Genomic DNA, 60948 nt, shown 5'->3' on the forward strand with positions numbered 1-60948 from the left:
ACCATCTTGTTATCTGGTTTAAAAAGTAAATAAACTCATTTCAAACAAATCTACAAAGTAAAATTGAAGTTTTGCCCATACTTTTTGTAGAATTATATCTACACATGAGTAGGCAGAAACTGTTGTTAGATTGATTTTGATCTGTATGTTTACTCGCACATCAACTATTGAAAAAATGTTGGTAACAACCACATCTCATGTCGTCTGACAGTATACTTCCTGTTCTAGTCGATCCACTCCTTATAAGCTTATAGGGTTGCTATTACTTACAAAAGTCCTCTCTCAACTACAGTTACAAATGCTAATGTTTCATTTTGGATTTTCATTAAATCATCCAAAATATTCTGAATATTTTCTACTGATTTATAAATTGAATACAAAAGTGCATCGTGCACATTTTGATTATTTAAATTTTAGAAAATAAACTGCATTATAAATTCTACCATGATCTTGATCTGAAATAGGCACTTTGGATTGTGTCCACGATATTCAATCTTGATTCTGAGATAATGCTAAAAAGAAGTCAATTCTGCTATTCTTTGTTTGAAATAAAAATACGAAGGATTTCTTTTTCTTTCTTCTATATGAACCAGAATTCCAAGTAGCCAGTATATTAATCTCACCTCTTAGAATATTCTAATAGGACAGAAGACACTGTTAATCAGGATTTGCTCTTAAAATCAAACATCAAAATACCATGATTTCTCCCATGCATACTTTTTCATTTCACCAGACTACCATACAGTTGAAAACGAGAAGTCTTATGCTTCTTAAAACAGAAGTAGGATTCTAAAATGCCAAGCTTCTACATGTCAAACCATACAATACCTCATTTTTATCTTGGTGGGAATGTGTAATGACCTATTCCAGTTTCATTTCACTTAATATGTTTGTGGAAATATCATGCCAAAGTTATTGCCATCAAAGTTGACATTTGAACTGTATATAACAAAGGAGTTAGAAAAATGTATTTTAAAATATTTCTCTTCTGTTTCAAACCGTTAAGTGGTGGTACTATTGTTTACACATCTGCAGTAAATAATCCAATAATAATAATAATAATAATAATAATAATAATAATAATAATCGTATGGCCTTAGCTACCGTGTGCAGACATTTCAATTTGATGCCATCTGGCTGTCTGCTCGTCAATTTCGACGTTCCGTTTTACTCTAGGCCCCCACTAGATGGCAGACCGAGTAAACCGAAACTCTCTTGGGCGTCTATGGCTGAGATTTAATGAATTTTGTCGGGTAAACACCAAATGTGTCACCAGAGATCTTTTACATGCCGACATCGTACGACATGGAGTGTCGAATGGACTTTTTTCCGCCCTTCAAATATCCGACTACCTCTGCCGGGTTTGAACCCGCTATCTTGGGATCCGGAGGCAGACACTCTACCGCTGATCCACAGAGGCAGCTAATAATCCAATGAACGCGTATTTTTTAGTTCATGAGATAATCAATGTTGCTGGTGATGGGGGAATGATCTATATTGCTTACAACTTCATCTGTCAACACTCCATGCCATACAAATCAGAGTATCAAGGACATGTTGCTTTGAGCCAATAAAATAATCTCCTTGTACAATAGCCTCTTTTTGCTGCAATTCTCTCTTGGAGCTTCAAACAAGAAGACTCTGCATATGTGATCACCATTTTTATTGCTGTTGCTGACCAAGGCTGCATCTTTCATTAGCGTAAATGTGTTATTTTAATAAGGTTACAAAGAACCTGCTGAAGTGTTAACAAAACAATTGATGAATCGCTTTACAATAACTTCATTAAGTTATAATTTTTTCAGTAGAAGCATTAGCAATACGACAAGAACAAAGCTCACGGTCTTCACTTGTCAACCATACCAAAAGGTACGGTCAATCTAGCAAAAGAAAGAACCCCTTTAAGTACTGGGGATTATAATTTCAGAAAACTTAATCCAGAATGTGAAATTCACTGGCGGATTGGAACTGCTAGAGCATTGTTTACCATGATGAGAATACGGTACTGTTTTCCCACGATGACCTCAGACACGAGATATGTCAAAGTATGGTTGGCCAGTACCATTATATCATATGGAGGCATGGGCTCTTTAAATGCTTCCTCTATGAAAGAGCTTGAGCTTTCGACATGTAGATCCAGAGACGAATGTCAGTATCTCGTGGACTCATAAGAAGGAAACAAGGAAACAAATACCTACTATCTCTTATGCTTATACTCCAAGAGAAAATCAAGTGTCACTGTAGAGCTTGATGCAGAAGTCAGTCCTGGCTTAGTGTCATAAAGGAATGGACAGACGTCCACAATGTCCAAAAGCTCTCTTACCTAGCCCAAGACTGAAGAGCATTTACCATTATAACTGTCAACATACGAGCATGATACATGAGAATTAGAAGAACAGGCACAAAGAACTGCACAATCCTGATATTTAACTTGAGATTGTTGTACAAAAAAATTTGTACTCATAGTTTTGTTCAGCATTCATTTTTCACCAAACTAAATCAGAATCAGTATTACTAGTTGGCTACTTGGATTCCTGAGCCATATACACACTACATCACTCAATCCCCCGACTGCAGATAATACCATCTATTACAGCAAGCTTAAAAATCATCTGCTGCTACATACTGCTACATCATATCTACTTATAAAAGTTGCTGGCACACCCGTTGAAGTTTTTTTATTTTAAGATTCCCATATAAAAATACTTTATAAAAGTTGCCTACGTATTACAGAATCTTACCAAAACACCGAGTACATGGAGTCAAGCATTTGATGGAACAACTTTGTATTTCATACGGATGTTCCTCCAGACATTGGCAGTGTTCTTGAATTTAAAGTGGAAACCTTAAATGATTTAAAACATATTTTCCAAAAATATGTAATCAAAGACTATTTCAAAAGGAGGAGGTAAAAGTTACATAAAAACACATGGATAAAGCACTCACTTCACTGTACACTGAAAGACATATAGAATATTTATAATGCAACATGGAACATTGCTAATGTGTCCCAACAAACACAGTCGCACAAACAGACCTTGCTGCCACATTGGTGGGAGGCTTACAGCACAGTGTTCTCATCCCAGGAAGAGGACTGCATTCATGGCAAAAATTGCTCTGAGTACCGTATTTACACGTCTAATTTTTGCAAGTCATTGCTTGTTTTAAAAAGAAGCAGTCTAATTTTATTAAAACTCCTCATATTTATCAAATTTATGTGTGTAATCTCACAGCAGTGCAAGTTCTGTTATTTCATGGAAGGGAACTGCAGTAGTAACATGAGTGGGGAATAGATTTGTATATAAATACGTATGTTTTTGCTCATAAATAAAAGACAGACAGAAATTCTGAACTCAAACACTGTAATAATATGTACCAGTATATGAAATTTTATTTCATATAAAAGTATTTTTGACAATTTGTTGTGTAAATAAATATTTTAAATAGAAACATATAAACGATTTATTTGTTCTAATTTTTAAATTAATAAAAACTAATTTTTCATATATTAGTGCTGAAAACAATTTCTTAGCAAAGTAGGGGTCCCCATACTACGAAAAAGGTTAAATTAAGCAATTTCCTCAATTGTGCCGAAAGTTGAAGGGCTAAAGAGCCCAGAAAGGTTTCAAATTGTGAGTTATGGATAGGTCTACCAAACTAAAAAAAAAACAAATTTTGAAAATCACTCCAAAAAAACAGCCTAAAATTGCTTGTTTCTTTACTCGTTTTCTTTTTCATTCAAATCCAAGCCAAATTAACTTATTTACATAATTATTTCTGTAATGTGTTCCTTGCTTCAATACCCTCAGGATTATTTTGAGTTTTTGAAAAATGTCCCCACCGAATACAGTTATAAGGCCTTAAATGAAACTCTCCATTGACTCACATGAGCGCCCCTAGTGGTGCTTAAGTGAAACAATGCATTGACTTACATCAGCCCTCGTAGTGGTAGAAAAGGGCAAACTGCTAATCTAATTGATAGGATAATGATGATTAAGGAAAGGATTGTAATTTTTAGGAATAAATAAAGAATATATTATCATTATTTACCTAAAATTCATAGCTCATATCTGTAGGATGTTTTCAACATTGAGTTGCTTGCCTGAACGGCAAGGATTGTTTCATATTAATGATAACGCAATGCAAATTAATTTCATAAACTTGTTATGTAGTGAGTGACTCACCTTGACCGCACGTGCTGGCTTCCTTTGTGAAAGGGGAATCCCACATTAGGTCCAATGTAATGTGATGCGCATGACGCGACGCAGTAATCTTCAGTTCAGTCAGTCACTGCCCTCGGCAAGTTTGAGACACACCGTTTATGTAGTACCGGTATATTAAGTGAATGTGATTCGTAACATAATGCCGAAAGGAATGTCAAGTATATGTTCTCGTTTGCAGCAATATGTTGCTAAATTTAGTGGAATTTTTACAAGTAACAGCAAAATTATATTCTGCCAATGGTGTGGAAAACCTGCAAGTATGGAACAGCAATCACAAGTCTTGCAGCATTTAGCAGGAAATAAACATAAAATAGCCATGACATTCCTTTGATCAAATATGCAAGACTGTCTTCTTGTGATGTTGAATGGTCCTTTTCCTGGTATCATGCATTGTTCCAAGACAACCGACATGGGTTTGTGATGGAAAACTTGGAAAAAGTTTTCATACTTCATTACAATAGTGAGCTCTTTTAATCCACTACTGGCTCAATATGATTGTTGAATGATTTTTTTAATCTTAAGTGTTTAAAAATTTTCAATATTGAAAGAAAACATTTTTGAAATTTTATACATATTTCTCCATTACTGTATTTTTTTAAATTTTTTCATTTCATAAAAATAAAGGATATTCAATTTTTAGTACATAAACAAATCCGTTCCCTAAACATGAGCAATAAAATTCATTAAAATTGATTTATTACACTGCACTGAATTTCTTATAGTCTAATCGAATCACTAAATGACAATTTTGTTGGTTAGTAAGTGATCCAAAACAACAGCAAAAAATGTAAAGGAACATAAGCAAGGCATCAAATGGCCAAGCACCATTATCTCAGATTACGATAATATATTTAAAATATCATTAATTTTGAAGAAGAGACCAAATAAGGAATGAGAAAATTTGGGAAGAAATAGAAGTGGAAAAAAATGAATGATAAAATAGAGAAGAGCCGACTAAGATGGTTTGGGTACTTAAAGCGAATGAGTGATGAAAGAATGCCAAACCAGGTGATGGAAATGCAAATGCAAGGAAGAAGAGGCGCGGACGACCACGATTGAGATGGAAGGACACAATCCAACACAGCATTAGAGAAAGAAACCTGGAGTGGGACACAGTGTTGGAGGAGGAATGGTGGAAGGACCAAAGAAAGTGGAGAGGAACCTTATTTGCCCCTACCTGGCTACAGCTGGATAATGGGAAATGATGATGATGATTAATTTTGACAGATTAGCAGGATAACCTTTGTTTTTATCTTCTTTTTTAGTATATACTACTTTAAATTTCACAGGAAAGATGAATTAATACAAAGGATTTTGTATTTGTGTAAATATCTCAGAATCTGTTTTTTGGCACTTGCTCAAATGATGCATTATATCATCCAATTTTGGTAGGCATTTTTCTATTAAAACACATCTTGTACATATGTAAATATGGTACGGTATACTTTCCTCATCACCACAAACCGTTACCAGTAATAGATTCACAAAGACCAAAATAGCCGTGTAAAGGAGACTAATATCTCGGTTATTAACTCAGGTGACGAATAGAGATTGTAGGTTGCCAGTTGTTCTGCTGTAAGCCATGCATACCACTGAGGCACTGAAAGCTGCATTTCATTCACTCAATCACGACTTACTTAGAGAAATATGTACAAATGCAATGAACATCAGTTTTAAAGAGAAAGCAACATTCACCTTTCAGTTCAAATATTCATCAAAGGCATCAACACCTCGGCTGCTGACAATTTAATGCTTGATTCATCAGCAAACAACACAGGGGTATAAATTCTTCAACTTGTAAAATGTTTTGAGATCATACGATATCTTTGTCTTAAGAAGAACAAATTAAAGTAAAACTTCACTAAATGAACTAGTGTGGGAAATAAGCTCCTTTTCCAAGATCTGCCTGAAGTATGCCATAAGAACCTGTGCAGGTATGAATATTCAGCTGGTCTTGTGACCTGTTAGACACATATCATTTTCACTTTTCTTTCTTCCTTGTCCCTTTGTCTCTACTGTATTTCTATATTGAAAATCCTCAGAATCAGAGAAAAAAGTAACATGTAAATTCAACAATGAATATGAAAATTCTTCTAAACTATAGAGTTACAAGTCCTAATTATTGTGTCTCCCAAATTCATCTAAATTCTAACTTCAACCTAGTGATTCATGTGCACTGATATGCAGTTACGTTCTAAGGACACGTAATACGACTTTATAATCTGGCACTCTTCTTGCACCAAAGACAAAATACGGTATGATGTTCCAATGTTCTTATGATTAGTTGGGAAAAGCAACTGTTGCAGTAGGATGGCTTAGATCGTAGCTGATAAACTGAAAATTTATTTAGGATAATTTTCTCTTCTACCAGGCTTTATAGTCAATATTCATATTGGACTGCAATTCTGAAGGAGTAGGGTGACTACTAAGGCTTAGAAATGTTCTTTCTTTATTTATAGATTTGAAGTTTATTAGTTATTTAACTTAAAGCCTTTAAGGCCAGATTTTAGGCACTGAGTCTCTCATTTGCCAGTTTCTTCAGAGAATCTGTTAGAAAAGAATCCTGGATAATTTTTTGTGATGAAAAGAGAAAAAAATAACCATAGCACAACAGCTCATCAGGGCCTTGGTCTATCCAGATGACTGTTTCCTATCCATATGGCCTGCGGATACTGTTGATGGTCAGTAAGACAACATTCTTTATCATGTTGCTTGGCCTTCTTGACCAAAGAGTTTTCAGGCAAATAAAAATATTTATTTTGCTGAAACATTTTGTCAGATGTGTCTGTATTGCAAAGTTATATAACATGGTCTCATTAACAATTGATGAGGAAAGATGGAAACTTTTTAATTACCTAAATGAATTTCTATATGTGCCCCATTAGTGGCACGGCTGACATTAAACTGAAACATTGGTTTCAGTCTTGTGCACTATTTTATGTGGTGATTGGGTGAGTGTGAAATGTAAACTTTACTTGGGAGCAGTAAGTTTCAAATTTTCAAGGTATCATGGTACACACTTAATGTCTCTATGCTAAAAAAAAATTAAAAATTAAGTGATATCCTTTTCTTGGCAAACTCTAGTATAATTCCATCCCCATGTGAAAAAAAGTCTGTAAATTCCTTTAGACTGGCATTCTGTTAAGTAAAATTAATTTGTAATTGTAAGTGAATAAAATATTTATCAGATATCTGTTATTCAGTCCAATTACTTTTATTTTATACTTTTCCTATAACTGGAATCAATATATATGTGTGAAGACTATGACATAGCTCTGTGAATCGTCCCTTATTTCAAAGCATATCATACGGCACTTTGAAAGTGATTTATGCACAATTATAACAGAAAATCTTTCTTGTATTTCACTTATTTTCTTTCATTATAATATGACCCATTTTTCATTTGTACTTTTTCACATTAATTCCTTTACCATAGAAAGCATTTCACAGAATTGATGTAAATATTATGGCACTAGAGTCCTGACAAGCCTTGGCTACCAGAAGACTGCTGCTCAGCCTAAAGGTCTACAGATAACGAGGGGACGCTTTATCAGAATGACAAATCCTCTTGGATGATATTCTTAGCTTTCTATTGGGGTTGCTATCTTACCACCGGTTATCTACTCAGCTATTCTCACGTAGACCTGCTCTTAGATGAAATGAAATGGTGTATGGCTTTTAGTGCCGGCAGTGTCCGAGGACATGTTCGGCTCGCCAGGTGCAGATCTTTTGATTTGACGTTCGTAGGCGACCTGCGTATCGTGATGAGGACAAAATTATTATGAAGACAGCAAATAAACCTAGCCTCCGTGCCAGAGAAATTACCCAATGATGGTTAAAATTCCTGACACTGCCGGGAATCAAACCTGGGACCCCTGTGACCAAAGCCCAGCACGCTAACCATTTAGCCATGGAGCCAGACTGCTCTTAGATCCAGGTTAGTCACTGAAATGGCCGAGAATCAAACACGGTGCCTCCAAGTACGAGGCAGGCTTGCTACGCCTAGACTGCGGGCATCACACAATTTATATTTCTACGAATATATTCAGGCTTTTAAAGAATGTCTAATTAACAATTTTTGTGAATAAATTAGAAAATTTTAATTCTATAACCTATGTTTATAACAGATGTTTTATTTCACCACTTAAAACTTGTAGATTTTTGTACCAGCCTTTATTTTAATTAAAGATTCAATTAAGAGGTTAATGCTATTCAAGATCCATTTGCACATGGCCATTACTAATCCAGGCAGTGATCTGAAAAGGAGTGAGCAAAGAAAAACCTTTAAATTCTACAATAAATACAATATCTTAATAAATAATATTGGGCTGAACAGTATCGGCAGTGAAGGTGTTGATACATCACACACCTGCATCCTGGAATGACAGCTGTGCCAGGCTCCTCCACCCAATGTTGTGGGTGGAGAGAAACCTTCAAACATTGTATACAGTTTCACTCCCTGGCTTCCTCCTAGCGGATAAACAATAATATCAATAACAAAATGCATGTTTCTCAGGTAGGACACCACGGGGAGAGAGCTCCAGTAGGAGTGAAAAGTACTTTTATGATTCCAACAGATGTTGCAAGAAGGAGCTCCGAATATGGCCACGTCACTACACGCAAGACGATAAATGTCAGCGGGGCATCAGGAACAATCTTCTAAAACAATTCCAAAATATCTTTTGTTATTAAAAACAGAGTGGCCTCCCCAAGAAAGTTTCAACACTTGCTGTAAATCACTCAAGTATGGTCCCAGATAAAATAACATCACTTCTCGAAATATATTCAAACCATCCTGCTACTTTTTGATTGCGACTGAACCATCCCAGAAATGTTTAACCTAATTTGTTTGTTGCAAAGCTTACACTGAAATTTATTTTATATCGAATGTTTATCAACTAGGGGGTGGGGCTGGGTAAGGGGTCAGACCCACTTACAAACACGCAGCTCGCTTACACACACACACACACACACACACAAGCGCAGGAGATTAGGACCGGCTGGATTCTCGACCTATTAGTCAACTAGTAGACTTCGGTTGATCAAATCTTGATTAATTTTACTGTATTGGACACTTTATCTTAAAATTCAGTGGTGATTAACTGATACAGACTATTCAGAAATCTGTACCGGCTACCGGCCTTAATCAGAATAGAAGTAATATTTCCGGCCCTGTTGGTAAAATAACACTTAGTTGGTAACCCTACATGAGATCTGTTTAAAAAAAAAAATGCCCGAATGCTAGATTTACGGCAGCGCTATACAGTATTACAGCGTTAGAGAGACCTCTTCTGGGAATCTGCTAGGACCTGTAGTAATTGTAGAAATGTTAACCTATAACATGATCATACACATTGCATTCAATAAACACGTTTGTGAGTCCGAAGTCGCCTGCTAACATCATTGACTGAAATATTGAGCCCATATATCCACAGAATGCTTGAAAACTGAAGTGAAATAATCTATGTATATCAATTTGGTATAGAAAAATTACTCTTATGAACTGGAGCCTTGAACTCGGATGGCATTTATCTTTTAAATTTAAGTGGATCCTTCGTGTCTTAGGATCAGAGAGATTTTACCTGATTATGCGTAACAACTGAGATTCAGGCATCACGTACATGCGTGCTTCTCTCATTCATCATCTCCCATTAGAACTCGAAGGATCAAATTTGTTAGGGTATACAACGCCTTAAGTACTAGTTGTGGGTGTGCTGCATGTGGGAGTATTTTGGTATAATTAGGCATGTAAAAGTTAAATTACTAACATTATGGCATCTTTTTCAATTTCAAAATATTTTAAACAATATATTTCTTCAATAGGAATTGGTTTAAAAACCTGCACTTTACATTTTTATGCTGTTTAATAATAATCAGTCCTTGTCACTGCCAGAGCTATCTGTCAACATACTGGCTAACTACATCAAGCAATAAACTGAGAAGCACGTGTACTGTAGGTTCAAGGTCAATTTTTTTATAGTTCCGGTTTCTTCTTGTTTTAAACATTTTGCAGCAGCTACCACATGAATGCACCTGACCTCTTGTCAATACTCCAACATTCTCCACATATACGCGTGAGGTCTGATTGGTCGCTAGCTTTATGGGGTGGCTCAGCAATTATTTTCTCAGTATTATTTCCTTCTTTGAAATATGGGACCAGTTGACCAATTGTACGTTCTTCTATGATTATTTCATCCTTTACGTATGCGGCAGGCTCATAATTGTTCACCTGTGTTTGTCCTGGCTCCGCCAACTCTAATTTGCTTTCTTCTTCAAATGTGTCATCTCTGATACAACTTCATAACTGTTGAACTATGTATTTGCTGTTTCTATAAATATGAATTTTAAAACTTATTTTTACCAGACAGAGGCAATTTCAGTAAATTATATATTGTTTGGTATCATTTTTCTTGTAATGGTGTGTAGAATTGAATATACTGTATATTAAATATTTTAATATAAAATATCAAATTAATCTATTTGCATCATATGACGAGCTGTGGTTGTGCGCAGTGTTTTGGCACATGAATCAAATTATGAGCTCGGCTTGCAATGATGCAGTGCCTCACTTATCTTCATATATTAGATCCCCTCTACAATATAATTTCTAACAATACACACTGTAGGGAACTAGAGGCATGTACTGTTGGTAAACAATGCTGTCTGTATTTCTGTGTGACACTGGAATTGTTGGTATTCAGTGTTCATCATGCAGTAGAACCAGTTTTGCGGTAATGTCGATGAGAGATTGAAAGCGAATGTAGACATTGTTTTAGATGGTGATTATGGCAATCAGGACATTTTGAAAAATGAATCCGAATTTGAGGACAGTGATAGCAACAGTGAAAGTTACTGAAGTGACCAGAATATTGAAGAAAGTAAGGGTGAAAGTGCCATGCCAGGTTCTTTCAAATGCGCACAGCCGGTGACACAAAAGAACCATAGTGATTAGAAACTGGAGTTAAAAAGATGATAATCCTGATATGTATCAACTTTGTGGATACAGCAGTGTTTCAGAAATACTACCAAAAAATGTATAGTCCACCCACCGTCCAAAATTGCGATGTTTTTAGGTGTTCTAATTTATATGGATTTCTTTTTTTTTTAATGAAATTAACGATTACTTCCTAGGAGACTTTTGTGTGTGCCCATTAGTGACACTGATATGGTTTGAGAAAATTGGGCAATATTTACATTTAGATTCAAAATTAGGATGAGTAAAAATATACAGTGAAACCTCATTAGTGCGTTCCTCATTAACACGTTTTCCTGCTTAGCACGCCATAAATTCAATGTCCCAATTCTCACCGTATTAAATCTATATAAAAATACCTCACTTATCACGTCATGAATTTTCGCTATTACCACTTAGTACGATCACATTTCTAGCCCTGAAAATGTGATTTGTCATCGCTTGTGGAAGGAACGTGATTTCCAACTCGGGTAGAACCATTGCCGCATTTGCATGATAACTGGAAAAGGCCTTGAATTCTTGAACACCACAGGATAAATTACACCTTCAGGGAGCAAGCCATTAGCCTCATAAATGCTCAGTTTTGCTTGCTTGTTAGCAGTGAAACTGCAGGATAACACAATGAGCCAGTTTATGCTTGTATTTCGCATTACATTCAGAAGTTAGAAATGTATTTCGTGCTTAGTTGAACAATGATGGGTAGCAAATATTTGATATAGATGTTGATTCCCATAGGGAAACTGAAATATTTGTCTCAAATGAGTAAATTTATAATACCAGTATAATAGCAAATATTTGTCGCGCAATAGCCTACATCTGGAACATAATCGTGTAAAGTTGACCAGCATGGTTCATATTTATCTTGTGACAGCCTACATCTGGAACATAATCGTGTGAAGTTGACCAGCGTGGTGCATATTTGTCTTGGATACAGAAAAAGTCGTGAAATTCCTTACTACTGAAGACAAAATTATTGTTGGCAAGTCGACTGGCATCTACATCTTTAAGCACACAGAGTTGACGGAATGTTGAAACTCGCACTTTCCAGTTTCGACTCGACCATTCGAATACCAATATAAATGGTCCATTATTGGACATTATAAATTTTCCAGCTAACTCATTCCTAGTGCCAGCATTTTGCCTCAGTATGCTAAGTTGGGCTCATCAGTTGGTAAATAGCACACCAACCAAGATGCATGGCTAGTGCATACCATGGAGGCCACTGTGTAGGCTACTTGGAGCCACCGGCAGTGCCAATGCACTATGAGAGACTTTGTCTCATTACCAAAAATTCCAGTGCACTATGAGAGACTTTGTCTCATTACCAAAAATTGATGCCTGCCTGGTCATCATCAAGCATTCAAAACCATCTTGGTTGGTCGAAGTTTAGTTCTATTTGAAATGGCAGCCAAAGTCATTCTGTTGCAGTTGCACATGGCTGTGTATAGCCTCCAATTCGTTGCCTACGTGTGTGACCAGAAAAATAATGTGTAATAACCCACTGGTCCGAAATAAAAGGCTTCCTCTAACACTTTTTTTTTTTTTTTTTTTTTAGAAAGAGTGTGATCTGCAATAATCTGATATTTTTTATGGGCCCCGTTCAAATGTTTTCATATTTGTTGTTTGATGTTTTTAATAATTTTCAGTGTGCTATTGTTATGTTATAAACACCATCGGAGGAATAAGTTCTCATATTTGTTCTCTTGTGCTTTTTCACCTCTTTTAATACTCTCTTCTTATAGAGTTTCACTGTACTCGTGGATATACAACGTAAAATCTAGTATCTAGTGTTTCTACATCCCAGTTGGATAACTTTTATTTGTGAATTCAGTAGTACGTTTTCTCGCTTAACACGTTCATTTTCCTTGTCCCCTGCAGAAATGTCTTAACGAGATTTCACTGTATATGCATTGATAATTTAGAAATGACGTACGAAACAAATTACTGTACATTCATATCTTCACATGTTTATGCTCCAGCGTTTATTGGGATTTAAACGCCCATCAGAAAACATGGTAATTCCAGCTGAGCAGCTATTACCTTTTGTTTAATACTTAGTCTTTCATTTGTGACATTTACCTATTCATTAGATGACGATGATGTCATTTGTAGTAGCTTCCTTTCTACTGTAGTTTAGAATTTTTTCCTGCTCACAACAGTAACTTTTCTCTGGAGAGGCTGAATTCCCATTTTCTACGACAAGTTCCCTCTGTTTACCACCACCGACTTTTGATTTATCACAGGTGCTAGAGCAAAGAGACCTAACACAAGGGGAATTCAGTGTGGAAATATCACGAGTAGAAGGAACTTTGATCCTTTACATCTGCGGTAAGCAAAAATGATTTCACCCATGTTTGTCCAGGCTCCACCAACTGTGATATGCTTTCTTCTTTCAAACCTGTCATCTCTGATACAAGTTCATAATTGTCAAGTGATATACTTGCTGTTTGTTGAACTACGAATTACACATTTTGAGTTGAGTTATACATTGAGAGGCAACTTCAGTAAATTATATATTGTTTGGTATCGTTTCCCTTGTAATGGTGCGTAGAACTGAACACATATTAAATATTTTAATATAAAACTCATGGTTTGTTATGTGAACTCGTGTCCTCGTCCCGAGGTGGTGCAGCTCTTTTTAGGCACACCCCCATTGGAGGTGAGCTGCACGTACCATTTTCACCAAATACCAGCCCTCCTGCCATTCTTAAATTTCTAGCAGTACCGGGAATCGAACCCGGACCCCCGAGGACGGCAGCTAATAGTGCTAACCATTACGCTACCAAGGCGGACAACGGTTTGTTATAAATAGGTCAGATAACTCATCTTAATATGCCCGTCGTAGTCATATTGTTTGACCTGCTTTTTTTAATACATGTTTATTCATTCATAGTAGAGTTTTAGAACACTTTTTTTTTTCCAAACAATATTCACTGTGCTTTGACCATTTAGGTGTATCTGGATCTCAACATTTTCGAACGATCTTCCCCAAGATACAAGATAAAATTGGCCATGACTGAATACTGGTTCGAGTAAGTAGACACCCAGTTTTTCAAGATTTTGTCCCTTGGTCATACAGAAGACTAGTCAACTCGATACCTTCCTGTCTAAGCGTATGTCAACTATTTTCTCTTAGCAGCTTGTAAGTTACTAGGAACATTCTGCCATCTGCTGAATATATTTAGAAGCTGGGCAATGTTAGAGAATCAAAGAGTATCTAACAGTATTCTTCCACGATCAGAGGAAGTGCATACTCTATTCTTCCACAATCAGAGGATAAAACACAAAGTACTTAGAGGTTTGCATTTGCCTTCCTTTGGGCCCATATTTCTTTCATTCTTTTACTGTGGGCTTCTTATCTGTCTTCAAAGCAGGTTGTTCCGGTCTTCTTCTGTAGTCTTTCCTCTTGGTCAACTTGCCGTTTGTAAATTTTGAATCTGATGATTACCCAGTTTTGGACATCTGCTGGTATAATTCCTGCATGTTTCAGATAGGTTTTGATTTTGCCAATCAATGTCATTGTGTCTATTTCGGCTCTACTCCTGTTTTCGTAGAATCCGACTATTTGTTTTGTAAGTCTGTCTGCATGCATTCTTTTAATGTGTCCATAGAATCACATTTTCTGTCACTGTGAATATTTGTGTATTGTTTGATTTCCTGTCAGCCTCTGAGTCGGTATTGTCCATCAGCAAGTTTTTAGCCTAGAAGTTGTATTATGATTTTGCATTCCTTTTTCTCAAGGTTTTCAATGTCTGCTTTCCTGTTCAAAATTAGCATTTCTGATCCATAAAGATGTTCTTGTTTAATGACTGTATTGTAATGACTTAGTTTTGTGTGCTTGGAGATACATTTTTTGTTGTAGATACAGTATTTTGGATTAGTTGGTGTGCAGTTTATGTCTTTTGGCATTTAATGAGTTTATTTTCCTGAATTGTTTCATCAAAACACTTAAATTGTGATACTTGTTCAATTTGGCATTTTTTGTCTCCATGAATTTTGGTGCTTGTTTGTTGCACGTCATGTATACATACAGAGGTGCCAACTTCTAAAGTGGATTATCAGCAATCACTCTCCAAACTCTGCCCCCAAAAAATTTCTCAGTCAAGTCCAAAGCATGCTCCTCCCTTCTCAACAATGACACCTTCTTTTCCCCTCCAGACAGCAATCTATTCTTATGTATATCATATTACACAATAACATTTGCATACTACCTGTTAGTTCGGTGATTAAACATTCCTTGTGGCTTGTTTCGTACCCAGCACCTGCTTTTCAGTGTACATTTTCTTGAAGCATACTTCCCACTATGATGACATTTTCGTCTTCAGAACCATAACCGACTTCAGTATAGATATGCTTAATGCAGGCCTCAAATCTTTCTCATTCTTTCTATCATCATGATGATTTTCACAACACTTATGGGTAGTAAAAGTAAGTGACAATCGTATGATTATTGTTACCAACCAAAAGCATTGAAATGAGGAGGGTTTAGCAGAAATGCTCGAAAGGATTGAATATCTTTCCTTATTTTCTTTTTCTCTGTAGAAAAAGTTTTCCATGATAACGTCAGCTTTTCCATAATAATTTCCCCTTTGAACGTAAAGCCATAATCGGAAAGTGAAATACGTAATAATTAAGGACAATTTGTAGTAGTTGGCACCTCTGTAAAAATATATAGTCCTTTAGTTAGGAAACTGACCCTCAATGGGTTTGCCATAAGACACAGTAATGTAAAAATTTTATGCTTTGGAATATAAATGGCTCATTAAAAGAAGCACAGACTCATGCACAGCCGTCTTGGTAATCGTGGCTAGGTAGTTTTCCTTGAGGGCAAAACTCTTCCATAAATCAACCATCATGCTGGGTATGGCACTTCTTGCACCCACCAATAATAATAATAATAATAATAATAATAATAATAATAATCATAATAATAATAATAATATTCTTATCTCTCTTTCCCATTGCTCCTGCCTGCATTCACTTATGATCATGTAATTTCCTATCCTCTTTCCCAGCTTCCTACCTTCAGATGTATATTCCTCTTCTCGGTAAGACACATGCATAAACCACCCTGAGCATTTTTTAAAACAAATAAACTATGACCTCTAAAGAACTGGATGGGAAAGTTGTGTGCATCGACTGTCCTAATGGAAATGGTTAATGTACCCAGTCGCAGAGCAGGGGTTACAATATAAACTCTCCCATCTTAGAACTCTGAAATTCGCGGTCCCATCTATTGACAAACTCTAAAAACAGTAAGTTAAATTCAGGAAACTCAATCGTCAAAAATTACCAGTGTTTCACCCCAGTGCGGTATGTGCTCATCAGTTGGATACCGCACCTTCCCAAGACACTGGCCGGCTAGCATGCCGGTAGCGACACCACTGCAAGCTATACATGTGATAAGCAAAATGCAGTGCCGACGTACTAGGGGAGAATTGTATCTCCACTTGCTATATATGCCCTCCCGGGCTAGCATGACCTGAATTTTATTTAGTCATCTCAATCGGAAGCCATACTTTTGGTCATGCTAGCCTGGGAAGGCATATACAGCAAGTGGAGATGCAATTCTCCCCTAGTACGTCAGCACTGCTTTCTGCTTATCACATGTATAGCTTGCAGTGGTGTCACTACTGGTGTGCTAGCCAGCCAGTGTCTTGGGAAAGTGTGGTATCCAACTGATGAGCCCATGCCGCACTGGGGCTAAACACTGCTAAATTTTTTACGATTGAGTTTCCTGAATTTTATTTAGCTATCTCAATCGGAAGCTATATTTTTTGTTTAAAAACTAGTTCGTATGAATGGCATATTCTATAGTTTCACAGAACGGGTAGCCACTCTGTAAATTTGGGGTGCCCAGTGCTGCTTAATGAAGTCCTAGGTAAATTTCCTACCACAGAACTAACTCCTTCATTCAGGTAAGAAACCCTGGTCAGGAGCTAACAGTTGCCAAGTGTAGAGGGACAGCCATATAACCGGACTGTGCTGCTCCGCCTTGCGATCACCTTATCAGTTCAGTCTACTCGTGCGTACCTGGGTACAATATCATACATGAACCACAGGTCACAATTAGGATATTTGATGCTTGGGTTTGTGTCCTGACCGATGAGAAGGACCGTATTGGGCTCAACATCCTTACGAATTTCTTCGAAATAAACAAAGCGATAACATAATTTTTCCATGGCTGAATTGAAGCGTCGTTCTTCAGTAGACATATGTTTGTAGCGCCTCATGAAGACTTCGGCATCGACGTGGACATCTGCAATGCGCTGCGTTCCTTGTGGTTCCGTAGCCACGTAGAAAGTGCTTTCGGTGTTCTGCAACTGACGGGACATGCTGAGAAGTGGGCCCACTGTTCGTATGTCTGATATCATAGATGCTAGCCCAGGCCAGGTGGTGCCATAACGCCGTATAGCTTCTTCTGCAATGGTGAGATTTTTGCCCAACACACTGCTCCTGATGTGATTGGCAACAGCCTCCTCTCCCACTGCCATCAGGTCCTCGTAACGTCTGTACAACCCCGGTGATGCTTCGGCATGTGCCGCTGTGCCTGTAAGGAGAACAATTTGGTTAGATCGACTACTGACTATTTAATGCTAACCTAACATATACATGAGAATTGCAGCAAAGCAGAAGTAGAAGAAGAACCTAAAACATCGTCTAACGAAACTTCCCTGAAAGGTATTTCCTGCATGGATTACATGAGGTATTGTAATTCACACATGGGGAACACTAAAGGAACCACTGATAATTATCAGATAAAACAAGCATATACATCCACAGACAAATCTATGCATCATAGCCAAGGATGCATTGTACAATTGAAGCGTGCAGCTGAATAAGGGTCTATGTTACATTTTTACCCATGTTAAGTATTTAGTGAAGTAAAGGTCTGTTTTGTTACACCTGGCTTATTCTCAGTTGTGAGCTTGAAAAGGCTGGAGAGCTTCAGTATGCCTGGTGGCAGCCATGTGCGCATGTAGACACTTTACTACGCACAAGCTAATTCTCTAACATAACTTGTGAAAATTGTGTCGGAGAGCCCATAGACCTTTACTCCGCCAAATACTCAACCTGGGTAAAAATGTAGTATAGACCCTCATTCGGCTGCACGCTTCAATTGTACCATGCAGCGTTGGCTATGATGCATAGATATGTCTGTGGATGTATATGCTTGTTTTGAAAAAGCTTGCAACCACGTGAAACATAAAACTTGCTGCATATCCTACATGATACTGGCATGGGTGGTAGAGATATCTGAATTATTACCAACATTGATTGATTGATTGATTGATTGAACTTGTATGGGAATCAGACCACATCGGTTAAGGTTGACAGCACAAACACCTGTGCTATTGAAATAAAGCAAGGAGTGAGGCAAGGTTGTGTTCTATCTGCACCCCTCTTCAATATTTCTCTGAAAGGATATTTTCTAAAGCACTTGAAGGAAAACAGAAGGGCATCATTGTGAATGGGATCACAATGATGATACTGTTCTGCCTGCAACAAGTGCTGAAGATCTGCAAACATTACTAAACTTTTATGGGAATCAGACCACATCGGTTAAGGCTGACAGCACAAACACCTGTGCTATTGAAATTAAGCAAGGTGTGAGGCAAGGTTGTGTTCTATCTCCACCCCTCTTCAATATTACTAAATTGTGTGCTGCACCGAGCTCGATAGCTGCAGTCGCTTAAGTGCGGCCAGTATCCAGTATTTGGGAGATAGTAGGTTCGAACCCCACTGTCGGCAGCCCTGAAGATGGTTTTCGGTGGTTTCCCATTTTCACACCAGGCAAATGCTGAAGATGTACCTTAATTAAGGCCACGGCTGCTTCCTTCCCAGCCCTAGCCCTTTCCTGTCCCATCGTCGCCATAAGACCTACCTGTGTCGGTGCGACGTAAAGCCAATAGTATAATGCTGCAGCAGGCCTGTGTTTAAATACAAAAAAGACCAAAATAATGGTCATAAGCAAATGTCATTCAACTTCTTAACTTGACAATAGCTGGCACATCACTGGAGCAAACCCAATGCTTTAAGTATCTCGGCAGCGTACTTGATCACAGCTGGAACAATGCTGTTGAAATTAGGTCCCGGATTAACAGCCAAGTACTGCATTCGACAGAATGAGCAAACTTCTCTGTAATAGGGACATTAAGATAATATCTGTCTCTGTTTACTTCGATGTTAAGTATTTTCTGTCTTACATTATGGTGCCGAGACTTGGATCCTAACAGAGAACACGCCCAAAAAAGCTTTGATCCTTGTGACGAGGCACTGCGTAGCACTGAAGTACTCCAACTCGCGAAGAAAGAGTTAGAGGTCATGCAAAACATCAAAAAGAAGAAAGTACTTTTGTCATATCATTCAAAGTGATAAATATAGACTCCTACAGCCTAACTTACAAGGTAAAACTGAAGGAAGGAGAAGTAGGGGAAGGAGGAGAATATCTTAGCTATGGGATCTACGAGAATGGTATTGTCTCAGTACCCCCACTCTTTTCTGAATCACTGAGAACAAGAACCAGATCGCCCTAATGACAGCCACCATCCAACGGGGATATAGTAGAAGCTCTGACTATCAAAGTGGATGGGAAAATTCTGATTATTTTTTAATTCAAATAATCCCTCTTCCACTGGCATGCTGTCAACACATTTGCTATCCCAACTACAAAAATATTAAACAATCACAGTCCTAACACATTACCACTTTCAGATTGGTATCCACAACACCATCTTAATAGAAGCAATATACATTTCTCTCCTGCTCACTTTCTAAACTGACCATGGATATTGGAGAAAGCAGAGAAGAGTAGGACACGATTCTGAGAGAGGCCAAAACCCACTCATGGCTGTACCGGGCGAGTTGGCCGTGCGCGTAGAGGCGCGCGGCTGTGAGCTTGCTTCCAGGAGATAGTAGGTTCGAATCCCACTATCGGCAGCCCTGAAGATGGTTTTCCGTGGTTTCCCATTTTCACACCAGGCAAATGCTGGGGCTGTACCTTAATTAAGGCCATGGCCGCTTCCTTCCAACTCCTAGGCCTTTCCTATCCCATCGTCGCCATAAGACCTATCTGTGTCGGTGCGACGTAAAGCCCCTAGCAAAAAAAACTTGTGGCTGTAACACCGAGGAGGTGGAGAAGTGGAAGAAGAAGAATAATGACTTGACACTATCAAACTGAATTACATTTCTAGATGTATATTTAATTTAAAATCTATCCACTCTGTACCAAACATTTATGCATGTATAATAATTCCACTTTGTTTGTTAATCATCATGAAAGCAACACTAGATCTAAATTCCCAAATTCAGGAGTCTACAAATTGGCATGCACCCACTGGCCAGCTAGTTATGTTGGACAGACAGGACGCAGTTTCCCTATTCGTTACTTAGAGCATGTTAACACAAAAAAATATGGTAGATTCTCGGCCGTGCGTTGTCACATATCTGACTACAGTATAATCATTCATTCTCCGACTCTGAACAGGATCTTTCCATCCTAAATATAATTAATAAAGGTGCTCTTCTTAACATATATGAAAATATTGTAATTAACATCGACCAAAGAAGTAACCCCAAAAACAACCTAAAAGAAATCTCTGAAACTTATAACATTTTCTTTGGGGAAATCACAAAAGCTTTTTTTTTTTTTCTCTCCAGAATACAAAAATTTCTAACGCTTCAAATTCTTCCGCTCACCTCTACTCAACTCCTCTTATTACCACTCCCCTCACCTCCACTCTTGAACACAACTGCTCCTAGCTTACAATCAACAGCAAGCAGCAGCTCCACACAGGACTGCACACAGGCCGGCCAACAAGAGAGAGAGAGAAAGAGAGAGAGAGAGAGAAACAGGGTGGAGAAGTAAGTACTCAGACGCCATAAAAACCTAATTTACCTTAGAATTTGTACAAAAGACTCTAACCATTTTTATTTTTAGTATATTTTACATAACCTCAATATATGGACCATATGGTTTGTCTGGCTACACAACCAGTATATCAGGAAATTCCACCTAGGAAAAACAAGCCCTGTTCAACCAGATATGCAGAGGTCGAGTCATAAGTCATGGCAACTTTTTTTTTTCTTGCAATCAGGAGACATCACAGAAAATCTAAGATATGCATTTGGAAACATACTTGCGTATGATGCCCCTAGATGGTGTATGTAAACAACAGTGTGGGTCTAAGCATGCCCCCAAGTTCAGTGTTATGAGTGAGAGCGTCACAAAATGGAAGTCAACAAGCAGGAGCAATGATCGTATATTAAAACAGCAGTTCTCCGCGGCAGAAATGCACACCAATGCCATGCAGAGTTGCGGGAAGCATTAGGTGTGTGACTATGATCTAATCCCCAAAGTCAAGAAGCCATTACGTGGACAACGGTTTGCTAACAAAGAGGACATCATAACAGCATTTCGGAGAGAGGTGTCACACGTTGGCGATACGCATGCAGCGAATGGTATTCAGCACCTGCCCCACCACTGGCAACGCACAGTGGAAACCTTGGGCAATTATTTTGAAGGTCTGTAACCAGTGGAGACCTGTCATTTGAACGTAATCTTGTGTATTTGCTGTCAATTCCATAATAAAACAGTGTTTACCAATGGCCTGTGTTCTGTCACTTTCCTTCAAGAATCTCCTAAAGTCGGAATTTGTCTTCAGGCACTATGCATAAGTACATGCCATATATTTCCAAATGCATATCTTAGCTTTTCCGTGTTGTCTCCTGTGCGCGAGAAAGAAAAAAAGTTGTTATGACTTGACCCTCGTATGTGCACTCAAGCATCCATAAACTTGAGATGACATCAACCTAATCAAGATATTATTCTTACTTTCAGAACACTGTGATCTTCACATCGATTTTCTTTTTAAATTTTGAAATCAAAATTCAATGGAACTTTTTAAGATTTATGATAAAATATTTTAACAACATGAACATTTTTTCAACTGTGTCCACATATGATAGAGTTAGTCATTTTGACTCTTAAAACTTTATGGATAAGTAATTCCTTTTATAGTATTTTTCTACTCTGATGGCGGGCGGCCTACATGCTGTCAGGGGACGTGGGGTGCGGGCAGTATGTCACTGCCCAATCAGACAAAAGATCGCCTAGCGGTGGCGCTGAGAACTATTCAGTCGCCCGGAGACTTTGCCGCGCTCACTTCGCTCCACGAACTGCTGTGTAGCCGAGTAGTCTTACAGTGTGCGTTGGGTATTACAAAGAGCTTGTTTGACGAGTTTGTTTTATGAGTAATTCTTGCTGCGTCTTTTACTGCATTCTTCGATTAACGTTTTCGTGGCATGTGATGTGACGTTAGTTTTTTCTATTGTTTCTATTTGTGTTGCTCTGTGTTGTTTTTTTATATAATAATTGTACTATACGTATATCGTACAATGGCGAAGAGGAAGGAGATAAGGAGCCAGGGTAGAAAACTGATCAGCAATGTTCATGAATATTTTCAAAAGGAAGCAGAAAATAATGGCCCTTTAGCGAGTGTGTATAAAGTGCAGCAGAGAGTGTCGGAAGCTTGTCAAGTTAGTACACGAACCGTTCAGCGTATAGTAAAGGAAGGTAAAGACAGTACCCAGTCATCTGGTTCCATCTCATTTCAATCACCGCGCAAACGAATCAAAAGGAACTGTATAACAAAGGCAATCGACGGGTTCCATAAAGATGTAATTAGAAGAACTCTCCTCAGTTATTACGTAAAGGGTGAATACCCGACACTGAACAAATTACGTCGTGATTTAGAAAGAGATATAAAATTTAAATGGGGAGTTACTTCATTGTGGAGGATACTAAAGTCTATGGGGTTCAAGTATAGAAAAAGCAATGACGGGAGAAGATTTTTAATGGAGAGAGCTGATATAGTAACAGCCAGAGTAACGTTTTTGAGAAAAATGCATCTCCTGAGGAATAAGGACCCATCGCCCCATATATTTTATTTAGATGAGACTTACATTCATCAGAATTACGCTCCAACGAAAATCTGGCAAGATAAAGAGGGTACAGGAGGTTTAAAAGTTCCTGTAGGGAAAGGTGGACGAATTATAGTTTGTCACGTAGGTTCCAGTCGCACTGGTTTTCTACAGGAATGTAAATTGGTTTTCAGGCCAAAGGTGAAATCGACCAGTGATGACTACCACACTGATATGAACACTATGGTTTTTAAAGAGTGGTTTTTGAAGTTTTTAGACGCTCTTGACGAAAGGAACATCAAAGACGCAGTGATTGTAATGGACAATGCCAGCTACCATTCAGTACAGCTAGAACGAATTCCTACAACGAACACACGAAAAGCTGATATTATATCGTGGTCATGTGCTAGGAATATTCCTCATGACAGCAATCACACCAGACTCGAACTGTTGTTTCTTGTGAAACAATTCAAGCCAAAGGCAAAAATGTACGAAATTGATACACTTGCTGACAGAAACCGTTGTTCACCTGCCACCCTATTACTGTCAATATAACCCCATAGAGCTGGTTTGGGGAAACGTTAAAACTGCTGTAGGGAAAAGGAACAAAACGTTCAAACTAACTGACGTCCAATCTTTAATGGAAGAGGAGCTGGATAAAGTAACCGAACAGGAGTGGAAGGCTTGTGTGTCACATGCTGAAAAATTTCAAGAGGACGATTACAAAAGTGACGTGGTATTGGACACAGTCATGGATGATATCATCATAAATCTGCGAGACGACAGCCACAGTGAGGAGTCGAGTGACGAGGATATTTCCGGTGACAGCTCTGGTGACGATGGCGAGTGTCGGGGTGCTGTAACACGGATCCTTCAGCTGGAATAAGGTAAGATAAAGTAAGAAAATGTGTTGTGTAACTCTACTTTTGAACAAATTGGTTTTCGGTCTGTTGTCAATGCACTTGTTATATGCATTACTAACTCTGTACTTTTGAACGAATTGTTTTTCGGTCTGTTGTCCATGCACTTGTTATATGCATTACTAACTAACTCGTATCATACTACATCGAAGATATAAGAAAATAATAAAAATAAATACATAAATAAATAAAAATAATAAAACTCATACACGGGCCATAATCGAACTGTAATATACGAAGCTCTGTATTTTATTGTTATGTGGATTTCAACACAACTTTAAAGCGCGCGGGCGCTCCTGGCAACGTTGTAGTAGTGGCCTCTGTCTCTCTCCCATAACGGCCTCTCACGTCGTGCTGGATTGGTCGGCCCCATTATCCCCGCTTCCCCTGACAGCAAGTAGGCCGCCCGCCATCAGAGTAGAAAAATACTTTAGTGTTACCAAGAATATCATGTGTCTTATTACAATTATATTTAGGCTGAAGATGTCTCACGTGGAAGAGACAAAACATGTCCCATTTTAAAATAAAATAAAAAGGAATACAGTAATATTGTACAGTATTGTAAAGGTGGAGTTACCCAATTATTAAGACCTTCTATCTAGTTAATAATTTTTCTGCTATGACTGTTCTATCAAGTGTTCTGTAACATATGAGAGCAGGGACACTTACCAATGATTATCTTAAAGGGCAGGGATCCATTACTGAAAACTTCAAAGGGATGTCTCTGGATCGCCGTTCATCGACAGGTGGTGCCGCATAAGGAATTCCTCGGAACACAAAAGCTCCATCTTCAACCAACCTGCAGAGAAAGGTATATACATTGAAAAACAGTGGTTTAGTCATGCCAGGACACAACAGTGTACTATCCCAGTACCTTACGAGTGCACTCTGAGTCACATAATGGCAATACCTAAATATTTAGTTTTCCACCTAAACGAAACATAACATGAGAATGAAGTCATACATACAGAGATAGCAGTAGTGGCACAATTGGGAATTAGAAGGAGAGGGGGGGGGGGGATTTACAGAAAAGAGAAATCTCTTAGGTTTGTTAATAATTAAATAAAATAAAGGAACAAATTAGCTGATAAGACGACTGGATTTGTACAAATTACTTTTAACGTGAAAATATTTCTTAGAAGACAAAGTAAGGTTCCCATACTACGAAAAACATAAAATTAAGAAATGTCCTCAATTGTGCCAAAAGTTGAAGGGCTGAAGGGTCCAGAAAGGTTTCAAATTGTGAGTCTTGGATAGCTCTATCAAACGAAAAAAAATCTAGTTCGAAAATCACTTCCGGCCTAAATGCAGTTCCGAAAAAACGGCCTAAAATCACTTCTTTCTTTACTCGTTTTCTTTTTGATTCAAATCCTAGCCAAATTTACTTGTTTACATAATTCTTTCTGTAATGTGTTCTTTGGTTCAATACCCTCAGGTGCTTTGTGATTTTTTGAAAAATGTCCACACTGAACATATTCATAACAGTTTAAGTGAAACTATGCATTGACTCACATTAGCACTCATAGTGGTGCTTAAGTGAAACAATGCATTGACTGACATAAGCGCTCGTAGTGGTAGAGAAAGGTAAACTGCTAATCTAATCTGCCAGATAACGATGATTAAGAAAACTATTGTAATTTTTAGGAATAAATAAGGAATATATTATCATATTTTATTATATTTTACTTACCTGAAATTCATAGCTCATATCCTTAGGATGTTTTCAACATTGAGTTGCTTGCCTGAAGGGCTAGGTTTTTTTTGTTTTTTTTTTACTAATTCATATAATTCTTGGTTTCAAGTGGCTTAAATAGAATAAAAATGTAATGCACCTACATCCCCACCACCAGCCGGATAATTTCACGTCAAATCCAAAGTATCTCCTACCTTCTTGATAATGACATCTTCTTTGCCCCTTTCCGACAGCAATCTAGTCTGAAGCATTTCATATTACACAACAAATTTGCACATTACCAGTTAGTTTTGTCATAAAACCTTCTTTGTAGCTTGTTTTGCACCCAGCAGCTGCTTTTCAGTGTGGATTTTCTTGAAGCATCCTTCCCTCAAATTGTCGCCTTCTGAACCATAAGATTTTCCATTGTAGATGTGCTCAATGAACACCTGAATTCCGTCCCATTTTTAATATCAACACTGAAAACCCTTTCTGTGGGAGAGTTACTGTCAAATTCACTTAATACTGCAAATACAATATTACCTAAGGTTCTATAATGGAGAAGAGCTTTTTCAATCACAATGAATTTTCAACGTTTACGGGTAGCAAAAGGAAGTGACGATCAAAGTATCGTTGCCAGCTCACAAGCATTGAAATGAGGAGGGTTGAGCAGTAATGCTCGGAAGGATTCATTTTTCCTCCTTTCCTTTTTTCCCCCGTAGAAAATTGTTTTTTGTGATATTGTTACTTTTTCGTAATAATATCCCCTTTGACCTTACTTGTGAGGTGAAATCCATAATAGTTGGCATCTCTGGTAAAATGTTTTCTCACAAAGTGGGGGAGCGATGTCCCCCCCACCACCATCAGTCGCTGCCACTGAGAGATAGGAACAAGGAAAGGAACACATAATAAGATGAACATAATTGCAAGTCAGTATGGGAGGAACGAGCAACATAAAAAGGACAAACAAGGCAACAAAACAAAAAAGACAAAGACAATGTCCACATCTTCACAAACTGCTCTCTTTGAATATACTGGATCTCTCTTCATCATTCCCAGTTCTTCTACATCCATTTCTTCTCAGCCCCCGACGAGCTCGCTTCTGTTTCCAAGCTTCATCAGGAGGGTGGGCATCAACACTCACTGAGGTGCCATGTGACTTGATGTGAAAGTGTAGGATAAGAAGAAATATGGGTAAATACAGGAAAAGGGAAGAAACACTAAATACAGGCAGTAAAAGATTAGAAACACAGGACAAACACAAAAGGAGAAATGGATTCCATCGTGATAATAAAAGTATTGGAAAGGAAAAAACAAGTGTTAAATCAAGTTATAGACAGGGAGATGGGCACAAGACAATAAGGATGACTCACTCTTTGTACCATATATCAATAAGATAGTTTATTTGTCAGGAGACTTGAGTTGAAATTATAGTACTCGGCACGTAAGGCTGTACACTATAAAGCAAACATCGCTGCCCTATTCCCTTTTTCTTTATGACTCATCACTGCTGCCAACTTGACTAGTTACATATTGAAATCACAAGACGTAACCATCAACAAACTAACCTCAATGTAAGTATCAAGAATGGAGGTTCACCTACCCACGTAAATAATCAATCAAGATATTCATAATTAAGTCAGTTTTCAAGCTTAAAGGTGAACTGAGGAAATAAACACTCTCACTCAATTTAAAGGTATACATTTCGGGCTTCAAACTGACATATGCATTACTATAACCGTATTGTTCAGTGTTTGCCTTCTTGAAATTTCTTATTATTTCTCTGACTCAAGTGAGACCCTGCTGTAATAATATACACAAGCAAATATGCCATAAGTCAAGAAGAATACATGAAGGATAAGTCAATAAACCGTACCAAAGCTGTGACAAAACATTGTTAGGTTAGGTTAAGTTAGGTTGATAATGAAATATCCCTCCATTTCAACTGAATTGATCTTTCTAGAAGAGGTAACATTGGTTTCCTTTCTGGAGGAGTTCTCGCAGAATTTTCCTGCTTCTTATACATTCTAATTGAATTCTATACATACGAATTGGACCAAATAAAACTGTATTAGACCTAATAAAAATACTGTGCTCATTATTTAACACCAACTACATGATAAAATGCATTATTCATGCCACAATTCTACAAGGTCTTTCACTCAAAGTGGGGCAGGCCAGCAGGCCAGCCGGCCAGCGCAGCGCAACGAGTAGATGGGTGAGCTGAAGGTTAGACGAGCACATGGCAACTAGCTGAGCTTGGGGCAGGGAGAGCGCCCGTATGAATTGCATGTAAATAACAAGAACATATAATAATGCATAATCGAAGTAAAATTATTTCTCACCTTTTCACAGATGATGTTGAAATTTCTGGCTTCATGTAAAGAAATTTTCATTCCTACGCATTAGTTCATCTTTTGAGACAGCCTCAATTTCTCTCGTGATATTTTGTTTGAGTTCATCTGGAGTGTGAAACTGGGAGTGTTGGCAGCACTAAGTTCAGGCAGGATAATTGGGCCTATAGTTTTTGAAACCACAATCGCTGGTCAGAGATATAGGAACTGAGCTCGATAGCTGCAGTCGCTTAAGTGCGACCAGTATACAGTATGATATAGATGTTGATACCCATAGGGAATATGAAACATTTGTTCCAAATGAGTAACAGTATACAGTAATCGGGAGATAGTGGGTTCGAACCCCACTGTCGGCAGCCCTGAAGATGGTTTTCCGTGGTTTCCCATTTTCACACCAGGCAAATGCCGGGGCTGTACCTTAATTAAGGCCACGGCCGCTTCCTTTCACTTCCTAGGCCTTTCCTATCCCATTGTCGCCATAAGACATATATGTGTAGGTGCGACGTAAAGCAAAAAAAAAAAAAAAGGAGAGAGAGGGAGAGAGAAAGATATATAGGGATGACATTTTCGTACCATTTTTAACAATTGGCGGACAATGAATGCCAATCTGGATATTTCCAGGAACACTCGGAAACCGCAAACATGGCTAACGAGTCATTAAGTTTCACTGAGGAAATTTTCGATAGTAAAACATAGTAAACACCTTTGTGACAAGGTGAGAAATTATTTTTACTTTGATTATGAGTTATTATGTGTGCTTGTCATTTACATGTGATTCATACGGGCGCTAGTCTGGCCCCAAGATCAGCGAGTTGCCATGTGCTCGTCTGACCTTCAGCTCGCCCATCTACCCAGTGCGCTGCACTGCACCAGCCCCAATGTGAGTGAAACACCCTGTACTTATCTGGTATTGCCCAAACAGATTCATAATCCTACAGAAAAAGAAAATATACTTTACTTATTCCCGCAAAGGTAACACCACTGACTTTCACCATAGTGCCACCATGCAAGAGTAACAGTAACCAGAAGATGTTGTATCGGCAAGTAGGGTTCCTAAACTGTATGGTTAGCGGCACTAAATCAAACCCAACTTAGAAAATGATTATAAATCACTACCTTCGGTATTAACAGGGGAGAAAGAGGAACGTGAGTACCCTTAGTGTCATGATATTTCCTTATATGCCACTGCACTTCTTTCAGCTTGTCAACAATGAGCACAAAATATTTTAAAAACAGTAAAAGCCCAGATTGGCTTTATTTGTTTTTGTTGTTTTAAATAAACCACCTTGACTTTTGAACAACTAATAAATTCTAATTATTGCCAGAACTTCACTTATGTTACTGTAAAATTTGCATGCAAAAACCATATCCAGGATATATTATTGATCCCACGGTTCAGCCTGAATCGCACGCTAACCAGCCCAGTGAAGTAAACGAGGGGGAAAAAAAAAAAAAAAGCATTTACGAACCAATTATCTCCTTCTACCAATGTGAATATGGACTCGATAATATCGAGGTTATAGGCTTCATGATCGGTGCAAGAGGAACAATTCCTAAGTTCTTCGAAGAATTCCGCTCAAGATTCAAACTATCAGAGTCACTGACCAAAAATGTGGTCCTCAAAGCCTTGAAAGGTTCATTATCCATACTGAGAAATCATTTATATAGTCATTAATGTACTTAGAATACTTTGTCCTTACGGGCAACGTCCATATGGGGGGAAGTGTTTATTCTCTGAACAAATGTCCATATAAATCAAAAGGTAGATTTTTTAAAATGTGATTTTATTTCATTACCAGCAATTACAGAGCTGTTCTAAATTTCAAATATATATTCATGTGTTGAAAATAATCCATTTCACTGATGTCATGACATTTCAAAATAATTCATACGTGTGAATGTGTAAAACACCTGTTTCTTTTGTGGGGTATTCCGTGCCCCAATGTACGGTTAGGGTCCCTGAAACATGCTGTACAGTTCCAGGGTTAAAGTCTTGTTTTATGTTAAACAGCTGAGAGCCTGCGGTTATGTTACTCTTCCTAATGAGTAAATGGTCTTCGTCTGGTGTAAGCTTTCATTTCCAACCACAGTTTCCTTCCCTCAGTGATTAAAAAAAAGATCTATATTTTTGGTATCACTTCAACACCAACCAACTCCAACACCACATTGTGAAGTAATTTCTCTTTGTGACATACAGGTATGCTCAGCTACTGTCACAATTTTTTAAAGTTTCCACGGGGTGGTATCCATAACAAATTTGCAGAACAATAACATGACATAATACTCAAAACGTATACGACCTTCATCATCATCTTCAATTCCCGTTTCCACCTTCCCAGGTTGGGTTGTGAATCAATTACCTCCATCGCTGCCTGTCTCTCCACCACTCTTCTTTTTTAAGTACATCTGGTTTTCCTCTCCTCTTCTCTATGCACTCCCACACTGTATCTGTCCATCTCTTTCGGGATCTTCCTCGTGGTCTCTTTCCTATTAACTTCTCTGGAAAACTTTCTTTGGCACTCTCTCTTTCCCCATACTCAACATATGCCCATACCACTTTAGGTTTGTTGTTTCTATCCTATCTTGAAGTTTCAAGATTCATGCCCTTTTCCTTATCTTTTCATTTCTAATTCTATCCTCTCTGGTCTTGTCCTCGTTACCTCTTAGGAATTTCATCTCCGCTGCCTGTATTCTACTCTTCTCTCGTTTTGTTGTAGTCCACGATCCAGCTACATAAGTTAGGATAGGTTTATTATAGGTTGAATATAATACTTTCTTAGATTTTTTTGGGACGTCTTGGTTCCACAAAATACCACTTACACTTTGGTAGAGGCTGTTTGCTTGTTGTATTCTTTTCCCACTTTCCATGGTTACCTTATGTTTCCATCTTCTGCGATCACACTTCCCAAGTACTTGAAACTTTTAACCACTTCCAGAATTTTCGCATTCAGTTTTATCTTTCCTCTTCCTTCCTTCCTTCCTTCCTTCCTTCCTTCCTTCCTTCCTTCCTTCCCCTTGTCATCACTATTGTTTTACTTTTCTCTGGGCTTACTTTCATCCCAAATTTTTCTATCTCTTGATTCCATACATCTACTGGTTTTTGCACTTCCTTTCATCCTCACCCCTTATCACTATATCATTTGCAAACAACATGGCTTTTGTTGCCTGTCTTCCCAATCTCTTTTTAATGTTCTTATGAAATTCATCCATGACTATGATGAATAATATGGGGGATAGAACACTTCCCTACTGGAGACCAGTTTCAACTTTAAAGCATTTTGTTTTTCCTATACTAGTGTTCACACTATTAACACATTTTTTGTACATAGCTCTGTTAACTTGTTTTCTCCTTAATACCAACTGTGTCTTAAGCTTTCTCAATATCAATAAATATCATCAACATATCTTTTCCAAACTCCCATCTTTTTCCCCATCATATGTCTTAACATAAAGATCAAGTCAAACATTGATCTGTCTTTCATAATAACCATACCATAGCAATGAGGGAACAATCATCACTCATCAACTGAGATGGTTAGGCCATGTTAACCACATGGGTGATACCCGGCTTCCCCGCCAAATTCTTTATGGTGAACTTTGCTCTGGCACTAGACTTCACGGAGATGTTCTTAAGCGTTTTAAGGACCAACTGAAAAACATCATGAAGACAACTGGTATAGATATACAGACATGGGAAGAATGTGCTATGGACCGTTCACTTTGGTGGAACACTACATCCACCGCTGTCAACTTGTTTGAAAGATAACGCTGCAGACATCAAGAGGCCAAGCGACAAGCAAGAAAACTCCGTCAATTACAACCCTGCCCTCCTCCATCCATTCCGTGTGATTCGTGTGGGTGTATGTTTTATGCCAAGATTGGTCTGTTTAGTCATCACAAACACATCCATAAACTGAGTTGAATGTATGCAGGAAGAAGTTATATATACTCGGGTCGAGTTATAGCTGACGACAACCTTACCCAGAGATATTCATCTAATTACTGCATTATAAAGAACATCCAATAATGCCAAATAATGTCACCATACACCTACAATGCGATTAGCTTGAAAGTGGGATCAGTATTTAGCAGGAAAACATGATCCTGCCATGATTAATTATAAATAGACTTAGAAATGACCATGTTTGGATTAATTTGCACACAACTGCAAATAAATACATTTCATATACCTTCACATAATTTATAAAGATTTAGGACAGTTACTGACTAGGACATACCCTTGAACAGGTCCACAGCTAGTGATGGCATCGACGTATCGTCCAGACCCTGGGGACCCCATGTGAGATGGTGGACTGGGGCCGGAGGCAGCAATCACAATGATGATGATAAGCAGGATGATGAAAATCAGCACTCCTCCTAAAAACAGAGATTTCTTTAAATAAAGAATTTATTTCAGCCATTGGCTGTAAATTACACTTAAATTACATAATTAAATTAAAACAAAATTTTGCTAGACCAATCAGCCTTTTAGTACAAATCACAACATGATATATATATGAAAGTCAATAAGTATCTGCAATTTTGCTCTAATTGTCTTTAGGTTGGCTGTATGGTGTTGTGTGCTCACCAGCCGCTAGATGGCACCGTTGTCTACGTCTGTGATAGGTTCCAGCATTATCCGACCAAGTGACATAAAGATGGCCACGCCACTCTCTGTTTGCATCAAGAACAGCGTTCCGTAATCTGTTTTTTTTTGTGGTCTGAGGGTGTACCAGGAGCGGAAATTCATAGAAGACTTTCAGCACAATACGGGGGACAATATTCTGTCACAGCAAAGTGTTTACCAGTGGACTGAACAGCTCAAAAGGTGTCGCACAAACATGAAGGATGAGGAAAGATCCAGGCATCCATCTGCAGCCGTAACTGATGCCAATATTGAACAAGTGCGTGATATGACATATGATCCTGAAAAACAGATGTGCGACTGTTGATGACACAGCAAACTATATGCACATCACCCATGGTTCTGCAAGTGAAATCATGCATAACAGACTTAACTTTCATAAAGTCTGTTCAAGATGGGTTCGAAAACAACTCAGTGAAGAAGTGCAATCGCAGACAAGTATTGTGACCACCAGGCCACCACTCCATTTGACTGTGGTGTAACTCTCCAAGTATATATGCGTTGCATTGGAATCGGCGATTCATTAACTTTTCGGAAATTATTAGTTTGCGGACATGACATCTCTAAGTAAAATGTGTTTGCCTTTTAGTGTTCTATAGCCTCTAGTTTGTCTGAAGCAGATCCTGCATCATGACATGATTCATTTTTTCTCTAAAATGAAAGTGTATTAACCTAAACCCTCATAAATGAGTTACTGGTGAGTGTCCCCCAACAGGTACATTGAAGCATGTTGAAATCAGGTGGCCTCTCCTTGTAAGACCACTATATTTCTTTAAAATATAGTACAATACATACTCAGACCCTTAAGACAAGAAAAGTTTGTTTGTGTCACCTCGCAACAACAGGCCCTGAGAAAAACTCAAAACCTGAAATAACTTTGCCTGCTAGGTTACCTAACTGTAACTCCTACCAGGAACAAATGTCAGATTTTGAAATAATCCATATTATAGTTTCTGCCTGTAAGGGGAATTACTGAGAAATATCGGGTGGCAGGAATGAGTAGCCGTCAGGGAATTCTACTTAAAAATGAATATGATGATATTCAATTTATTCTCCCTGGGACATTAACAATAATATCAGACAGGTAAACATTAACTGCAAAATTGAACTATTTTAGTGGTATTATCACAAACAACTAAAGTTTGGGACAGTCTAGTGCAAAAAGGAATTGGACAGGGATTAATAAAAATGATCATGGCAATGTACAAGGAATGTTGTAGTTGCATGCAAACACAAGTTGGCAGGACAAGTTGGTTCAAAATCACTAGTGGGCTGAGAAAGGGAAGTGTTGTATCGCCAATCCTGTTTACAATAGCAATGGATGACATCATGAGAACAGCAAAAGCAACATATGGAGGAAGAGAAATGAACGTCATGTTATTTGCAGATGATATTGTGATTTGGGGAGAAGAAGACATGAAGATTCAAGAACAGTTTGATGTGGTGAATGGGAAGATCAAAGAATGTGGATTCAAAATAAGTGTAGAAAAGAGTAAAACTCTTGTTATGACTAGAGGGGAGAAAGAAGGGAAAGGTCAGATTAGACTTACAGACAAGCCCCGGAAAATAGTGGAGACGTTCAAATACCTGGGGAGTGAATTAATGGTGAATGCTCGCCTGTATGCTGAGATTAGTAAGAGGATTCAAACTGGAAGCTGTTTCTATCATAGTCTAAGAAACATGTTATGGGACAAAGATGTGCCAATGGAAGCAAAGAAAACTATGTACAAGATGTATTTCATACCCATAACAACTTACGCAGCAGAAACTTGGACAATGACAAAGAAGGATGAGAGTCAAATACAGGCAGCCAAAATGTTCCTGAGGAGTATGATACAGAAGAGTAGAAGAGACAAAATACAGAACGAGAAAATCCGGGAAGAAATTGGAGTGGAAAAAATGAATGATATAATAGACAAGAGCCGACTAAGATGGTTTGGGCGAATGAGTGATGAATGCCAAAAAAAAAAAAAAAGGTGATGGAAATGCAAAAGCAAGGAAGGAGAGGCCGTGGACGACCACAATTGGGATGGAAGGACACAATCCAAACCAGTATTATAGAAAGAAACCTGAACTGGGACACAGTATTGGAGGAGGAGTGGTGGAAAGACTGAAGAAAGTGGAGAGGAACCATATTTGCCCCACCTGCCTACAGCTGGATAAAGGGAAATTATGATGATGATGATGATATCACAAACAAGACATAAGAGTATTTTGAACTAGTGTTCTACTGCTCATCATAATCATGTACGGTAACTCAGGAGCTTATCACACAGCTGCTGTGGAATGCCATATGGATTTGTAACGTCATGCAGAATCAGTTCTCGTATGAAATCCCGCACTAATACATACACCGCACACACGACGCTACACAATTGTCAAGCTAAACATTCAAACTCCGATGTAATTGATGCAATTTTGCTAACAATAATGAAGATTACTAAATAAACTGTTTTTTTGCTAGGGTTTTTTACGTCGCACCGACACAGATAGGTCTTATGGCAACGATGGGAAGGGAAAGGCCTAGGAGTTGGAAGGAAGCGGCCGTGGCCTTAATTAAGGTACAGCCCCAGCATTTGCCTGGTGTGAAAATGGGAAACCACGGAAAACCATCTTCAGGGCTGCCGATAGTGGGATTCGAACCTGCTATCTCTAGGATGCAAGCTCACAGCCGTACGCCTCTACGCGCACGGCCAACTCGCCCGGTAAATAAACTGTTTTACAGTATTTATGTTTTAATTTGGAGCACCCAACAACTCAAATATGCATTAATATTATGTAACTAGCATATGTCTAGGTTATGTTAGCCAGGCAGTCTGTAAAAACAGCAGGGCGGTGAACCCATTAAATGGTCCTAGGGAGAACACTGAACAAGCACCACAGTGTCTGCAGTAGTATTGCAGCACTTCTCAAAAAATCTGGGAGATTTGAAGTCCAGGAAAGAGTGCTCTGTGTCTCTACCGATGGATCCAATAAGCGTGCAGACATCGTCACGACTGACAGGAAGCAAAGCACTAGCGTTGCAATTGATCCAACAATAAGGTTTGAGGGTAACAGTTCACAGGCCACAGAAGACGATTCTAAGAAGAAGAAGAAGAAGAAGAAGAAGAAGAAGACACTGCGAACCGTGTTTTAAACACTTTGAAGAAAGGTATCATATACCCAACAGTTGCTTGGAGGTGATCGGCTTGCTCTTTGGTGCGTGAAAATCTGTCAAACAATTTTGGTACATTGAGCTTTACTTTCGTCCCAGTAGTCCATTTTCTTGCTAAACTCTACTTGCATTCCTCGGACCATATCCTGGTCTCATTGTGGGTTGCTTCAGTAAAGGATGTTAGGAAGGGTCTGGTTTTGATAGTTGAACGGTCGTCACTTCTGTTAATTATTGTGGCTTGATTAATATTAAGTTCTCCGAGATCCTTCTCCACCTGCTGGATCCACATGGCCTTACCCTCCCTGGCTACTTTGAAGATCTTATAGGACAGCCTGTGGGAGTCCATTCTATACACGTGTCCGCAGAAAGCCAGCAGTCTTCTGCTGATGGTATCTGAGGGATTCTTGGTGCTGGTAGAGTTCATGGTTTGGTTTGTACCATCGCCTTCCATCTGAGAGGATCCTGGCTCCTACTATCTTCCTCAGGAACTTCCTTTCTTGTAGCTCGAGGGCTCTTAGTTAGAGATAGGCACTGTGTAGCATACAGAATTGATGGTCTGAATATTGGATTGTAATATCTTAGTTTGACATTCATCGATAGATGTTTTGAGGCGTACAGTTTTCACCACCTATTTTATTATAGAGTAAAAGAATATTTTTTCTTTACATAACAGCAATAATAAATTATTTCAATTTGGAGACCTGGGCCCTCATACAAATCTGGCTCTATCTAGAAGAATGAATTACTTCCGTACTTACCCACAATAACGCGGTGCTTAGAGAGGAGCCGTAGTCTCTCCTGCCAGTCCTCTTTGTTGTTCCCGTCATCTCCCTTCTCATCCTTCTCCTGGAATGAAAAAATACCAGATGTACTTCTTTTCACATTTACAGATGTATTTCTAAATATCTGAGGTGACTTGGTAGAATCTGATGATATTCTTGTAAGAATGAAACATGTCAATCTTTGTTTAATAGTGTGTATTTTTATCCCTTGTTTAATAATGAACTTGTGTGTTCGACAGACTTAAAGAGTTTTTAAGTTCCATCTAACTGAGTCGACACTGGAAAGTACGAAAAACAGAGATAGATCTTATGGCGGCGATGGGATAGGAAAGGCCTAGGAGTGGGAAGGAAGCGGCCGTGGTCTTAATTAAGGTACAGCCCCAGCATTTGCCTGGTGTGAAAATGGGAAACCATGGAAAACCATCTTCAGGGCTGCCAACAGTGGGGTCCGAACCCACTATCTCCCGGGGCAAGCTCACAGCTGCGCGCCCCTAATCGCACGGGCAACTCGTCTGGTTTTAAAAACTGTACGATGTTATATTTAGGATCTGGCAGTTCCAAGAAAAACAGGATAAGAGAACCAAATATAATGCAGAACATTGTTTTCTGTACTAAAATACTTTGTGTCTTTCTTTTAGGATATTAATAATAACAATAATAATAATCGTATGGCCACAGCTACCGTGTGCAGACATTTCAATTTGACGCCATCTGGCTTTCCTCCTTTCCATCTCTGTAAGAACGTTTACAAGACAAATCCCTTTCCCTTAGCCTCAAACTTCAATACTATGAAACCGTAGTAAGACCTTCGATACTATAGGCCTCGGATTGCTTGAACATGGTTGAAAAGGGGCAACTCAGGAATTTGGAACCGAAAGAACGAAAGATTCTGAGAAAAAGCAAGGGCCCCATTAAAGAGAGAGGTGAATACAGAATTAGGCACAATAACGAGCTTTACCAACAGTTAGAGAGCATAACATCAGCCACGAGAAAGAGGAGACTTATCTTCTACGCCACATAGTCAGAATGGACAACAAGAGACCGACCTCAAGAATCTTCAACACCATTTCTAGAGGGAAGGAGACAAATGGTAAATGGACGAAACAGGTCCGAAAAGACCTGGATTTTTTAAAAATTGATCCCAAAGATATATTCAACAGGGATAAATTTAGAATGCTGATCAGAACATCCGACACTCTCCAGTCACTGACAGCTGCGTCCTGGAGTGGGAGTGAAGTGGACCCAGGAAAGGAAAGCAACCCACAGCGCAAAGATGAAGGAATACTGGGCTGAGAAGAAAGCTCACCAGAGTTAGGAACCACATGGTCCAAGGGGCCTCAACGGAATAAGAAGATGTCAAAGAAGTTGGAAATAGCCAAACATTTCCTTTGGTGAATTATTCCAAGTCCGCCTCTGTGGTGTAGTAGTTAGTGTGATTAGTTGCCACCGCCGAAGGCCTCGTACCACTTTTCAAATTTCGTGGCAGAGCCGGAAATCAAACCCGGATCTCCAGAGGTTGCAGCCAATCACACTAACCACTACACCACAGGGACGGACTACATCGTTACTAAAACTCCTAAATACTCTTATAACCACTGGAGAGATCTGTGAACTTTAGTTACAAACCCGTGATTATTCCAGTGAAGTTCGCCCCGTACCCTATATTAACACCTACAGTAGGTACATACAGTGCCGGCCCCGTAGTGTAGGGGTAGCGTGCCTGCCTCTTACCCGAAGGCCCGGGTTCGATTCCCGGAGAGATTAGGGATTTTTACCTGGATCTGAAGGCTGGTTCGAAGTCCACTCAGCCTACGTGCTTACAATTGAGGAGCTATCTGACGGTGAGATAGCGACCCCAATCTAGAAAGCCAAGAATAACGGCCGAGAGGATTCATCGTGCTGACCACACGACACCTCGTAATCTGCAGGCCTTCGGGCTGAGCAACGGTCGCTCGGTAGGCTAAGGTCCTTCGGGGCTGTTGTGCCATGGGGTTAGTTAGTTAGGTACATACAGTGATCCCCGTGAGATATATTCACCCCCATCAAAGTAACTAAAACTCTGAGGACTTTTTTCTCTTGGTGAAACCTACAACCTGACTTTTCACCCCTGTTCCTCTCAATATTCTCAAGATATTCTTGCAGCCATTTATAATCCCAAAACGTATTTATTACTTCACGTAACTTAGCAGCTTCCATACCGTCATGGCCATAAATGAGACAGGGACTTCGGTGCAAGCTACATTTTGGTCTGGCCTGTGCCAAGAGACGGATGAAAAAAATGCTGCAATCATCGCAAAATAGCAACTACCTTCACGATTTTCGGAGACACTGAGGTCCTGGAATGCTGTTCCGCAGGCGTTCATTTACGTGCTGGTAAATACCGGATGAGCAAAATAAAGCGGGACCGCTCCATCCTGTGCGCCGGAATTCCTGAGTGAGAGAGTCGGCCTGTGACGGAATACAGTGCTGGATGACTCAAGGCCGCGCTACCCCGCCAAGTTTCAATACGTGTTGAACGTTTGCAAACGTAGCACGTGTTTCGTTGGCGACGTTAGTACAGTGTGTGAATTCAGTGAAATGGCTCGGGTGGCTCAAGTCGGGTATCGGTATTCTGTTCCCCAAAGAGTATTCGTTTACGATTCATACATCCGTACAAAAGTGCGAGGGCCTTAAGGAGATTATTTCAAGAGAAGTTTCCTGATGTTCAAGTTCCAGGTCAGACTTTGATTCATAGATTAGTAAATAAATTACGTAAGACGGAAAGTCTTCTTGATAAGAAACGTAATAAACCATGTACATCACTCACACAAGAAACTGTAGGTAAAATTGGTAACGACCGGGCGAGTTGGCCGTGTGGTTAGGAGCGCGCAGCTGTGAGCTCGCATCCGGGAGAGAGTGGGTTCGAACCCCACTGTCGTCAGCCCTGAAGATGGTTTTCCGTGGTTTCCCATTTTCACACCAGGCAAATGCTGGGGCTGTGCCTTAATTAAGGCCACGGCCGCTTCCTTCCCATTCCTAGGCCTTTCCTGTCCCATCGTCGCCATAAGACCTGTCTGTGTCGGTAAGACGTAAAGCAAATAGCTAGCAAACATTGGTAACGCTCTGGGAAGGTCTCCTACAAAATCACTTCGACGACTTGCTCAGGAAATGGAAATTTCCTATGGTTCTGTTCGAACGGGTACAAAGTAACTGAAAAGTAATTAACAATTTCCTAAGCACGTGCCAGAAATGCTTGAACAACGAAGGGAGGCAGTTTCAACATCTCCTGGCGTGATATATGCGAGTACTTTTATTTTTTTGTTGTTAATTTGTTTCTGTTTGTTTGCTTGTTTGTTTGTTAGAAAGGTGGCGTGCCAGATGCGACCGTGCCGCATGCGACCCGTGCCACTAGCGACTGCATAACCTGTAACCGTGCCGGATGCGACCGGCGTTGACAAACAAATTGTCATTTAATAAGTTGTGTCATCACCCAAGATAAGGTAAGCTAAACGAAGTGCAATGCCATTTCAATAAGTCCTACAAGTAGTTACTGCCCCTACTTTACATAACACTTCTGGGGGAAACTCGCTTACAACACGAAACATGGTGATGCGTTTACGTCTTTTCCCACCGGCCGAGTTGGCCATGCGGTTAGAGGCGCGCGGCCCTGAGCTTGCATCCGGGAGATAGTGGGTTCGAATCCCACTGACGTTAGCCCTGAAGATGGTTTTCCGTGGTTTCCCATTTTCACAAATGCTGGGGCTGTACTTTAATTAAGACCAGGGCCACTTCCTTCTCATTCCCATTCCTTGCCTAGTGCAGGTCTTTCTACCTGACGCCCTTGGGCGGCCTGCGCATCTGGATGTGGGATTATGATAATGAAGTAGGGAGAGATAAAACCCGGTTTCGGCACGTAGCCTACTCCTCTCGAATAATACCAAAGGGTCTACTCAATGCTTTACGTCGCCATCCGACGGCCGAATCACTATCAACAGCATCATATCCCCTCACTCCATTTGAACACTGCGAAAAGGTTTGGATTTGAATCCCGGCTTTTGGCATGCAATCTAGTGATTAGAAACTGTCTACCACCAACTTTCCTACCCTGCCGGCCAACATTCTGATGGTGATTTTTTTTTCTTCCAGGCTAAGTGGCTCAGACGGTTAAGATGCTGGTATTCCGACTCCAACTTGGCAGGTTCGAATCTGGCTCAGTCCGGTTGTATTTGAACGTGCTCAAATACGTCAGCTATGTGTCGGTGGATTTACTGGCACGTAAAATAAGTCCTGCGAGACTAAATTCCAGCACCTCGGCGTCTCCTCAAGCCATAAAAGTAGTTACTGGGACGTAAAGCCAGCAACATTATTATATTTTTATTTCGACCAACGGCACTCGAACCTGCTAACAATGATGTCAGACCATTATTTTAGAAAATACCAAGTTAGCTACTTATAAGCAATCTGCCACTTGGTGATAGCCCTTAATGCAGATCAATTGTAAGTGATTGATGGGTCGCATGCGGCACGATGCTTATCCGCTCGGTCGCTATTGGCACGATAATGGCCGGGTCGCATCCGGCACGGTCGCATCTGGCACGTAACCGTTAGAAATAGCTTACGTGACAATGTATTTACTGCGGACGTCCTGTCATGCACGCACCTCTCGTGTGCAGACTGCGCTGCCGGGCTGCGGGACTGGTTCCCCTTTATTTTGCTCACCGACACTAGATTCACGTATATGAATATCTTCAAAAAACCACCGGAGAGGTCGAATCCACCAACTTGGAGTCAGGAGGCCACCGCTCTACTGCGTGAGCTACTCAGTTCTACGAATTTGGACTTAGCACATTTTCAGTAAGGGTGGAAGTGGTGGTGGTGATTATTGTTTTAAAAGGAAGTATAACTAGGCAACTATCCTCTATTTACAGTAATCAGAGGGGAGAAATGTAAGAGATACGACACTTCGCAAAATGAAGGTATCCGCTAAAGAAAGATGAGGACTACGACAGGCATGAAAACGTCGGACAGATAAGATAAAAGTAAGGAGTCTGATATATAAATAATTGGAAGCAATGCCCGGACTCAGCTCAGGACCCCGTGGTCGCCAACCCACGCTCGTAAGTTGAGAGCACTTGGTCACCCTTTAGTAACCTCTTACGACAGACAGGGAATACCGTGGATGTTATTTTATCACCCCCACCCACGGGAGAAAGAATGTAGAACTTTTCTTTTTGACGTCGCACCGACGCGTACAGGTCTTATGGCGATGAAGGAATAAGAAAGGGCTAGGAGTGGGAAGGAAGCGCCCCAGCATTTGGCTGGCGAGACAATAGGAAAGTACGGAAAACCATCTTCAGAGCTGGCGAGAGTGGGGTTAGAACCCACTACCTCCTGAATGCAAGCTGACAGCTGCAGTATGTGACCCAAACCACACAGTCACTTGCTAGGTGAACGTGTGAAATATTTCCAACTCAGATGAAGAGTTCAATACCTCAGTGGAAAAGTTACGAGTCAGAGTAGAACCCAGGTAGTAAAGCGGACAGTGATGAAGCAGCTATTTCCTGGATCACTTCCCCTGCAGTGAATTCCGTGGGAACTATTAGTCATGCGCAGCCACAATTTCATTATGACACTGAACACGACACACGATCGATGTTATCTACGATAATTGTGCTGCTGACACCACTATGCACTGGGAGGACAATCACAGACCGTGTGTCTGTGACAGCTCGCGCTGGTGATCAATGTTTTACGAGGGCAGTTACTCCGTTCGCTAGACTAAATTTAGTGAAATTAGTTGCTGCTTTTTATACCGTAGCACAGCACCAAATATGCTAATTAAATAGCATAGTTAATTATTATTAATTTCGTGTGGCTATTTCTAGCCGAGTGCAGCCCTTGTAAGGTAGACCCTCCGATGAAGGTGGGCGGCATCTGCCATGTGAAAGTAACTGCGTGTTATTGTGGTGGAGGATAGTGTAATGTGTGGTGAGTGAGTTGCAGGGATGTTGGGGACAGCACAAACACCCAGCCCCCGGGCCATTGGAATTAATCAATGAAGGTTAAAATCCCCGACCCGGCCGGGAATCGAACCCAGGACCCTCTGAACCGAAGGCCAGGACGCTGACCATTCAGCCAATGAGTCGGACAATAGCATAGTGAACCGTTAACATACACTCATTAGTCATTAAAACCTTGGATTTTTAGGTGCTTAAAATGTTATTGTTAGGTGCCTAAAATAGGCTATCAAATATAAACAAATAGGTTCTAAAAATATCTTTTAGGCATCTTCAACATTTTTTTTCTTTCTTTCTTAGTCAGTCCCCTCCAGGGTTTACCCTTTGACTCACCTCTGCCGCCTCAAGGGCAGTGTCCTGGAGCGTGAGACTTTGGGTCACGTATACAACTGGTGAGGAAGACAAGTACCTCACCCAGGCTGTCTCACCTGCTATGCTGACAGGGGCCTTGTGGTGGGATGGAAAGATTAGAAGGGATATACAAGGAAGAGGCAAGGAAGCGGCCGTGGCCTTAAGTTAGGTATCATCCCGGCATTTGCCTGGTGGAGAAGTGGGAAACCACGGAAAACCACTTCCAGGATGGGTGAGATGGAAATTGAATCCTTCTCTACTCAGTTGACCTCCCGAGGCTGAGTGGACCCCTTTCCAGCCCTCGTATCACTTTTCAAATTTCGTGGTAGACCCGGGAATTGAACCCGGATCTCCAGGGGTGGCAGCTAATCGCACTAACCGCTAAACCACAGAGGCGGAATAGCTTTAATTTGACATATTTTAATAAGTACAAATTAAAATACGATTTTTATTTTACTAAATTTATAATAACTCCTTAAGGGGAAATATAAAACATATTTCGCTCATATCTTCTCTGTAAACGTCACAGAATATAATTTTACCATCCGGCGTGAAGTGGGGAAGCTCCTGTAACCACTTTTTAATTAAAGACGACTTCGAAGCTAAGACTTTCGGCAAAATGCACACGCTGAACAAACGGACAACTAAAATATTCTCACAGAATGAAATGAAGTGTTTTCTTTCTTTCTTTCTTTCTTTCTTTCTTTCTTTTTTTTTTTTTTTCAGCAGGTCAGTACAGACTACTTAACGCCTTGTTACACAGAGACTACGGGCGTGTTTACTTCGGCATGTTCTTAAGGTCATTCGGGGAGTGTGGTTTACAGCTTCCCACTTTTAAGATTTTCTTTGAGAAGTAGTTCAAGAATGTATTCAAGATACGAAAGTGAGTCAGCAAATATTTTAGTTTCTCGGGAAGAAAAAAAAAAAAAATTAAATCGATTTAGGGATAAAAGCAGGAATTATAGGTATATAGATTCTAACGTCAATTTCGGTCTTTTTAGGCATTATAGGACTATCGCTCTAACCTTATATACTACATACATGAAACGCGCAAATACAATTTCATTTTAAGCCATCTCTTCAGGAACAAAATAGGTTTTTGCGTGAAATAAAATAAAGAAACAGGGCCAGATTACGGCGGATGGACAACATCGTAGAAGACATGAGTAATTTAGATCCACCAAGCGAGTTGGCCATGAGATTAAGGTTGCACAGCTATGTACTTGCATTCGGGAGATAGTGGGTTCGAATCCCACTGCCAGAAGCCCTCGTACATTTATCTCCGCTACAGGGAAAGCTTAGAATCATGGATATATATATTTGGGGGGGGGGGGGGAGGGAGAGCTTAGAAGGCGAGACAACGAGTACAGATTCTTTGGTTGTTCCCCTCTCAGCAGCCTCTTACGACACGCATGCTTTGGCTCCACTCGACATGCGAGATAAAATGTTTCGATAAATCGAAAGAAAAATTAGTGTACATATCTTCAAAAGAATGATAAGGCTTATGAATTGTGGAAAAATGAAAAGACATTCTAGACGTCGCAAATATAATACTAATCTTATTATTGTTATTATTATTATTTCTTCGTTATGCCCATAAATGTTAGTGGCTTTACGTCCCACTAACTACCTTTACGGTTTTCGAAGACGCCGAGGTGCCGGAATTTAGTCAAGCGGGAGTTCTTTTACGTGCCAGCAAATATACCGACACGAAGCCGACGTATTTGAGCACGGTTATGTGAACGAATCCGATCCACGAAATGTCACTGTAATATTTGTCCCAAATGGAAGATAATAATTACTTTTACTCAAATAAAGTGTAAAATATGCAGTAAATTAAGAAATATCGTCGTTACCAGAGAAATATATATACGTCCTTACGGGCTGTAGCAAAGCCTACTAGATACTAGAAGGCCTGGACAGAGAGCCAATTTCTTGCATTAAAAGCGGGGTAATAGTTTTTCTCTTTTCCTCCGCTAGGTTCGCGTTTACGTTCTGTTGTTTGGCGCGAATTCTATGATTACCTGTGTTACTGCAACATGTTTTATGAGAAGAAATAACATATTAAACTTCGTTTTATAAGGAAAGGCCTTATCTAACATGAAATGTGAAGAGTTTTATCGTTTTTAAATTTATTTGGTCTCACGATTTGCCATATATGGATGGTTGCTGAGATGCACTTAATATTTGTTTAGTTATGTGTTTCCAAATTACCGTGAAGGTGGTGGTGATTATTGTTTTAAGAGGAAGTACAACTAGGCAACCAAACACTAATCAGAGAGAGAAACTGGAAGAGACCAGACACTTCGAAAAATGAAAATATCAGCCAGAGGAAAACAATGGCCACAAAGGGCGTGAAAATGAAAGACTCCCTAGCCCTCGGGAACTTAATAGTGTCGGGGTCGGCAAAGAACCAGAGTTGACCAAGGAAGGTCGGATAGGATAGATGAAAGTGATGAGCCTGGCACAAGTAAGTGGAAGAAATGCCAAGCCTCAGCTAAGGGCCGCGTGGTCGCCAACCCACGATCCAAATTTCAGAGTCCCTGGGTCCAATTACCGTCAAGTTTCTCTTTCCATTCTGTGGGTTAAGGTGGTTTATTGTTGCGTGCCTAACTGCACATCTGATACAGCGAAGAAATATACACAGATATAAATTGTCATCTTTTTCCTAAAGGTCCGAGTTTAGGGGACAAATAGAGGCTTGCTATTTCTCGACAGGGCAGCAGAAAAGGATCTCTTTGGGCTCCTAATGATAATTCCAGAATATGTAGCTTGCACTTTGTCGAATCAGATTACAGTGTAAGTACAGTGAGGGGAATTCTGCTCCCCGACAAAGTGCAGTCGCAAATTCGTCTTCTTCTTAAAAATGTATTAATATTTTCAACGCGGGCGTTAGGATGTCTCGGAAAATGTAACCTTGTCCAAAAGCTGAAATTCCTCACCGCTCCAAAGTTTAAACAGACGTTTCAGTGCCGCGACTGTGATCAAGCACACATCACATACGTTATACTTATAAAATTCTTCAGGGCTGTTCTTGATACTAATGCAAAGAAAGAGACTAAAGACTGATTTATTAAACAAATTCAAGAGCAAGTCTCCGAGCAGAAAAGTGTTGAAATTATAGAAATAGGGAAAAATCTTGTGAGTACTTCTATTTAGGCCTATTTCCCTGTTCTTTATTCTTGTGCGATAATCAAGTGCTAAATGAAAGAAATATATGTAGTGTAGTGTGTTCTAAGTTGTTTTATATATTTATATCTGATTCACACCGGGCATAATGATAATAAAATGTATTATTTCGCGTTATTGTATGGATCTTCAATATAAGGATATAGACAGAACATGCGAACAATAGAACATAAACGCGTCCATGGGCGCCCGCAAGGGGGGGCAAGGGGGGCACTTGCCTCCCCCCCTGGAATTCTAAAGATGTTGATGTTCAATTGTTTAATATCATACCAGATTATTTCATAAACTGAAATTACTGACAGTCATCTAGCATATGTTATAACTGGAAGTTTCTGTAAACAATTTAATGTTGCTGACGTTATATTGGTTTTTATATTCAAGAAAATTGTTAATGTGCCCCCCCCCGGAAAAGATCCTGCGGGCGCCCATGCGAGCGTCATACATTCAGTGAGTAGATTCAAAATTCATATAGACTGTCCTGGTAAGTGCTGACGATTTCCATATTAGTAGTTGAATAGGTTAGAGGTAATGGATATGTATGTTCTTACTCAAAAGCCTGTTTTTTTTTTTTTTTTTTTCCAGTGGTGTATTGTCCGTATATCACTGCGAATCACCAAGAGTTGAGTCAGCATGTGTTGCATGACCACAGTGAATTAATTCTTGAAGGATGTTCTATCACAGAAATGTCTTCAGTAACATGAAAGGTGGGAAGAATGTTCAACTATTGTACCATAATAGTTATGCAACAGATCTTCATATTCATATTTTTGTTCACTGTATCTAGTGTGGAGATAGTTGAATGCATAAATGTTCATTAAAGTTTATTAAGGGTAGGCCTATTCCATGAAATATCACAATCTGCTACAAGCTACATTTTCCTCACATGTTCATTAAATACCAGTACCAATATTCTTTAAATCAGTATAATTTCCTGTTCCTATTAATAGCTCCATTAGGCCTAATGATGCTCGAAATGTACTCACAACCAAAATTCATGCTTTCAGAAAGATTTTCCTTAATATTTTCAGTATTTATTTGAAATAAATTATTTGCATGAGGAGAAGATTCCCTTAGGGTGAAATCTCATATTTCATTAAAATTGTTATACTGGCACTAACTACATTTTATCATTTTTTGAAATCTCAAGAAGGGTACCTATGGTTCTTGCTGAATTCGTTAAAGTATTATTTTAAGAAATTTTGTTAAGACTTATCTAGTTCTAGCAGTTACAGCATTATATCCATGGAAAGAATGTGCGCAAAATTCCGAACATATTAATCCATGATGCAACCCTACATTTTAAATTATATGTCTGTTTTGAATACAGAATGATTACTTCCCCCTGTGAAATATAATTGTTGCAAGGCTGAAGTGGCCGGAGTGAATTCTGATTTCCATTTTAGAATTAGCATAGGAAGTCAGTGTGTTGATATCACACCGATTGATCTAACGGAAACCTGCATTTTATGTAATATTTCATCATTATTTTCATTCTTAGATAAAGTAATTATTTTAATTTTCAGGAATAACTTAGATATGGTGTTTGCATAGTAAGATTGAATACCTACTTTCCTTAATCTTGTCTATAATCTGTCCTCATTTGCTCCATTCCACAGTTCTTGACAAACTGGATGTTTAGACTACATCTTCTATAATCTATTTTGTTCACAAATATGGTTCCTGTGGGAGTTAAAGATCTGTTTTATCAACTTTTAGATTCAAAGAAAACATTGACAGCACCACCAATACCATTAAATTATCTTTGTCTTTCCGAAGTGGCAAGAAAAGTGCTCATTTCTTTGCCAGAATCTGCGAGGTATTTACATAAATTTATGAAATAATATTTGTTACATCCTCATGTAATTCATGAACTTTCTCTGAAAAAATTTATACTTTAATATCTTTTGAGGTAACTGCTAAGGAAATTGTCATTGTTTAAGAAGCCTTTCTCGTGGTCAGTCGAGATTTCTTCTGAGGATGCAGAGCACAGTTTTCTGCGAAACATTAAGAATTTTACCTTATTTTCTTGACACGGCATAAGCCCAAAAGCCTATACAGCATCATGTCTACAATTTTGTCATACAGTAAGCTTACTTGAAACTCTGGAAAAGGAAATTAAATAGCGACTGGTTTGTTCCAGATGTAAAGAATTGCATTTTGAAGAATAGAAGTATAGTTTTCCGGAAAATAATATATAACCACTACTTTTTTTCCAAAGAAATAAACCTGTTGTTGGATCAAGTTGCACAAGTCTTGGTGAGTGGAGTCAATAGTAGCACTTGAAGAGTGATTTCTAGCTTCCATGGCTCAGGCGGCAGTGCGCCAGCCTCTCACCGCTGGATTCCGTGTTTTAAATCCCAGTCACTCCATGGGAGATTTGTGTTGGACAAAAAGGAGGCAGGAGAGGTTTTCTCCAGGTACTCCGGTTTTCCCTGTCATCTTTTATTCCAGCAACACTCTCCAGTATCATTTCATCTGTCAGTTATTAATCATTGCCCCAGAGAAGTGCGACAGGCTTCGGCAGCCAGCACAGGTCCTATCCTCACCACTAGATGGGGCTTCATGTGTTCCATTCCTGACCCAGTTGAATGACTGGAAACAGGCTGTGGATATTCATACTCGGGAGTCATTTCCAGTAAATTTTTTTTGAGTAATTCAGTGCTTGGATATACTGATCAGCTGTTCAGGCTGGGCTGGGTAGCTAGGGCAGTAGAGCACTGGCTTTCTGAGCTCAAGTTGGTATGTTCAATCCTAGCCCAGTCCAGTGGTACTTGAATTTAATGGTGCTTTTTGAGGATCCAACTTAACAGACAGACCATAGTCAGAGGTATTTATCAAAATTATCTGAAGCTCACTTAAAATTCTCAAGTTCAAAGTTTATTTATAGAAGTATGCACGGAAATCACATTTTTATGTTGAGATAGTAATTTTTTAAATACAACAATGAACATTAGATCAGCCTGCCTGGTGGCCATGATCGTTAAGGCATTGAAGTCTAAACTGTCTGACACCGAGGTTAGCCAGTTCGAGTCCCGTTGTCAAAAACAATTTCACCATCAGAATGTTGGCTGGCAGGGTAGGGGAGGGGGTGGTATACAATTTATAACCACTAGATTGCTTACATAAAATCAGCTTCATGGTCCGTATCGCACTTCAATAGATTCACAATTAAGTATTTATTTATTTTCCACCTAGTCGATACAATGATTGCTTAAGGCAATTTTTAATGGTCAAAAGTGGTACATGTTTCGTATATTATCAACATCTTCAGCCACATAACACTGTTTAGATGAAAAATATATAAAATTGACAAAGTAATGCTTTAGAGGAAGTGTCCTTAAAATTAACATAAGATTGACAAGACTAAAACAAACAAATAACTCAAGAGAAAATATATAAATTATTTCTACAATAGAAAGCAGTCGTCAAGGAAACACTTGTACAATATTCCATAGAGAAATTGTCCTAATAAATATTCTTTTCTTAATAATTCATGAAACAAGATCAATTTATAAATTAAAAATTATACAATTTATAAGTAATTATCGAAATGAAGAAATCCTGATATCACAGTGCGGCTCTTATTATTAATGTAGATGAAAATATAACTAATTCCTATTTGTCAAATCTTATTAAGCCTACAGATAGCCCTACAGCTTATTCCTCCTCAGTTGAAGCTATAGGTGACAGCAAGGAAGTTCTTGACACACCTATATCCCCCGCTCCTCCACCTCCTCAGGTGCAAGAGCAAGGAAGAACGCATCACCAATATTACACCCGGCGCAAAACTGTGAAAGAATGACAGGAGTTACTGTTCCAAAGGAAAGCAGGCTTAATAAGATTTGACAAATAGGAATTAGTTATATTTTCATCTACATTAATAATAAGAGCCGCACTGTGATATCAGGATTTCTTCATTTCGATAATTACTTATAAATTGTATAATTTTTAATTTATAAATTGATCTTGTTTCATGAATTATTAAGAAAAGAATATTTATTAGGACAATTTCTCTATGGAATATTGTACAAGTGTTTCCTTGACGACTGCTTTCTATTGTAGAAATAATTTATATATTTTCTCTTGAGTTATTTGTTTGTTTTAGTCTTGTCAATCTTATGTTAATTTTAAGGACACTTCCTCTAAAGCATTACTTTGTCAATTTTATATATTTTTCATCTAAACAGTGTTATGTGGCTGAAGATGTTGATAATATACGAAACATGTACCACTTTTGACCATTAAAAATTGCCTTAAGCAATCATTGTATCGACTAGGTGGAAAATAAATAAATACTTAATTGTGAAACTAGATTGCTTGTCAAAAGCCTGGATTAAATTCCAAACCTCTCTGCAATGCTCATATGGAGTGAGGGCATATGACGCTGTTGATAGTGATTTGTCCGTCGGATGGGGACGTTAAGCATTGAGCAGACCTTTTGGTGTTATTCGACAGGAGTAGGCTACGTGCCAGCATGGGTTTCACCCTCTCCCTTCCTAGTATCATATATCACATCATTCATTTCATCTCATTAACTCCTCTGATGAGGTTAACGTCAGGAAGGGCATCCAGTCATAAACACCCGCCACGACAGATTCATCTCACCTCACCTCATACCCGACCCCGTACAGAAATGGGACAAGGGTTGGCCAAACAACAATAAACATTAGATCACCAAAACAGTACTCTACAAACAATGTCCAAACCTTGTCCCGTTTTATCTATGGGGTCAGGAATACGGTGAGATGAATCAGTCGTGGTGGGTTTTTATGACCGGATGCCCTTCCTGGCGTCAGCCTCATCAGAGGAGTTAATGAGATGAAATGAATGACGTGATATATGATAGTAGGAAGGGAGAGGGTGAAACCCTGTGCCAACATATAGTCTACTCCTGTCAAATAGCACCAAGGGTTCTGCTCAAGGCTTAACATCTCCAACCGATGGACGAATCACCATCAACAGCGTCATATGCCCTCACTCTATATGAACACTGTGGAGAGGTTTGGAATTTATTCCAGGCTTTTGGCACGCAATCTAGTGATTAGAAATTATATATCACCACCTCCTCTACCCTGGTGGCCAAAATGTTTTCGATCAAGGGGACTTGAACCGGCTAACCACGGTGTTAGACCATGCAGACATCAACGCCTTAACAATTATGGCCACCAGGCGGGAACGAGTACTCTACAAACAAGTTTAGTAAAAAAAAAGTAAATGTTTAATTTGTTGTAGTTTGTGAGTTTTTATGGAATGACCCTTACCATAACACAAGTTGAGCTGTGCAATAAGTTTATTATCATCTTAATGTTAATAACTAGTAATTCAATTTTTCTATTCTTTTCAAGAATTTAAGGTATGGAAATCAAAGGAAAAAAGGACACTCAATCCAGATATTTTCTAACTAGTCCACCAAGACATAAGAGAACATCGACAACTACCAAACCAAACCCCACGACACTACAGCTCTTGAAGGATCTACTTATTTCTGTCATCACAGTGGATTGGTCAAAAGAAGAGGAAAGGGAATACGGCATATGAAATTTCAGGGTTCGTGTAAAATAAATAAATCGAGTGTGCATGTTATTTACAATAATGTACATTTTGGACATCGCAGAGGAGTTGGGCATATCCTGCTGTCAAAAGAAGAGAGAGAGAGAGCAGATTGCTGGCCAGTTGGCTCAGAATATTCCCTTTGACACTGTTCTGAAAAATATCACAGACAATTTAGATACTAAGCAGATTACTAGGCTACACTTTCTGCAAAGACATGACCTGAGTAATATTGTTTGTGATTTTAGATTAGATAGTGATTAACAGAGTCAGAAAGATGTAGAAAGTGTGTGCACTGGGATGGATAGGTTAAAAGAACAAGGTAATGAGTATGTCCGGTTTGGTAAATTACAAGGGATTTCCAACCCAGAATACGGATTGACAGAATGATTTTGTATTAACAATTATTACTGATGTGCAGAAAGTAATGCTTGTGGAGTTTGGGAAAAAAATCATTTGTATGGACAGTACTCATGGGACAAATGCTTGTGACTTCTCACTTACAACATTATTGATGTTAGATGAATACAATGAGAGATTCTCTGTTGCATTCTGTTGCTCTAATCGAACAGACTGCAATGTGCTGAAATGGCTTTTTTTTTTTTATGTTGTCAAATAATCAATATCTGCAATTGATTTTCCTGTGCAGATACTGATAACTGATAATTAGGCTTCATTTTCTAATGCATGGGTTGAAGTCACGGGTGGCCTTTTGAAGAAACTTCTATGCATGTGGCATATGGATAGGGCTTGGAGAAAGAACATTTCCTCTAAAATTCATGGTAGCCAGGCATTCAAAGCAATTGTGTAACAAACACCTAAGGACATTGTTGCAGTGTGAAAACGTAGTTGAATTCCACAGTGAGCTCAACAACTTCCTACATGCTTGTGAAAATAATGACACATGTAGAGAGTTTGGTGTGTACTTCGAAAAGGAATATGCTAGTAGGTGTGATCAGTGGGCCTATTGTTACCGATTAGAAATGCACATACCAGTATGCATTTAGAAGTCTTCCACCAAGTCCTAAAACAAGTGGTAATGAAAGGTCTTCGAGTCAGTAGGATGGATAAGAGCATAAATGCTGTGATGTCAGTGGTAGAACACACAAAGTGTTTGATAGGTTGCTAAATGTAAATAAAGGAAAACTTAGCAAAGCTGTGCAACATATAAGACAGAGACACAAAAACAGTCCACAAATGTGTATTGATGATGTGACAGTGAAAAGTTCCACTTCATGTAAGGTTGAAAGCAGGAGGACAGATGAGTTTTATAGTGTCAGGAAAGAATGTGTAACAGGTCATTCATTCTGCTGTCCATTGATTTGCTCTGAATTTCATCAGTATCCATGTACATGCTGTGACTATTCTTTGCATCTACAATATGCAAACATATTCATTTGGTTTTGAGGAGAGCCTATTGTACTTGTCTGTCCTGGAATTCCTGAGTTCTTTAATTATTTTGAAAATTTTCCCTAGGTGCAACTTCATGCCATGTATATTTTATTTCACTTATTCATGGTAGTTTATAGTTTACTCAACATATCTGTAAATGTATCTTCATTCTCCTTGAGTGAGTCAAGATTATTTTCCAGTTTAGACATGTTTTTTACAGTATTTTAAAATAAATCATTCAGTATATTTGGCACAATGGCTACAGGCTCCTTTGTTACCTTCCTAGCAGTTTCATTATTTCAGCACAAGCTGCCATGCATTTATTTTTGGAACTAATGAATTTGTCATTGGCAATTATTTTTCATTTTTCAATGCGTCTTCTACATAATTATTTAATACCATTGTACCTTTCTTTGCCTTCCGAAATACCCTGCTTAGCTTTAATGTAAAACAGTACCAATGAGTTCTTAATGGCTGCAAGATGAGGAGTGTATCATTTTGACATGTTTTCTCATGTACCATTGTATTAATATTTTAATAAATGAATGTACATAAAAATAATGAGTTGACATTTATTGAAAAAATAATTCCTACATATTACTGTAAAATGCAGTTGGTGTTTCAATGCTGATAATGATCTTGCAATCATTAAGAGGGAAATTCCTCAAGGCAATATTATTGGACCTTAAATAATATGAGTAAACAACTGGAATCTGAGATAAGACTTTTTGCAGATGATGTCATACTGTATAGAGTAATAAATAAGTTACAAGATTGTAAGCTACTGCAAAAAGACTTTGAAAATGTTGTGAGATGGACAGTAGGCAATGATATGATGATAAATGGTGTTGAGTCAGGTTGTGAGTTTCACTAATAGGAAAAGTCCATTCCGTTTTCGTTACTGCATTGATGGGGTGAAAGTTCCTCATGGGGATCATTGTAAGTATGTACATGTTGATATAAGTAAAGATCTTCATTGGGGCAATCACATAAATGTGATTGTAAGTAAAGGGTACGGATTTCTGCACATGGTTGTGAGGGTATTTAGGGGTTGCAATAAGGATGTAAAGGAGAGGGCATATAAGTCTCTGGTATTACCCCAATTAAGAGTAAGTTTCCAGTGTATGGGACCTTCAACAAGATTATTTGACTCGAGGAATGGAAGAAATCCAAAGAAAAGCAGCTCGATTTCTTCTGGGTGATTTCTGACAGAAGAGATGTGTTACAAAAATGTTGCAGAATTTGGGATGGGAAGACTTGGGTGTAAGGAGACTAAGTGGTACTTTCTGAGCTGTCAGCGGAGAGATAGTGTGGAATGACATTGGTAATCGAATAAGTTTGAGATCAAAATATGAAGATAAAGTTGAAATTCAAGAGGACAAACTGGGACAAATATTCTTTTATAAGAAGAGGAGTTAGTGATTTGAATAATTTACCATGGGAGATGTTTAATAAATTTAAAAATTCTTTATAATTCTTGAAGAGAAGATGAGTAAACAACAAAGTATCTGCCACCCGGGCAACTGATTGTTGTGACGTCATGCTTGGCTGAGGTCGTGTCGGTTCGTGCTCCGTATTAATTGTGTTATTTCCTGGTGTATATTGAAGTTAGACGCCTAAAACATGTTTCTACTGCTGCAGTAAGTTGCATAGGAGTATTCAATACATAAATTAAATTGGTAGATATTCATATAATTGCCTAATCGTGCAGTTTTATAGTCGTAATGTGTATGTAAACATTAAAACACCAGTGTTGCCAACCTAATTAACTTGAAGTGTCGGAGTATCCTCACTGTCACGCTCTTTTGTCAAGTCAAGTCGATATATCGAAAGAGTGTAGCGATGAGTACCTGCCTGGAATGTACAAAGGCCGTGTCTAGGCAAGACGTGACAGCAAAGATTCAGTGCAATGACTGTAGTAATTGGTTCCATAGCAAGTGTGTTAATCTTAAGGAAACGGATGTGGAGTATATGTTGTCACAGGGTCAGATGTGGAGGTGTAAACAGTGTTCTAACAAGAGGCGTACGAGTTTACATAGTGATGCGACAGTGGTGCCATCTGTGGGTGATATTTATAAATTACTGCTAACTATGCAAGAGAAGTTGGACAGTGTAAACAAGTCTACTACTGACATCGAGCGACAACTTGGCAATTCAATTAATGTTTGTCATGAGAGACTGGATGAAAACAGTAAACTTATTAGTAAACAACAGGAAATAATAGACAGGCAACAAACTATTATAGACAATTTGGTCACCGAAAATAGGCGACTGGCGAACATGGTAAACAATCTTGCCATGAGGTGTGATGACCTTGAGCAATATTCCAGGTCTAACACTGTTGAAATATTTGGTGTTCCCGAGTCTCCTAATGAGGATGTAGTGCAGACTGTCATCAATATAGGCAAGGCTTTAGACTTAGATTTGAAGGAGGACATGATTGATGCTTGTCATCGATTAAAAAAGGTCTCTAATCGTCCAACTTCTGGAATTATAGTTAAATTTGTTAGAAAGACCCATAAAGAGCAATTACTCGCCAGACGCAAGGTCAAGCGAACCTTATCCACAACTCAGCTCGGCATGTCAACTCCCAACCCAATCTATATTAATCAATCACTTGCCCCAGCTAGAAGAGTTTTATTTGCAAAGGCGAAGCAGTTGCAACGTGAAAAGGACTATAAATACCTCTGGGTTAGTAGAAGTGGAAAGATCATGATTAGGAAGGTAGACGGTAGTCCTATACACGTCATTAGTAATAATGAGGACCTGAGTAAGCTCTAATCTCCATGCATTTCCTTATACATTTATTTATTTTTTCTTTGAAATTATTTAATTATTTGTATGTAAATATTTGCTTCTATTTTCAAATATTTATTATTCTCTACTAATATTTGATGATGCCTGAGAATGAATTAACAATTTATTATCAAAATGTTCGTGGCCTAAGAACAAAAACTGCTGTATTTCTTAAAAATCTTATATGCAGTGATTATGATGTAATTGTACTGACAGAGAGTTTTTTGGGTCAGGATATCATGGATAGTGAGTTCTGCGATGATCGCTATGTAGTGTTCAGAAATGACAGGGATCTGTTTTTATCTGGGAAGACTAGAGGTGGTGGAGTTTTAGTAGCTGTCAAAAAGGAGTACAAATCCAAACTTTGTTCTAAATATAATGATCAACGGTGCGAGTCAATAACTCTTTACATTCAGGGTCATACTCGTAAGTTATTCATAAATGCTGTGTACATTACTCCCTCTTCTAAACTGTCTGTATATGAAGGATACTTCAATTACGTTGAAAACATAGAGGGTCTTATAACATCTGACTGCCTTATTGTCGGTGACTTCAACATACCTGAAGTTATTAATGCCAGTTATAACTTTAATGAAGGATCAATGACCAGTCGTCGTCTATTTCAGTTCATCTCATATCTTGGATTAACATCACGTAACAATATTCAAAATTGTAATTTCAGGACATTAGATTTAGTATTAGGTAATATTCAAGTTGAACTGAAGCATGACGAATTCACCTTAGTATCTGAAGACTTGCATCACCCTGCACTTTGTTTAGTTTTACCGCCCGTTAAAAAAGTTCCATTGCCTCCGATAATTAATCGCGAATATTACAACTTTAAAAAGGCTGATTTTTTGCGGCTGTATTGTAACATACGAGACTTTGACTGGAGTTTATTGTATTCTTTCAAAAATATTGATCTTGCTGTTGATTTCTTTTATGCATCGCTGTACAAATGTTTCGAAAACTGCGTTTCAAAGCAGAAAGTAATTCGAAAATCCAAATATCCAGTTTGGTTCACGCGTGATATTATTCAGTCCATAAAAATAAAGAAGAAATGTGCTATAAAAAGGAGATTTTCGAAATATTACGATACGAGATTTAGACAGATTCGGTCGGAATTGAAAATGAAATTACATGTGGCTTATGCTGTTTATATTCATAATTTAGAAAATGGAGTTAAGAATAATATTAGTCAGTTTTGGACATATGTCAAAAGTAAGCGGGAATCACGTTCATGTGACAACACATTTCTACTGAATGAAAATTGTTATACACCTGGAAACATTACAAATGGGTTTGCTGAGTACTTTTCATCGGTGTATGTGAACACGGATTTTACTTATAATGTGGAACATCTTTCTTTGAATGAAGTTTTTGTTCTTCCCAGGGTTGATAAATTGAACATCACTCATATACTGGTAGATGAAGTAAGAACAGTCATTAATAAAAAGTTAAAACCTAAGAAATCCAGCGGACCTGATGGCATTCCACCATACGTAATCAAGGGCTGTGCTGACATACTGGTTGCTCAATTAACCTTCTTGTTCAATCTTTCTTTAAAGACATCCTGCTTCCCGGAAAAGTGGAAAATGGCAAAAATTACTCCAATCCTAAAGGGAGGGAACTCAGAGATGATAGCTAACTATCGCCCTGTTTCAGTAATTAATGCTATAGCGAAGATATATGAGCACATACTGTACTCTAGGATTTTCGACCATATTAAAGTAGAGCTATCACAATGTCAGCATGGCTTTATGCCCGGCAGATCTGTCATTACTAACTTGCTGGGTTTTACTCAAAAGATTTACAATGCATTAGACACAAATAGAAGAACCGATGTAATATACATGGATCTAGAAAAGGCCTTTGATAAGGTGGACCACAAAATTCTTTTGATAAAGCTGCATCAGTTTGGAGTTTCTAAATCATTACTTCAACTATTAAGTTCCTATTTAAAATATAGACAGCAATCTGCTTATTTTAAAAGTGAAATTTCACATAATTTTGTAACTTCTTCAGGTGTGCCACAAGGTTCCAATCTTGGTCCTCTCCTATTTCTCATTATGGTTAATGATTTGCCTGGAATGGTTCGTTCCTCTGATTGTTTGTTATTTGCTGACGACGTTAAGTTATATAAGACCATATATAAATGCAGTGAAGTGAATGATTTGCAACAGGATATTAATAATATTATATTATGGTGTGATAGCAACAAATTATTCCTAAATGTTAAGAAATGTAAAGTTCTAGTATTTACCAGGAAAAAGGAATATATAAATCCGACGTATTATATTGGTGAAACAACACTTGAAATTGTAACGTCTATTAATGATCTAGGAATTACTTTCGATAGCAAGTTAACTTTTAATAGCCATATTGCAAAAGTAATAGGCCAGTCTAACAAGATGCTTGGTTTTATTATTAGAAATTCCAAATTATTTACTCAACCTGAAGTTATTATTAAGTTGTATACAAGTTTAGTACGAAGCAAGTTAGAATATTCGTTGGTAATCTGGGACCCCCTTTATAAGGACCAAACACGTCACATTGAGATTGTACAAAATAAATTTCTAAGATATTTGTATTATAAAACTTTCAATGTATTTTGTCCATTTGACATTTCAACCCACTATTTAAGAAGTTTATTCAATTTCACGTCTTTGAAAAACAGGAGAACATTAATTTCGTTACATATATTGAGGAAAATTTTGAATGGAAATATTGACTGTCAAGAATTACTTACCTTCATTCCATTTCATGTACCACAAGTAACATCAAGACAGCAAGTATTATTTCACATCCCAAGATCTAGAAGCGTTCATCACTCTAATTCACCACTAGTCAAAACATTGTCAGTTTATAATTCAATTAGTGCACAAGTTGATTTATTTGCTGGCGCTAGTTTGTTCAATAAGCAAATAAAGGCCATGTTTTATTAAATCATTATTAAATTCCTTTTTGCTGAAATGCTAGGTACTCATAAGTTTTTGTTTGTGTTCTTTTTCAACTTGTTTAGTAATTTTCTATGGCTGATGTATAGCCTATATTATTATGTTTTTCAATTGTAGTAATAATTTTAAAATGTTTCCTGCTTATTAGTTTTCTGCTGTACTTCTTTCTATTATTTTTACTATTGTCATTATTTTTGTTTGATGTATTTACACTTTAAAGTCTATATGTCATGAAGGAACGTAATTGGGCTTAGCCTGTGTACCTTCGTATTATCAAATAAATAAATAAATAAATAAATAAATAAATAAATAAATAAATAAATAAATAAATAAATGCAGATCAGTGGTGACTGATGCGAATGACAGAAAACATGACTGACAAATGGTGAATAAATTAATCTGGGAAGGACAACTGAATCAGAAAGTGATGTAACAAACAATATAGAGGGAAAAATATTCTAGACATAGTGCTAATAAAACCAGATGAGCACTATAGAAAAATTGAAGTGATCATGAGGATCATTTCTGTTGTAGTTGAAAATAAATGTGAGAGAATAGAATGCTGTAAGACTATTAGGCAATATCATAAGGTTGATAGGAGAGACAGAGGGGAGTTTAAAAAAATTAATTATGATTAGTTAAAAATGGTGAATGAAAATATAAACTGACTATGGGATGGGTTTAACTAATTGTTGGGGAGTTTGAAAACAGGTATGGTATTTTTCTAAAGTGGTAAGTAATGGTATAGACCCACTGTATTATAACAGAGGTGCAGGTTAGAAAGAAATAGGAATATATGAGGAAGTAAGGAGAGACTGAAAGAACTTACTAGGAAATTTAATTTAGCAAGAAAAGTCAGCTAAGGTCAACATGATGACAAGCATAATTGACAGCCATATGAATTTTAGTGAGTACCGTACCGTAATGGATGGGTATGTATAGGTACTTTAAGGCAGACACAAGTTCCAGGATGGACATTCCAGGGAAAATTAATGAACTAGGAGAGTGTATATGTGAGGACTTCCAGAAAGCATAAGAACTCAGTTAGCAATATGCAAAGATAGTTGGATGTAAGATGAATTTCCAGGTTGAGGAGGTGACTAATAAAGGCAAAGTAGTGGAATTTACCTATTATAATAAAGACATTTTCAAAAAAGGTACAAAACCTGAAAGCTAAAAAATAAAAAAAGCAGCTGGCTTTATTAAGAATTCAGGGTAATTACTAGAAATATGCTGCCATATCGGAAATATTTGTTTACTGTTTGCGAGAAGGAGCTCTAGCCCCACTGTATAAAGAAAAGGGTGATGAACATAAGGCAGATAATTACAGGCCACACTGCTTAACATGTGTTGCATATAAGCTCTGGTTTGATAGAAGGCTGTACACGTTTAGGAAAAGTTATTCCAGTGAGGCTCAACTTGTAGGATTCCAACATGATATACCAGATAATTTAGATTCAGGTAGAATGGACTATATGTATCCATCCATGGTCGTCGTGGTGGTGTTTATTGTTTTAAGAGGAACTGAGCAACCATCCTCTATTAACACGAATCAGAGGGAAGAGATTCGACACTTCGAAAAAAGAAGGTGAGGGCCATGAAGACTGGTAAAGTGAAAGTCTCTCTAGACCTCAAAAACCTAATACCACTGGGGTCTGAAAAGAACAAGAAATGACCAAGGGAGATTGGATAGGATAAATGAAAGTGAAGAACTTGGTGTGTAAGTAAAGGGAAGGAATGCCAGGACTCAGCCAAAGTCCCCACGGTCGTCAACCCGTGCTTGCAAGTTTAGAGTTCCTGGGCTCCTTTTAGTTATGAATTTCATGTTTTTGGTCCGTATTGAACAATATATAAGTAATAATAATAATAACTTAAATGTTTCCACCTTTTCAATACAATATATTCACAAAATTACAAAATTATACGGTACTAGTTTCGACCCATCTGGGGGTCATCATCAGCCGTATTGGAGCAAAGATCATTTGTGGCGAAATCCTAAGACAATATTATTTTAAAGAATAACAAGTGAAATGAGATGTTATGGTAATAGTTAATAATACAAGGAATATACA

General features: G+C 38.5%; 1 protein-coding gene and 1 long non-coding RNA gene across 2 annotated transcripts; one reads left to right on the forward strand and one right to left on the reverse strand.

The window, feature by feature from the left end:
* Window positions 1–16900: 16900 nt before the first annotated feature.
* LOC137496959 (neurotactin-like) lies at window positions 16901–24761 on the reverse strand. Its single transcript, XM_068225149.1, has 2 exons — window positions 24708–24761; window positions 16901–17746 (listed from the first exon to the last, which is right to left on the reverse strand). Exon 2 carries the CDS (start codon window positions 17688–17690, stop codon window positions 17211–17213), a length of 480 nt encoding a protein of 159 aa, XP_068081250.1. The 5' UTR covers window positions 17691–17746; window positions 24708–24761; the 3' UTR covers window positions 16901–17210.
* Window positions 24762–46639: 21878 nt separating this feature from the next.
* LOC137500482 (uncharacterized) lies at window positions 46640–51602 on the forward strand. Its single transcript, XR_011018056.1, has 3 exons — window positions 46640–46662; window positions 46764–46885; window positions 51527–51602. It is a non-coding gene; the product is annotated as an uncharacterized lncRNA (long non-coding RNA).
* The last annotated feature ends 9346 nt before the right edge of the window (window positions 51603–60948 follow it).

Source organism: Anabrus simplex, chromosome 1, assembly GCF_040414725.1.
Source record: "Anabrus simplex isolate iqAnaSimp1 chromosome 1, ASM4041472v1, whole genome shotgun sequence".
NCBI lineage: Eukaryota > Metazoa > Arthropoda > Insecta > Orthoptera > Tettigoniidae > Anabrus > Anabrus simplex.

What these genes read in the sequence shown, in the direction of transcription:
- LOC137496959 (XM_068225149.1), bottom strand. Translation starts at nt 17,690, where the DNA reads ATGGCAGTGGGAGAGGAGGCTGTTGCCAATCACATCAGGAGCAGTGTG.